Raw genomic sequence first — 63,325 nt, forward strand, 5'->3', positions numbered from 1 at the left:
TCATCCCCCACAGCCCCCAAACACTGCCTGCACCCCCCAGCCCCCTTGGCCCCTTCCTGGGATCCCCCCACCGTTACCTGCTCAGGTGTTCCCTGGGATGGCTGAGCCAGGAAATGGGGGGATGGAAAAAGCCCAGGGGTGTGTGGGGCACAGACCCAGAGCCTCCACCCTGGGGTGCCCCCCTGGCCATGAGCACACTGTGGGGGCTGTGCTGGGCTCTGAGTCACCCCAAAATCTGAGGCACCCAGGGCAGGAGCTGTGACCCCCGTGCCCACCCAGCCACTGCCCATCCCTGGGACCCCCATTCCCCTGGGAACCCAACCATGGCACCCCCATTCCCTTGGCCTCTGCTCCCTGGGACCCCCATCCCAGGACTCCCATTGCCCAGGACCACCACTGCCTTGATCCCATCCCATGGGCTGCTTCTCCTTCCCCTCAGAACCCTAATTCCTCAGGGTCCCCTTTTCTCTACTGGACCCCCAACCCTGGGACACACATCCCATGACCTGAAATCTCTGAGGTCTATGCTCCCACAGGACCCCCATCATTGAGTCCCCCCAGGCATGAAGACCCCAATTCCCCTGGACCCCATTCTCCTGGACACCCACCCTTGGTTCCCCACATCCCCTGAGGCCCCCACTCCTGGGAACACCATCCCCCACTGAGCCCCCAGACCATCCCATAATGTCCCCAGCCTGTCCCCTGCTGTGTCTCCACCCATCCCCCACCAAGGGCCACCTACACGTGGGGACGAGGTGTGACCTTTCTTCCTTCCTCTTCATCCGAAGAGCCGCCACAGCAGCGAGTGACAGCCAGTCCACATGGCCGGGGACACGGGGATGGCCGGGAAGGTGGCGCTGCTCCTGTGGGGTGAGTGCCCCAGGCACGGGCCTGACACCCCGGGGATGGGCCCTGGTGAGGCAGAGACTGGTGGGGAGGGGGCACAGGGGGGCTGTGGAGTCCCCTGAGGTCCCCAAGGCCAGCAGAGCTAGTCCATCATGTCACCACAGTCACAGGATGGCCATGGGGAAAGTAACAGGGGAACTGGGATGTGGGGACAGGTACAGGGGGATAGAGATGTGTGGTCAAGGATGTGGCAAAAAGTACCTTGGGGCTGTGCCAGCGTTGGGGACAGGGATAGGGAAACAGTGATGCGGGAACAGGTGCAAGGGCCACGTACCATGCATATGCCATATGGGGAGAGGTGCCTTCGGAATGGGATCACGGGCACAGGGTCATGGGGATGTGGTTGTGGGAACAGGCGTTCTGAGGATGCTCGGGGGGACCTGTGCAAACATGGGATGTCCACAGTGTCCCCATGTCCTCCCTCAGCCCAGAGTGATTGAGGTGTTCCTGTCCTCATGACCTCTGTGCTACACCAGAGTTCCATTCGGGGCAGTATGGGGCAGGCACCACACTTTGTGCTGTGCCTGCTGTCGCTTCTTTCCCACCAGGGCCACCCTCACCCAGCCCTGTCCATTCTCCCTTCCAGCCCAGACCCTCGGCCTCGCTGGTGAGTGCTCAGGGGATGCCATGTCCCCACCCCGCTGTCCCCAGCCCCGTGCTGGCCCTGGCAGGCTGGTGTCCCCTGTCACCCGCAGGTGCCCAGACCACCCAGCTCCTGGTGGAGCCCCCCTGGAGGCCGGCGGTGCTGTGGGACCAGGTGACACTGACCTGCCAGGGCTTGGGGACCGCCGGTGCCACCACCTGGTACAAGGACGGGCAGCGCTGGGGGCCGAACAGACGCGACCGCTTCACTGTCACGGAGAGTGGCACCTACAGGTGTAGCAGACCTGGCAGTGGGCGGAGCCCCCCTGTGAGAGTGGTCATTGGTGAGGGAGGTTGTGTGTCCCCAGCCTGGCACCTGCAGGGACCTCGTGGGCTCTGCGTGGGCTCCAGTCCATGGGTCACCTCTTGGTGTGACCAGAGCCCGTCCCCTGCACACGGGGACATCCCAAAGCATAACAGTGCAAGGGGGCTCCTCTCTTGCAATGGGTGGCCTCTGGTGGCATCCGGTGACATCAGGACCCTCCAGATGCCCCCGGTGTGACGGAAAACGTCTGTCCCCCAGACTGGCTGGTGCTGCAAGTGTCAGCACGGGCACTGCTGGAGGGGGATACGGTGACACTGCGCTGCCGGTGCTGGCAGGATAGCACAGCCACTGGAGTACGATTTTACCATGAGGAGCAGGACCTGGGAGGGCCCCACGACAGGACCGAGCTGTCCCTGTCCCCCCTGCAGCTGCACCACAGCGGCCGCTACTACTGCAGGGGCAGGGTGAGCTCTGCAATGCCACAATGGAGGGAGTCGCAGCTGGTGACAGTGACAGTGCGCAGTGAGTGCAGGAATGGGGACAGGCAACCCTGACATCCACCGAGGGCTTCCCCCTTCTACCTGCATCCTTCATCCCTCCCTTCACTCCTCCCTGGATCACCCAAAATTTCCCAAGTACCTCCTTGTTCCCCCATGACTGCCCGGTTCCCTCTCCACATCCCTCATCCCTCTCTCTGTCCCCCCACCCCTCCCTGGCATCCCACACCCCTTCCAAGGTCCCCGCTCAACCCTCTGGTTGCACTTCCATCCCTGGGTCCACCCACCCCTCTCCAAACCCCACATCATTCCCTGAGTCTCCTCAGTCTCTTGTGTAGTCCCCCATCCCTGCCTGGCTCTCTCCACCTTTCCATGGGGTCACTCCATGGTCACCAGATCCCAAGGCACCTCCCAGGGTCCACTTCTCACTGGGGTCCTCTGTGCTCCCCTCCAATCCCCCCTCCTTCCCGTCTTGTGTCCTCCACCCATCATGGCAAGATCATCTTACCTGTGTCTCCCTGCAGGGATCCCTGTCTCGGGGGTGTCCGTGTCAGCAGAGCCCCCCGGGGGACAGGTGGCACTGGGGGACCGCCTGGTGCTGAGCTGTACGGTGGCCATGGGGACAGGTCCCCAGTCCTTCACCTGGCACCGGGGGGGCTCTGGGACACCGCTGGGCACTGGCCCCCACCTGGAGCTGCGCCATGTTGGGGACAATGACAGCAGCCAGTATCACTGCCGGGTCAGCGATGGGGACAGCGTTGCTGAGAGTGTCCCTCTGAATGTCACTGTCCTTGGTGAGTGTGACTCTCAGGCTGGGGGTGGCCTCACCCACAGCATGCTCCAGGAAACTCTCATCCCCGTGTCCCTGTCCCTCTTGCTGGCTGCCAGCCCCCCGCCCCAGTCTCACCCTGTCTGTGTCCCCACAGTGCCCGTGGCCAATGTCACCATCACCCCCGGTCCCCTGTCACACCAGGTGCACGCAGGTGACCCCGTGATCCTGCGCTGCTCAGTGCAGGTGGGCTCAGCCCCTGTCACCTTCACCTGGCTGCACAATGGCCAGGAGGTGGCCCGGGGTCCCGTTCGGGAGCTTGGGAAAATCAGTGTGGAACATTCAGGCACCTACCAGTGCGTGGCCACCAACCAGCTGGGACAGGACGGGCACCGCGTGTTCCGGGCACTCAGCCCTGAGCTGGCCCTGGAGGTGACCCCTGACTCGCCCTGGGTCACAGGTGGGCTCACAAGGGGTCACCGGGGTGTTCAGGACCCCCAGGGTTCACACTGACCCCAATGTGTCCCCCTCTGTCCCCAGCAGTGGCTGTGAATGTCGGCAGGACCCTCCTGTTCCTGCTCCTGCTCCTGGCTGTCATCGGGGGCTGTCACTGCTGGCACCGCTGGGGTGGGTGACAATGGGGGGGATGGGGGTCCTGGAGTGAGGGGAAGCCCCCAGAGTGGGGCAGAGCTGGGCCAGCACCCAGGGCCCCTGAGCTGGGGAAAACTGAGCCCACACTGAGCTCGGCTGGGGGTCCTGGGGGATTTGGGGGGAATTTGGAGAATTTGGAGAATTGGTTGTGTTCCAGGGCCATCCCTGGGTGGGCTTTGAGGAGCATTGGGGTGCCACTGTGAACTCCTGGATGGTTTGGGGACGTCTTCAAGGGCCATGCAGGGATGTTGGGGGATCTTTCTGGTGGCCTGGGGGAGTTTGGGGGGTGCCTCTCTCTGCCTGGCTTGGGGATCTGGGGCACAGTGGGTCAGAGACACTGAGGGGTGGTGGGGGCACTGCAGAAGTTTTGGGGGGTTCCAGGGGTGCTTGGAGTGACTGGGGGGGAATCAGGTGTCTGTTGGGAATCAGGGCTTCAGTGGAAATTAGGGGTCCTGTGGGTGTTTGACGCTGCCAAGTTCCCAGGAAGGTTCAGTGGTCCTGGGGTCCCCAAGGTCACCCTCTCTCCTTAATCTTGCAGCTGCCAGGAAGCCCCAGGACAGGTGAGTGGGGGGCTCTGGCTGGGACTCTCCTTTGCCCCTCCCCAGACACCCCTCAGACCCCTCTTATCCCCACAGGACCCCCCCAGAGGAGGGGGCAGTGCAGGACCCCCACGTCATGGGCACTGAGCAGGCAGGGGGTGAGTACAGGGGGGACACGGAAACATCATCCCCAGGTGTCACCCCCCACTCAGGTCCCCACAACTGGTGTCACTCTCCAGGCCCCCACTGGTGTCCCCTGGTCCTGCCACACCTCGGGATCCACAAGTGACCAACGCAGACCTGCCAGGACCCCATGAGGACAGTAGGATCCCCATGACACCTTTGAGAGTGGGCTGTGACACTGGGGACACTCGCAGCGCTGGGGGACATCAATTCCCCTCAGCGGTCCCTTCTTCCTCTTCACTGCACCCCACTGGGCTCGTCCTTCCCTCACCCAGTGCCGGGCCGGCCCATGACCCTTTTCCTTCTACTGTACCTGAACTTCAGCATTTTGATTAAACAGTGTGAGAAACAAGGCTCACTCCTTAATATCTTTAAATATTAATAAGGTAGAAAAGGGACAGCAAACAGCGTGCTGGGTGCTGGGCAACAGCCCAAGGCGCACAGTTCTCTATAACAATTCTTCTTGTGTACCTTTTCATTGTATTGATTGAATACATATTCAAGAAGATTATACATATTTCAAAAATACTTTTGAGTTTACATGTTCTGGGAGTTCTTTTGCTTGGTTTCACCCATGACTCATTCTCTTATAGTACATGCCTGTGCTGGTTTTGCATTGATTGAAGAATAGCTTTGGCAAAACAAATCAGCGATTAGCTTTGAATATCGACAACCTATTGAACCAATTAATGAGCTAGGTACGCCTCTGTGGCCACACAGGTTGAAATCAGAAGAATCCCGGGAAAGTTCTCTTCCCTTCCCGCCTGGGCAGAGGTCCCCAGGTGCCGGCGGGGTCGGCCCCGCTCCGCCGCGTGGCCCCGGGCCTGGTGCGGCCTGGCCGGGCCCGGCGGCTGCTGGAGCCTTGGCAGGGCCGGGCCCGGCGGCTCCCGGGCAGGGCAGGGGAGGAGAGAATGCCCCGTCCCGGCCGGATCGGGCCTCCAGCGGCTGCTGACATCCTGCCGCTAAAGCCGCCCCCATGGCGGCCCCGGGAGGCCTCGCAGGGCCGGGCCGGGCCCCAAGCACAGCCGGGCAGAGGAACGGGGGAAGCCCCCAGCGCGGCTTTGGAAGAATTCTTTACTATGAACAGCTCCAGACACCGGCACCAAGACCCCTTGCGGAGGGAGAGGCCCCAGCAGCTGGAGAGATCTTGCGGCCAAGAGCAGGGGCAGCTCTGCAGCCGTGCGGAGCGGCCCCGCAGCTGGAAATTGAATGCAGCCAGAACCCCGGAGATCCTGGCCCAGCCCCGGCACGGCCTGAATTTACCACCTTCGGCCACTGCCCGGGAGAACCATCCCGGCCTCTGCAGACTGGGAGAATGGAAACTCCTCCTTTGCTCTGATGGAACTTGCAAAGCACTAATCCTCTCTTAAGTGAGACAAAAAGACAGAGTGAAGACAAATAGAAAGACAATATGACGATATAGTCAGTGAAGGAGGAGCTGAATCTTAGATGGCAAGAGAAGGAGAAGATGCCTTGGTTTTCGGCTGAAATTCTTTTGTAAGCCATGGGAATGGACTGTGATATCCTAGAATGTCCCTCTAAGTCATGGAAGGCATGGATGGCGAGATCAGAGTATTCAGATTTTAGATCTGAGCAAAGGCATTTGCGGTCAGCTAAGTAAATACTGAAGTAGTTGTGATCTTATGAGACGCTTGAATAGAGAGAGAGAGAGATGAGATGAGATGAAGACCTGCCTCCCAAAAGAGAAAAGATCTCTGTTCCTAGAGATGTAGAAAATCTTTGCTTTTGAACCGTTCATCTTTAAAATGGTACCCCATGAGTTTACATGGCCCATTACGCAGCTGTGGGAAGGCTGCGTGATATGGGAGGGACTTCACAAATGCAGATTCAGAGGTGGCTGGTTTTGTGAGAATGAAAAAGCCACAAGAGAACTGTTCTTTCTTGTGGGGAAGTTTCCATGACAGACCAAATAAGACTTGTCTCTCCGAGAGAACTGATGAAAGACTATTTTAGAGGTAGTGACTGACATGAAGTCTAAGTTTTGTTTTCTCTGGATGTTGTCAGAGAGAAAGAAAGGAGTTTGTGGGGAAGAGAGGAAGGTATTTTGAAGGTATTTTTCCAATTCTTGTTATTTTTTTTCTCTCTTGTAGTTTTCTTAATAAACCTGTCTTTAGATCCTTGAAAGGACTTTTTCTCTCTAATTCTGATGCTGTTTTACCTATTACAGGATTTGATGAGTGATCTCTCCTGGTCCTTGTCTCAACCCAGGAACCTTCTCTGCTGCCGCCATTCCATCTCTGCCATCCCCACTCCCCAATTCCCAGTGCACACTCGAATCCAGGGTGAGAGGAAAGGAAGGGAAGGGAAAGGAAGGGAGAAAGCAGGAAGGAAGGCGGGAAGGAAGGCAGGAAGGCAGGCAGGCAGGCAGGCAGGAAGGAAGGCAGGAAGGCAGGAAGGCAGGAAGGCAGGAAGGCAGGAAGGAAGGCAGGAAGGCAGGCAGGCAGGCAGGCAGGAAGGAAGGGGTTGTTCCTTCTGCAAGCTCAGGCAGCCAGTGGCCGATGTCAGCACTGCCAGCAGACCCTTCTCAGCAGAGACATTCCCGTGGGTGATTTTCTCCTGCTTCTGGGTGGGGGGAAAGAGGGCTGAGGACCCTCAGTGTGGCTCCACACACTGGGCTGGGCTGGTGCTGGCCACAGGAATCACCAGGAATACGTGGGAGCTGAGAGAGGTGGATGCATTGGGAGGTGTGAGGTGTCAATGCATGGGATCCAAGGGATATGGGTGTGTGGGGGCTGTGGGACATGGAGATGTGGGAGAGGTGGGATATGGATGCCTGAGAGTCAGTGGACAGGGATACAGGACAGCTTGGGGAGGGGAGTGCTGTGAAAGCCCCTCCCCTGAAGGCCCTTTTGGTGGTTGCTGTCCATGACCTCGAACACCACTGGGGGCTGGCGGGGTCTGTCCTCCTCATCCTGGTCCTGTCTGGGGCCTTTGTAGCTCTGGGGAAGGAGCCCTGGCCCAGGCCCCCCAACGGGGTGAGACGGGAATGCTGCTGGGGGGTCCCTGTTCTCCGGTCCCACCCCATCCGTGGCTCCAGCCGTCATCCCCGTGTCAGGTTCTGGGGACTGATCTTGTGGAACGTCCTCTGGGGCAGGCTGTGCTGCTGGGGGGCAGGAGGGAACCTAGGAGGACAGGGAACCAGACTCTGCATGAGGAGCACAGGGGGGCTTCTCTGCAGGGCAGCTTTGAGAGGGGAGTGCAGCAGTGACCAATCCAGTGACCTCAAAGACCTGCTGTGAGCCTGCTCTGTGATGTAACAACCTCCTCTATGATGTGACACCACCACTCTGAGATGTCACAGTCATCTCTGTGAATGTCAAACAACTACCATAGGATGTCATCATGTGCTCTGTGATGTCATACACAGCTGCCATGTGATGTCACAGCCCACTCTGTGATGTCACACATTTCCCTTCTATGATGTCAGACTCTGCCCCAGGAATCCTTGGCACTGATTCTCCCAGGAGAGGGGATTTCAGGGAGCCCAAAAGACATCGCTGGGCATTGGCAGAGCTGTTGTGGAGACAGAGGGAATTCCACAGCTCAATCTCTGCCTGGGGTTCTCCCAGAACCCTTCTGCTGTGGGGCTCCTCAGGGTGCAAGAACAACTTCCGTTGGCAAGGGCAGACATACCATGAGATTTTGGCTGGAGGGTGAGGGGCTGATCTTGGCTCCTCTCTCTCTTGCTCCTGGCACCGGAGGTGGGACAGTGCTGCTCTTGCTCTGGGGACAATTGGCCGCCACCGCAGAGTTCCACCCTTCACTGCTTCTCCTACCATGAGTGAGGCTTTGCTGAGAAGGGCAGCCCTTGAACTGGCATCTTTTAAACTCCCTCAGGGAAAGGACCCTCACCATATTCTCAGGTGTCTCAGGGGAGAACCCAGTACCCAGAGCCCCTCACCCTTTCCACAGGGTGTGTCTCATGGCTGCGTGCAGCAGCTGTTTGTGGGAGCACGGCTGTGGCTGCCCAGCTCCGCTGTTTTCTGTGACTGCTTTGGGCTTTTTGCTACCCTTGAACCCAACACCCCGTGCCCCACCCAAGCCCCACGGCTCCTGCTACAGCTTCAGAGTTTTTGCTACACCTCCTTTGCCACCCTGGGTGTGCCTCCTCGCACCGTTCCAGCCGCCACTCCGAGGGTTCTTGCCACAGTCCATTTTGCCATCCGGAGCGGCACCGTTCCCAGCTGCCCCCCAGCCCCGTCAGTGAGGGAAGGACGCTTCTCTCTCTCTCCCGCCCACTGAGTCTCCATTAACCATGGAGAGAGAGACAGCCGAGCTGTTGCCACAGCGCCCCCTGCAGCCGCGGGGGAATCATCGCACCCGCCCTGCCCGGCCGGGAGCCACCAGCGCCCCTGCCGGCTGTGCCCGGAACTGCACCGCAGGGGAAGTGCCTGCAGCCCCGAGAGGGCAGGGACTGGGTTTGTGCTTTTGTTTGTTGTTGGTGGCGGTGTTGTTTGTTTGTCTTGTTATAGATATTCTAGTGAAGAACTGTTATTCCTCTTCCCATGTCTTTGCCTGGTAGCCCCTTAACTTCAAAATGATAATACTTTGGAGGGAAGGTGGTCAAATTTTCCATTCCAAGGCAGGTTCCAGCCTGCCTTGGCAGACACCTTTACAGCAGGATACATCTTTTTGGCAGCAGAGGGCAGGTCACAGTTTGCCTTGAGCTGGAGGGATGTCCAGAGCTCTGGAACCGACTGGAAACTCAGACCCACCCTGTGCCATGGACTCACTCATTCTGACAGGCTTGGAAAAGGGGGAGGCTCGGGAACACCCACAGGGCCTTTGAGACATCATCGTGTGCGGAACACAGCAGAGGACATGTTTGGGACAGGGGAGAAGAGAATCCAGAGCCTCCTGAAAGCTGCTTTGGCCATCAGAGCAATGAAGGTCCAGGGCCCTGCCAGGTTCCTCTGGTGGAAGAAACTGTCTGGGGGAAGGATCCCGAGTTTTCCCCTTTCAGGGGCTTTCCCTGGAAATTGTTCCTTTTTTGACCCTCAGGGATTCTGAACCTTGCTGCTGTTGGTTTTGTTCTGTCATTGCTGTTTGCAGGAAATTGTTTTCTGTCAGCCCTTTGGGACATTTGCCTTTTGTGCCTCCACTGGCAAGGGGAGGGGCAGCAGCCCCTGGTTCTAGTGTCAGCCCAGAACTGGAGAATCCCATTCCTAAAGCCTGACAGAGCTCAACAAAGAAACACCATTTCTGCCAGTTGAACCAAAAGCTGCAATTTGGGCCAAATAACAGGGAAACGAGTCCATGGGTGTTCTCAGAGTGCTGAGAGGGGGATTGCAGAGCCAGTGGGAGCACAGGGGTACTGGGAGACAGAATGGAAAACACCCGGATCTACTGGGAGCAATGGAGAGGCACTGGGAGGGGAAATAGGGAGCCCCTGAGGGTACTGGGAGCACAGTGAGGAGAGAATGGGGAAGTCTCTGAGGGCGCTGGGAGCACTTGGATGTGGAATGGGAAGCCAGTTGTGGTAGTGGAAGGAGGGTGGGGAAGCCCTTGGAGATTCTGGGGGCATGGGGAGTTCTGGGTGCCCTGTGCAGCCTCACACGTGACCCCCCCCTTGTGCTCATCTACCCGTGAATGTTGAGCACCCATGGGAGCAGGAGCAGGGACACATGTGTGACTGCCCATGGGTGGGGTCCCCCACTGCCCCCCAGTTCCCCCAGAGCCCCCCAGTGCCCACTGGAGCCCCGAGTGTCACAGCACATTCCCGTAGGTGTCACTGAGTTCCCGCTGTCGCCCATGGGGTCCCCGCAGCTCCGCGTAGGTCACCTGGGGATCCTGGAGCGCGGTGGCACGGGGGGACGCTGCGAGAGACACTGGCTGTGGGATCTGGGTGGGGGTGACACTCTTGGGTGACGTGTCCCTGTGTGTGTGTCCCACCCTGTACTCACCCCCCATCTGCCTGGTGCTCACGACGTGGGTGTACAGCACCTCCCCCTCCTCTGGGGAGGCCGGGGGATCCGGGGGGGCCCTGCGGGGATAAAGGGGATGTGTGGGGGGGAATGGGAGGTCTTGGGGTTGGGGTAAAAGGGGACAGTGTGGTTTGAGCCCCCCACTCACCTTTCCTGCTGCTTCCTGGACTCTAGAAAGGAAAGAGGGGAAAGGTAACTGCGGGATCCCCAAGGCCCCCTCAGAAATCCTGGCACCCTACTGGGCCCTCAGATTCTCCCAGAACCCCTGAGCATCCCTGATGGCCCCCAGAACCCCTGAACCACCCAAGTGCTCTGGACCTCGTGAGTGCCAAGAAGCCAATCCTGGCAGGGAGGGGGATCCTCCAAATTCCCCCAGGATCCCTGAGAGAACCCCCAACATCCCTGCAAGACCCTCCAACAACACCCAAAATCCTTGAGGACCCTGAGCACTCAGCACTGCCCAAACCAGGAGCTGTGGGTGTCACCCATCACCCCCACATTCCAGGTGGCCTCCCACCTCCCCAGGGCCCCCGTTGCCCCCATTGTCACCCACCCATGTTGTTCCACCGGTGCCAGCCCACAGCTACACCCACGAGCAGGACCAGGAACAGGAGGGACACGCCAACCCCTGTGGCCACTACTGGGGACAGAAGGGACACAGTGGGGTCACCTGTCGTTTTGGGGGTCCTGCAATCCCAATGACCCTATGTGACCCCACCTCTGCTCCACTGTCCACGTGGTGTCACCTCCAGGGCCAGCTCAGCGCTGAGTGCCCGGAACACGCGGTGCCCGTCCTGTCCCAGCTGGTTGGTGGCCACACACTGGTAGGTGCCCGAATGTCCCACACTGACGTTCCCAAGCTCCAGGATGGGACCCCGGGCCACCTCCTGCCCGTTGTGCAGCCAGGTGAAGTTGACAGGAGCTGAGCCCACCTGCACCGAGCAGCACAGGGTCACGGGGTCACCTGCGTGCACATGGTGTGTCAGGGGACCGGGGGTGATGGTAGCATTGGCCACGGGCACTGCGGGGACACAGAGATGGGTCTGAGGATGGGGGAATGGCTGGCAGCCAGCAAGAGGGACAGGAACACGGGGATGAGAGTTTTCTGGAGGGTGCTGAGGGTGAGGCCACCCCCAGCCTGAGGGTCATGCTCACCCAGGACGGTGACATTCAGGGGAACACTCTCAGCCATACTGTCTCCATCACTGACCCGGCACTGGTATTGGCCGCTGACATTGTCCTCAACATGCTGCAGCTCCAGGCAGGGGCCGGTGCCCAGCGGTGTCCCCAAGTCCGCCCGGTGCCACGTGAAGGACAGGGGACCTGTCCCTGCAGCTACAGCACAGCTCAGCACCAGGCGGTCACCCAGTGCCACCTGTCCCCCGGGGGGCTGTGCTGACACGAACACTCCCGAGAGTGGGACCCCTGCGGGAGGGAGTGAAACCAGGGGACAGTGAGGGACATGGGTGGATTTTTCGAGGGGCAGGGGGACCCCAGTGAGGAAGAGAGGGCCCAGAGCTGATGGGGGGCTTGGAAAAAAAAAACAAGAAATGGTGGGGAGTTCAGGGAGGGGACAGCTGGAACGGGCTGAGGGGGCACCACAGGGAGGGTATGGTGGGACCTGGGGACCATGAGGGGAGATCAGAGGGGAGTGGGGATGAACCAGGAATGGGTGAAGGGACCCAGAGAGGGATGGAGGGACATGGAGGGGGACCTGAGCAGTGATGCAAGGACGTGGAAAAATTTCATCAGAGCGATGGGGGTACCCAGGAAGGGCTGGCACACTTGGCGAGGGAGTTGGGAAAGGATGCATGTCCTCCGACAGGCATGGGGGGTCCAAGCAGGAATGGGGGTCCCGAGGCATGGCAGGGGACACGAGGAGGCTGTGGGGGCTCCCCGTGCCCATCCCCGCACTCACTGCGCACCGTGACGCAGAGCCGGGCGCTGCTCTTCTGCACGGCCCCCCCCTCGGAGCGCACCTGGCAGCTGTAATTCCCCGAGTCAGAGACCCCCACGGCGGGCACCAGGAGCTGCGGGGACACCTGTGGGCCCCCCACCAACTGCCCGTCCCGGTAGAAGAGGTGCAGGAGGGGGGCTGGGCGCCGCAGGGGGCTGGGGCTGCTGAGGCAGCTGAGATTGAGGGGGGACCCCTCGATGAGCTCGGGGGGACCCTCCAGCACCGGCACCGTGAAGAGCTCTGGGAAGGAGATGAGGGAAGGACTGATTCTGAGTCCCCTGGGATGTGGCTTTGGAGGTTTCAGGATACTGGAATTCCAGCCATGGGTGCGCTCACCGTGTACTGCCACTGTCACTGGAGATGACAATAATGGCCACAAGCTCACCAAACCCTCACAGTGGTAGCGGCCACTGTGGTTCTGCTGGAGAGGGGACAGGGACAGCTCGGTCCCCCTGAGGAACATCCCCAGATCCTTCTTGTCCTTGTAAAACTGCACCCTGCTGACCGATGTGTCTGGCCTGACCCGGCAGTGCAGTGTCACCGTGTCCCCCTCCAGCAGTGTCTGTGTTGGCACCTGCAGCACCAGCTGGTCTGTGGGACAGGAGAGTCCCATTGAACTGAGATGCACCAGACAGGTCCAAGGTGGGCACCCATGGCACCGGGGACATCTGGGAGGAGTCTCCATGGCATGGGAGGATCTCAGGGGCACCAGGAGCAACCCCACGGCACACGTGTAACCATGGGTGTCCCATCACCCTGGGATACAATGGGATGTCCCTGAGTGCAGGGGACAGGCTCTTGCCACACGACAGGTGTGAGGCAATCCTTGAAAGTGAACCCTCCAGACCTCTCAGGGTAGAACCCATATCATTTAAGATCACCCCTCACCATTTAAGACCATCATGGGGGGGCTGAGCCCACTGCCGGGTCTGTCACATGTGTAGGTGCCACTCTCAGTGACAACGAACTTCTCCCGGACCTCCTGCCCCCAGCGCTGCCCGTCCTTGTACCAGGTGATGGCACCAGTAGTCCCTGAGCCCTCGCAGGTCAGTGTCACCCGGTCCCACAGCACCGCCGGTGTCCAGGGGGGCTCCACCCGGAGCTGGGTGGTCTGGGCACCTGCAGGTGACAGGGGACCCCAGCCTGCCGGGGACACCAGCCTGCCAGGGTCACCACGGGGCTGGGGACAGTGGGGTGGGGACATGGCATCTGCCCAGGACTCACTAGCAATGCCGAAGGTCTGGGCCGGAAGGGAGAAGGGACAGGGGCTGGGTGGTGGTGGCACTGGAGGGACAGCACCATTTGGGGGGACATGGTGTGATGTCTGTCCCCAAACTCTCCCCAAGGGTAACACTGGTGTAGCACAGAGGTTTTGCTGACAGAGACACCTCAGTCACCTTGGGCTGAGGCAGGACATGGGGACACTGTGGACACCCCATGCTTGCACAGGTCACCACCGTAATCCTCACAGCACCTGTCCCTACAGCCACACCCCCATGGCCCCACCTCTGTGATCCCTTTCCCATGGCACCAGTCCCGCTGGCCCGTCTGCATGGTATGTGCATGACTCTTGTCCCTGTCCCTGCATCCTGGTTCCTTTGTCCCGGCCTTGAGGAGCTCAGGGGACCCCACAGCCCCCCTGTGCCCCCTCCCCACCGGTCTCTGCCTCACCAGGGCCCATCCCCGGGGTGTCAGGCCCGTGCCCGGGGCACTCACCCCACAGAAGCAGCGCCACCTTCCCGGCCATCCCCGTGTCCCCGGCCATGTGCACTGGCTGTCACTCGCTGCTGTGGCCACTGGTCCCCTGGGTGGCGGCTCTTCGGATGAAGAGGAAGGAAGAAAGGTCACACCTCGTCCCCACGTGTAGGTGGCCCTTGGTGGGGGCAGGGTGGGGGATGGGTGGAGACACAGCAGGGGACAGGGTGGGGACATTATGGGATAGTCTGGTGGCTCAGTGGGGGATGGTGTTCCCAGGAGTGGGGGCCTCAGGGGATGTGGGAAATTAAGGCCGGGTGTCCAAGATAATGGGGGTCCAGGGGAATTGGGGTCTCCATTCCAGGAGGGATTCAGGGATGGGGGTCATCCAAAACATGGTCCCCAGAGATTTCCGGTAATGGGGTGTAGGTTCCAGAGTTGGGGGTGCAGAGGGGAAAAACAGGGGACCCTCGGAAAGAGTGGTTATGGAAGAAGAAGCAGCCCATGGGATGGGATCAAGGCAATGGTGGTCCTGTGCAATGGGAGTCCTGGGATGGGGGTCCCAGGGAGCAGAGACCAAGGGAATGGGGGTCCCATGGTTGGGTTCCCAGGGGAATGGGGGTCCCAGGGATGAGCAGTGGCTGAGTGGGCACGGGGGTCTCCGGTCCTGCCCTGGGTGCCTCAGATTTCGGGGTGACTCAGAGCCCAGCACAGCCCCCACAGTGTGCTCATGGCCAGGGGGGCACCCCAGGGTGGAGGCTCTGGGTCTGTGCCCCACACACCCCTGGGCTTTTTCCATCCCCCTATTTCCTGGCTCAGTTTCCTTATTTCTTGGATGTATAATTTCATCTCAATCAATTTGGCATCAGGGAATTGAATCAAATTTAGCCTGGCATTTACCATTCCCAGGGCATAGTTGTAACAGGTGCCCTGTAAATTTGGGCACCCCAGAAGTCACAAGGTCCCACTGGGGACAGAGTTAATGCTGATGGGCCCCCCAGGACCGAGGTGCACAGGATGTGCCACCTCTGGGACAGAAATCCCAAAGGACGTGGCACCCCCAGAACAAGGAACCCCTCGGGACAAGGGCCTGGGACAAGACCCAGGTGTCACCACAGCTTGGGAATGGAGCCCCAGGCAGGAAGGAGCTCCCCAACTCCTCCTCCTTGAAGCCAGTGGCCGTCCAAGTGTGGGGCCCAGCCATGGCCCAGCCCCAGTGCACAGGGATGGGCATTGGCCAGCCCTGCTCTGGCCAGCCCCAGGTGGCAGCCACGACCTGAGGCTCCCCCCGCCCCCTTGGCTTTGATTCTGGCAGCTTTAGAGCTGCTGCAAAGGTGAGAATTCTGTGGCAGGAAAAGGCCTGGCTGTGGTTTGCTGGGCCCTGCAAGAAGCACAAAAGCCAATGGGAGCCCAAGCAGTGGCTCTGCGAGGGCCTTGGATGGTTTTCAGAGCAGGGCTGGCTGCAAACCGCCCTGCAGGGGCAGCTGTGAGGGAAGCAGTCCGGAAATGCAGCAATTGATCATTTTGTCCCTCTCAACAAGGGCCTGAGAGAGCCCCAGAAGTTCTGCAGATCCCACACCCATCTGCTCAACAACACGACCGGGACCCTCCTTCCTGAACAAAACCTGCAGCCCTTTGGAACCTCCCAGAAAGAATGTTTGTGTGCTGGATGTGGACACCAGAAGAGAGGGAAAAGTGTGGAAATATTGAGCAGGGGCTCCAGCCGTGGATCTGGGGAACAGGGGTGTCCCAGCAGGAGCAGGGAGTGCCCAGGCAGGGGAATTCAGGGCAGGGTGGAGTGCATTTCCCAGGGAAGCAGACCCTGAGGGACACACGGGCATTTCCACGGATTCCTGTGCGCTGTTCCAAGGATGGACAGAGTTTCTCCCCTGTTGGGAGCAGAAGCCATGGGAAGTAAATCAAGTTTGAGGGTGGGAAGGAGGAAAATGGGCAGAGTTCCTAAATGTGGCCCAACCAAAGCCTTCCCTGTGGGCTGGGTTGCTGCCCAGCAGGCCGTTAACAATCCCATGGACCTGCTGGAAACTCAGGGAGATTCCACACTCCGTGTTATGCACAAGGAAACGCTGCTGTGGGATGCACCAATGGGCTCCTAAAGGGAACCAGAAAGTCTCATTTCTGTGGGATACGTTTTTATTGTGAGCGACTTGTTGGAAGAGCAATGATTTAAAGGATTCTATCGACCAGACCATTTTATACATTGTCAGTTTGATTTTTGCTGAAGTTATTTTTTATTGGGAAAAAAAGTGTTTTCGGAAAAGATTTTTGCCTTTATTTCATGGTTGTATAATTTTGTCTCAGTCAAATGGGCATCAGGGGATTCAACCAAATTTGGCATTTACCATCATCAGGGCAAGGTTGTATCAAATGCCCCCTTAAGTTTGGGCAGCCCAGAGGTCACAGGGTCCCACTGGGGACAGCGAGAATGCTCAGGGCCCCGCAGAATGTGCCACCTCTGGGACAGGAATCCCCGAGGATGTGGCACCCCCAGAACGTGGAATCCCCTGGGACAAGACCCTGGGACACGACCCAGGTGTCACCACAGCAGAGGAGCCCTTTTCCCTCAGGGCAGGACCCCTCTGGATGTGCCCCCCAGGACAGAACCCACGGCCTCAGCTCAGCATAAACGGCCTCTTCCTTCTGCTGCAGGAAAGAGAAAGTGAAAATCTTTCATCCCCCACAGCCCCCCTGTCTTGGTTTAGATAGACAGGTATCTTCCAGGGAGGGTTGGAGTCTCCCTTAAAATGTACGCCCCTCTCCCCCGTTTCCAAATTATCATAAATTTGCAACTAAAAGGCTGTCAGGCAAAGATTTTGGGAATAGGTATAGCAGTTCTTTACTAGGGATATAAAAATACAGATGTTGTAGTACAGAAGAATAAGCAAACATATAAACAAACAAGAAATCCTAGAAAACCCTGACGGAGTCAGAAATACATCCTGACACCCTGTCGGTCAGGGTGTTGGAAGCAGTTCAGAGTAAGCCCTCCTGGAGTGGCTGATGCGGTTCTGTTGGAGTAGAGATGGTCCCATTAAAGAAAAAGGGTCCAGTAATGGTGAGATGCGTCCGGTCTTCCACCAGGGATCCGGTGGAAAAACTGGATACCTAGTGGGACTGTGGCTCCTTTGTATCTAGGTTAAGATGGTTTGGCTCCTCCTCCCTCTGTGCAGCAGCTTACAATAGTGCAGTGTAAAGTGTAATGTCATTGATGAGCTCTCAATGGTCCATTAGGAGAAGACATTCACATGGAAGTAGTGAAACAATGAAGAGAGATAAGTAGCACTCCACCATCTGATAAGTGACACTGACCCATTTGGGCAAAGATAAGCAATTCTGCTCCACCCAGATGGAAAAGAATAATATGGTCTTTACAAAACCCATGACAAATAGCTAATGTTGATTTCACGTACTGGTAGAGTATCTTATCTCTGTGGTAAGATATCATTGAAAAGAACCAAGTAAAGGAACATTGGAAGAAAGAATGCAAAGAGGAATCTACCACTGACTCCTAGGTCACCAAGATTTGTCAAACCACAGAACAGGGGCCTTGTGAGGAAATAAAATATATCAATTTCCTCTGCAGTATGGCATTGTAGTGGTTTCAGGTTTGCCAATTCCTGTATCCGAGTCACAGCACCAATTAGTGTAGTGGTTTGAGTGCCCACGAGAATGATTCACTTTTTGTTCTGCTGTGAGGTAAGATTAGGAGAAAAGCAAAGCAGGCTCAAAACTTAAAAGGGTATAAAGACAGGTTTAGTAACAAAACGACAAGAAAGAAAATAGTAAGAATCAGAAAAAAACCTTCAAAACACTTCCTCTGTTCCCCACAAACTCCTTTCTTTCTCTCTGACAACATGCAGAGAAGACAAAACCTAGACTTTAGCTCAGTTACAACCTCTAAAATAGTCTTTCTTCAGTTCTCTCAGAGAGAGAAGTCTCTTCTGGTTGGCCATGGAAACTTCCCCACAAGAAAGAACAGTTCTCTTGTGGCTTTTTCATTCTCACAAAACCAGCCACCTCTGAATCTGCATTTGTGAAGTCCCTCCCATATCACGCAGCCTTCCCACAGCTGCGTAATGGGCCATGTAAACTCATGGGGTACCATTTTAAAGATGAACGGTTCAAAAGCAAAGATTTTCTACATCTCTAGGAACAGAGATCTTTCCTCTTTCTGAGGGCAGATCTTCATCTCATCTCTCTCTCTGTTCAAGCATCTCATAAGATCACAACTACTTCAATATTTACTTAGCTCACCACAACAACCTTTGCTCAGATCTACAATTTGTATACTCTCATCTCCTAGAACATCTTAGAGGGATATTCTAGTATATCACAGTCCATTCCCATGGCCTACAAAAGGTTTTCAGCCTAAAACCAAGGCATCTTCTCCTTCTCTTGCCATCTAAGATTCAACTCCTCCATCACCGACTTTGATGTCTTCATATTGTCTCTCTACGTGGCTTCACTCTGTCCTTTTGTCTCACTTAAGAGAGGATGAGTGCTTTGCAAGTTCCATCAGAGCAAAGGAGGAGTTTCCATTCTCCCAATCTGCAGAGGCCGTGATGGTTCTCCCGGGCAGTGGCTGAAGGTGGTAAATTCAGGCCGTGCCGGGGCTGGGCCAGGATCTCCGGGGTTCTGGCTGCATTCAATTTCCAGCTGCGGGGCCGCTCCGCACGGCTGCAGAGCTGCCCCTGCTCTTGGCCGCAAGATCTCTCCAGCTGCTGGGGCCTCTCCCTCCGCAAGGGGTCTTGGTGCCGGTGTCTGGAGCTGTTCATAGTAAAGAATTCTTCCAAAGGCGCGCTGGGGGCTTCCCCCGTTCCTCTGCCCGGCAGCGCTGGGGGCCCGGCCTGGCCCTGCGAGGCCTCCCGGGGCCGCCATGGGGGCGGCTTTAGCGGCAGGATGTCAGCAGCCGCTGGAGGCCCGATCCGGCCGGGACGGGGCGTTCTCTCCTCCCCTGCCCTGCCCGGGAGCCGCCGGGCCCGGCCCTGCCAAGGCTCCAGCAGCGGCCGGGCCCGGCCAGGCCGCACCAGGCCCGGGGCCACGCGGCGGAGCGGGGCCGACCCCGCTGGCACCTGGGGACCTCTGCCCAGGTGGGAAGGGAAGAGAACTTTCCCGGGATTCTTCTCATTTCAACCTGTGTGGCCACAGAGGCTTACCTAGCTCATTAATTGGTTCAATAGGTTGTCGATATTCAAAGCTAATCACTGATTTGTTTTGCCAAAGCTATTCTTCAATCAATGCAAAACCAGCACAGGCATGTACTGTAAGAAAATGAGTCATGGGTGAAACCAAGCAAAAGCACGCCCAGAACATGTAAACTCGAAAGTATTTTTGAAATATGCATAATCTTCTTGAATATGTATTCAATCTATACAATGACAAAGGTACACAAGAAGAATCGTTATAGAGAACTGTGCGCCTTGGGCTGTTGCCCAGCACCCAGCACGCTGTTTGCTGTCCCTTTGCTACCTTATTAATATTTAAAGATAGTAAGGAGTGTGCCTAGTTTCTCACACAGTTTAATCAAAATGCTGAAGTTCAGGTACAGAAGAGGGAAAAGGGTCATGGGCCGGCCCAGCACTGGGTGAGGGAAGGACGAGCCCAGTGGGGTGCAGTGAAGAGGAAGAAGGGACCGCTGAGGGGAATCGATGTCCCCCAGCACTGCCAGTGTCCCCAGTGTCACAGCCCACTCTCAAAGGTGTCATGGGGATCCTACTGTCCCTCATGGGATTCTGGCAGGTCTGCGTTGGTCACTTGTGGATCCCGAGGTGTGGCAGGACCAGGGGACACCAGTGGGGGCCCGGAGAGTGACACCAGTTGTGGGGACCTGAGTGGGGGGTGACACCTGGGGATGATGTTTCCGTGTCCCCCCTGTACTCACCCCCTGTCTGCTCAGTGCCCATGACGTGGGGGTCCTGCACTGCCCCCTCCTCTGGGGGGGTCCTGTGGGGTAAGAGGGGTCTGAGGGGTGTCTGGGGAGGGGCAAAGGAGAGTCCCAGCCAGAGCCCCGCACTCACCTGTCCTGGGGCGTCCTGGCAGCTGCAAGATTAAGGAGAGAGGGTGACCTTGGGGACCCCAGGACCACTGAACATTCCTGGGAACACGGCAGCTCCAAACACCCACAGGACCCCTAATTTCCACTGCAGCCCCGATTCCCAACAGACACTTGATTCCCCCCCAGTCACTCCAAGCATCCCTGGAACCCCCCAAAACTTCTGCAGTGCCCCCACCACCCCTCAGTGTCTGTGACCCACTGTGCCCCAGAACCCCAAGCCAGGCAGAGAGAGGCACCCCCCAAACTCCCCCAGGCCACCAGAAAGATCCCCCAACATCCCTGCATGGCCCTTGAAGACGTCCCCAAACCATCCAGGAGTTCACAGTGGCACCCCAATGCTCCTCAAAGCCCACCCAGGGATGGCCCTGGAACACAACCAATTCTCCAAATTCTCCAAATTCCCCCCAAATCCCCCAGGACCCCCAGCCAAGGTCACTGTGGGCTCAGTTTTCCCCAGCTCAGGAGCCCTGGGTGCTGCCCCAGCTCTGCCCCACTCTGGGGGCTTCCCCTCACTCCAGGACCCCCATCCCCCCCATTGTCACCCACCCCAGTGGTGCCAGCAGTGACAGCCCCCGATGACAGCCAGGAGCAGGAACAGGAACAGGAGGGTCCTGCCGACATTCACAGCCACTGCTGGGGACAGAGGGGGACACATTGGGGTCAGTGTGAACCCTGGGGGTCCTGAACACCCCGGTGACTCCTTGTGAGCCCACCTGTGACCCAGCGTGAGTCAGGGGTCACCTCCAGGGCCAGCTCAGGGCTGAGTGCCCGGAACACGCGGTGCCCATCCTGTCCCAGCTCGTTGGTGGCCATGCACTGGTAGGTGCCTGAATGTTCCACACTGATTTTCCCAAGCTCCATAACGGGACCCCGGGCCACCTCCTGGCCATTGTGCAGCCAGGTGAAGGTGACAGGGGCTGAGCCCACCTGCACCAAGCAGCGCAGGGTCACGGGGTCACCTGCGTGCACCTGGTGTGACAGGGGACCGGGGGTGATGGTGACATTGGCCACGGGCACTGTGGGGACACAGACAGGGCTGGCATCCGGTGAGGTGGGATGGGAGTGCTGCGGTTGGGATCACCCCCAGCCCGAGGGTCCTGCTCACCCAGGACGGTGACATTCAGGGGGACACTCTCAGCCACACTGTCCCCATCGCTGACCCGGCAGTGATACTGGCCACTGTCATTGTCCCCAACGCGGCGCAGCTCCAGGTTGGGGCCGGTGCCCAGCAGTGTCCCTGAGCCCCCACGGTGCCAGGTGAAGGACAGGGGACCTGTCCCCGCGGCCACCGCACAGCTCAGCACCAGGCAGTCCCCCAGTGCCACCTGTCCCCCAGGGGGCTGTGCTGACACGGACACCCCCGAGAGCAGGACCTCTGTGGGAGAGGGGACAGCAAGGGTCAGTGAGGGACACCAGGGGACAATGAGGAACACGGGGCAGGAGGGGGGGGCGGAGAGGGGCAGGGGAATCCCAGTGAATAAGAGGGGGGGGCAGAGCCTGGAAAAGAACCCTAAAGAACATGGGGGGGTTCAGGGAGGGGACACCTGGAGAGGCAGGGGGGTAACCCAGGGAGGGTGTGGGGACCCAGGGGGGGGATGGTGTGACCTGGGGACCGTGGGGGCAGAGCAGGGAGAGGTGGGGTTGACTCAGAGATGCACGAAGCGACCCAGTGAGGGATGTGTAGATGAGGAGGGAGACTCAAGCAGTGACGGGGGGACATAGGAAAAGTTTACAGGAAAGATGGGGGTGCCCACGTAGGGCTGGGGGATCCTGTGAGAGAGCCGGGAATGGATTCAAGACACGTAGCAGAGATGGGGGATCTCAGCAGTAATGGGGGTCTGCAGGCAGTGCTGGGGGTCCCCAACCAGGGGACCCAGGGAGGCTGTGGGGGTGAGGCTCACCATGCACTGTCACTGTCACCAGGGCTGACTCCTGCCACCCCCCTGATACCCCGGAGTTCACCCAGACCCGGCAGCGGTAGCGGCCGCTGTGGTGCAGGTGCAGAGGGGACAGGGACAGCTCGGTCCTGGGGAGGGTCTTAATCAGCTCCTTGTTCCCACGGTAGAATCGCACCTCAGTGACCAACAGGTCCCACCGGCATTGGCAGCGCAGTTTCACCGTGTCCCCCTCCATCAGTGGCCGTGCCGGCACCTGCAGCACCAAGGGGCCTATGGGACAGAGGGGTCCCATCACACTGGGGTGGTCTCGTTTTTGTGGGGACCCCATTGGGTCACAGCCAGAGCACCAGGGGTCCCCAATTCCACAAACAGGGTCCCCCCGCACTGGGATGCTCTGGGATGTCCCCGTGTGCAGGGGACAGGCTCAGGCCACACCAAGAAGTGACCCATGGAGCGGAGCCCACCCAGAGCCCTTGGGGTGCCACAGGTGGTTGAGGACACCCAAATCCCCCTCACCGTCTGAGACAGTCACGGGGGGCTGAGCCCACTTCCAGGTCTGTCACACTCGTAGCTGCCACTCTCGGTGACAGTGAAGTGATCGGGCCCCTCCAGCCACCAGCGCTGCCCGTCCCTGTACCAGGTGGTGGCACCGGTGGTCCCCAAGCCCTGGCAGGTCAGTGTCACCCGGTCCCACGGCACCGCCGGCCTCCAGGGGGGCTCCACCAGGAGCTGGGTGGTCTGGGCACCTGTGGGTGACAGAGGACACCAGCCTGCCAGGGCCATCATGGGGCTGGGGACAGCGGGGTGGGGACATGGCATCCCCTGAGGACTCACCAGCGAGGCCGAGGGTCTGGGCTGGAAGGGAGAAGGGACAGGGCTGGGTGGGGACAGCAGCACCTGGGGGACATGGTGTGGTGTCTGTCCCCAGACTGTCTGCAGTGGGAACACTGATGTAGCACAGAGGTCTTGAGGACAGTGACACCTCGGTCACCCTGGGCTGAGGCAGGACATGGGGACACTGTGGACACCCCATTCTCCTCCAGGTCACCACCACCATCCTCACAGCCCTGGTCCCATCAGCAACATCCCCATGGCCCGTCATCCCATTCTAATGGAACCCATCCCCACAGCCCATCTGCATTGTACATGGCTCTTGTCCCTGTCCCTGCATCCCTGTGCCCCTGTCCCTGTCCTCACAACTGCTATAGCCCCAAGGTTCCTTTGCCACATCCTTGTCCCCACATCTCTATCCCCCTTTTCCCATCCCCACATCCCATTTCCCCTCTTCTTGTCCCCCTTTTCCTGTCCCCACAACCACCCCACTCCTCTGCTCACACTGGGGTCCATGCCCATGCACTGGCTCTGCTGGCCTTGGGGACCTCAGGGGACCCCGCAGCCCCCCTGTGCCCCCTCCCCACTGGTCTCTGCCTCACCAGGATCCATCCCCGGGGTGTCAGGCCTGTGCCCGGGGCACTCACCCCACAGGAGCAGCGCCACCTTCCCGGCCATCCCCGTGTCCCCGGCCATGTGCACTGCTGTCACTCACTGCCAGGGGTGGCTGTTGGCTGAGTGGCAGTTCATTGGCAAAATGGGAAGGAAGTGGGGTCAGATCTCATCCTCATGCGTAGGTGGCACTTGCTGGGGTCAGGTTGGCCACAAGCTGGTGACTGGCTGTGGGCAGGGTGGGGACAGGGTGGGGACAAGGCTGGGTGGCACAAGATGGGACAGGGGGTTCCAGGAGTGGGAGGCTTAATGGTTTTGGGGAGCCAAGGATGGGTGTCCAGGGGAATGGAGCTACTGAGGAGTGGGAGTCACCAGGGATGGGGGTGTCATGGGACTTGGGGTCCCCAGGGCTGGGGGACTCAGGGATGGGAGTCCCAGGGGAACATGGGCTCCAGGGACTTCGAGTCATGGGATGGGTGTACTAGGAATGGAGTGCAGGGGGAATGGGTCAGGCTCGTGGGAATGGGGATCTTCTGAGAGAATTCATGTCCTGGGGGAAGGGGGGTTGTAGGGCATGTCATTTGTGGAGAGGGTTCCTCTGAATGAGGGTCCTGGGCCATGGAGATCTTAGGGAATGTAAGTACTCGGGTGGGGGTTCCAGGTAGAGGGGACATAAGAAATGGAGGTCCTATGTTTGAGTTCCCATGGGAATGGGGGTCCAGGGATGGACAGTGGCCCGATGAGCCCATGGGTCACAGCTCCTTCAAGGGGTGTACCTCACCTTTTGGGTAGACCCAGGGCCCCGCTCTGACCCCCTCATATGTGTCTGGTTTGGGGGAGGCACCACAAGGCAATTCTGAAAGGCTAACCCCCGGTGATATTTTCCTCTCCACATTATCCATTTTCTTCCTCATTCCCCTCAATTTCACAACCCCCCAGTTCATGCCTTGATAACCCTGGGGAGCACCTGAGCAGGGAACGGGTTGGGAGAACCCCAGCGTGGGGGAAGCAGGGGTGAGGGGTCTGCAGGGAGGGGTGGAAGGCTGTGGGGGATGGGGGTGTCGGGCTGTGTCCCTCAACACTTTCACTTTCTCTCTCCTGCAGCAGAAGGAAGAGGCCGTTCATGCTGAGTGTCACACGGGGGGCGGGTTCTGCCTCACAGGGGACACATGCTGTCCAAGGGGTCCTGTCCTGGGGGATGGCAGCTCCGGGAGGGTTCCAGACTCCTCCATTCTCACTCATCCCCTGCAGGATGTGAGCCAGGAAGAGCAGCTCGGGAATGGAGCCCCAGGCAGGAAGGAGCTCCCCAACTCCTCCTCCTTGAAGCCAGTGGCCATCCAAGTGCGGGGCCCAGCCATGGCCCAGCCCCAGTGCACAGGGATGGGCATTGGCCAGCCCTGCTCTGGCCAGCCCCAGGTGGCAGCCACGACCTGAGGCTCCCCCCGCCCCCTTGGCTTTGATTCTGGCAGCTTTCGAGCTGCTGCAAAGGTGACAATTCTGTGGCAGGAAAAGGCCTGGCTGTGGTTTGTTGGGCCCTGCAAGAAGCACAAAAGCCAATGGGAGCCCAAGCAGTGGCTCTGCGAGGGCCTTGGACGGTTTTCAGAGCAGGGCTGGCTGCAAACCCCCCTGCAGGGGCAGCTGTGAGGAAAGCAGTCCGGAAATGCAGCAATTGATCATTTTGTCCCTCTCAGCAAGGGGCTGAGAGAGCCCCAGAAGTTCTGCAGATCCCACACCCATCTGCTCAACAACTTGACCGGGACCCTCCTTTCTGAACAAAACCTGAAGCCCTTTGGAACCTCCCAGAAAGAATGTTTGTGTTCTGAATGTAGACACCAGAAGAGAGGGAAAAGTGTGGAAATACTGAGCAGGGGCTCCAGCCATGGATCTGGGGAACAGGGGTGTCCCAGCAGGAGCAGGGAGTGCCCAGGCAGGGGAATTCAGGGCAGGGTGGAGTGCATTTCCCAGGGAAGCAGACCCTGAGGGACACATGGGCAGTTCCATGGATTCCTGTGCTCTGTTTCAAGGATGGACAGAGTTTCTCCCCTGTTGGGAGCTGAAGCCATGGGAGGTAAATCAAGTTTCAGGGTGGGAAGGAGGAAAATGGGCAGAGTTCCTAAATGTGGCCCAACCAAAGCCTTCCCTGTGGGCTGGGTTGCTGCCAGCAGGCCGGGAACAATCCCATGGACCTGCTGGAGACTCAGGGAGATTCCACACTCTGTGTTATTCACAAGCAAACGCTGCTGTGGGATGCACCAATGGGCTCCTGAAGGGAACCAGAAAGTCTCATTTCTCTGTGATTTGTTTATGTTTTTATTGTGACTTGTTGGGAGGGCAACAATTAAAAGTATTCTATCAGCCAGATCATTTTCTACATTTTCAGCGTGATTTTGCCGAATTTTTTTTTCACTGGAATAAAAATCTTGTGGGAAAACATTTTTGCCTTTATTTCCTGCATGTCTAATTTTGTCTCAACCAACTGGGCGTCCGGCAATTAGAGCAAATTCACCTCCATCTCTGAATTCCTTCTAGACATGGAGACCCCCATTCCCTCGGACCCCCATTCTCAAGAACACCCATTTTTGGCTCTCCACAACCCCTGAGACCCCCACTCCTGGGAACACCATCCCCCACTTAGCCGCCAGACCATCCCATAATGTCCCCAGCCTGTCCCCTGCTGTGTCTCCACCTTTCCCCCACCCTGCCCCCACCAACACGTGGGGATGAGGTGCGACCTTTCTCTTTGTCCAAAGAGCCGCCACCCAGGGGACCGGTGGCCACAGCAGCGAGTGACAGCCAGTGCACATGGCTGGGGACACGGGGATGGCCGGGAAGGTGGCGCTGCTTCTGTGGGGTGAGTGCCCCGGGCACGGGCCTGACACCCCGGGGATGGGCCCTGGTAGGGCAGAGACCGGTGGGGAGGGGGCACAGGGGGGCTGCGGGGTCCCCTGAGGTCCCCAAGGCAGGGACCAAAGAACAGGGATGCAGGGACAGGGACAAGGGCCACATACCATGGGGATGGGGCATGAAGACAGGTGCCACTGGAATGGGATCATGGGCACAGGGCAATGACGATGTGGCTGTCGGGACAGGAGCTGTGAGGATGGTGGTGGTGTCCTGGATGAGCATGGGGTGTCCACAGTGTCCCCATGTCCTGCCTCAGCCCAGGGTGACTGAGGTGTGTCTTACCTCAACACCTCTGTGCTACACCAGTGTTCCTTTGGGGACAGTCTGCAGTGAGACACAGCACCGGATTCCCCAGGTGCTGCTGTCCCTGCAGGGCCCCCCCCATCCAGCCCTTGTCCCTTCTCCCTTCCAGCCCAGACCCTCGGCCTCGCTGGTGAGTCCTCGGGGGATGCCATGTCTCCACCCCACTGTCCCCAGCCCCGTGGTGGCCCTGGCAGGCTGGTGTCCCCTGTCACCCACAGGTGCCCAGACCACTGAGATCCTGGTGGAGCCTCCCTGGACACCAGCAGTGCTGTGGGACCAGGTGACACTGACCTGCCAGGGCTCAGGGACTGCCGGTGCCACCACCTGGTACAAGGACGGGCAGCGTTGGGGACAGCAGAGATCCGGACACTTCACTGTCACCGAGAGTGGCAGCTACGAGTGTGACAGACCCGGCAGTGGGCGCAGCCTCCCCGTTAGAGTCTTAAATGGTGAGGGGGGTTTCAGGGTCTCCAGCCTGGCACCTGCAGGGTCCCCGAGGGCTCTGGGTGGTCTCCGCTCTATGGGTCACCTCCTGGTGTGACCAGAGCCCGTCCCCTGCACATGGGGACATCCCAGAGCATCCCAGTCTGAGGGGACTCTTCCCGTGCAATGGGTGGCCCCTGATCCCCCCCAGTGCCATCAGGACTCTTCAGATGCCCCCGGTGTGACAGGATCCCTCTGTCCGCCAGACTGGCTGGTGCTGCAGGTGCCGGCGCGGCCGCTGCTGGAGGGGGACACGGCGACACTGCGCTGCCGGAGCTACCAGGGCAAATCGCTCACCAACGTGCACTTCTTTCATGAAAGGAAGGATCTGGGAGGGCCCCATGACAGGACCGAGCTGTCCCTGTCCCCGCTGCAGCTGCACCACAGCGGCCGCTACCGCTGCAGGGGCAGGGTGGGGGCTGTAATGCCAGAGTGGATGGAGTCACAGCTGGTGACAGTGACAGTGCGCAGTGAGTGCAGGAATGGGGACAGGCAACCCTGACATCCTCCGAGGGTTTCCTCCCTCTACCTGCATCCTTCATCCTTCCCTTCACTCCTCCCTGCGTCACCCAAAATTTCCCTAGTGCCTCCTTGTTACCCCATGATTGCCTGGTTCCCTCTCCACATCCCTCATCCCTCTCTCTGTCCCCCCACCCCTCCCTGGGATCCCACACCCCTTCCAAGGTCCCCGCTCAACCCTCTGGTTGCACTTCCGTCCCTGGGTCCACCCACCCCTCTCCAAACCCCACATCATTCCCTGAGTCTCCTCAGTCTCTTGTGTAGTCCCCCATCCCTGCCTGGCTCTCTCCACCTTTCCATGGGGTCACTCCATGGTCACCAGATCCCAACGCACCTCCCAGGGTCCACTTCTCACTGGGGTCCTCTGTGCTCCCCTCCAATCCCCCCTCCTTCCCGTCTTGTGTCCTCCACCCATCATGGCAAGATCATCTTACCTGTGTCTCCCCGCAGGGGTCCCCGTCTCGGGGGTGTCCGTGTCAGTGCGGCCCCCCGGGGGACAGGTGGCACTGGGGGACCGCCTGGTGCTGAGCTGTGCGGTGGCCATGGGGACAGGTCCCCGGTCCTTCACCTGGCACCGGGGGGGCTCTGGGACACCGCTGGGCAGTGGCCCCCACCTGGAGCTGCGCCATGTTGGGGACAATGACAGTGGCCACTATCACTGCCGGGTCAGCGATGGGGACAGTGTGGCTGAGAGTGTCCCCCTGAATGTCACCGTCCTGGGTAAGCGGGACCCTCAGGCTGGGGGTGGCCTCACCCACAGCATGCTCCAGGAAACTCTCATCCCCGTGTCCCTGTCCCTCTTGCTGGCTGCCAGCCCCTCCCCCCACCCTCACCCTGTCTCTGTCCCCACAGTGCCCGTGGCCAATGCCACCATCACCCCCGGTCCCCTGTCACACCAGGTGCACACAGGTGACCCCGTGACCCTGCGCTGCTCGGTGCAGGTGGGCTCAGCCCCTGTCAACTTCACCTGGCTGCACAATGGCCAGGAGGTGGCCCGGGGTCCCGTTATGGAGCTTGGGAAAATCAGTGTGGAACATTCAGGCACCTACCAGTGCATGGCCACCAACGAGCTGGGACAGGATGGGCACCGCGTGTTCCGAGCACTCAGCCCTGAGCTGGCCTTGGAGGTGACCCCTGGCTCACCCTGGGTCACAGGTGGGCTCACACGGGGTCACCGGGGTGTTCAGGACCCCCGGGGTTCAGAGTGTCCCCAATGCGTCCCCCTCTGTCACCAGCATTGACCACAGTGGTTGCTTATTCCGTCCTGTCCTTGGTCGTGCTCATTGTTGCAGCTGTGGGCTGGCATCGGTGGAACAACGTGGGTGGGTGACAATGGGGGCAACAGGGGCCCTGGGGAGGTGGGAGGTCACCTGGAATGTGAGGGTGATTGGTGGCACCAACAGTCAATGACTTGGGCAGCGCTGAGTGCTCAGGCCTTTTGCTCAGCGTCCTCAAGGATTTGGGGTGGTGGAGGGTCTTGCAGGCATGTTGGGGGTTCTCTCAGTGATCCTGCGGGAATTTGGAAAGTTCCCCTCCCTGCCAGGCTCTGGGTTCTGGGATCTCAGGTGGTCCAGAGCACTGTGGTGATTCAGGGGTTCTGGGGGCCATCAGGGATACTGGGGGGAGCTGGGGGAGAATTGAAGGCCTGGGGGTCGTTCAGGATTCCTGTGGGTGGATGGGGGCCTATTGGGACTCCAAAGTTACCACTTCAGTTTTCCTTTGCAGATGCCAGGAAGCACCAGGAAAGGTGAGTGCAGGCTCCAGCCATGATGCATCTTTTACCCAAACCACCAGAACCTTTCATCCCCTTCCACACACTCCCTTCTTCCCACAGGGCCCCCCCGGAGCCCCTGGCATCCCCCAGGGAGGATCCTCAGGCGACCTACATGCAGCTGCAGGGGCCACACGGGCAACCATGGGAGCCCAGTGACATCTATGACACTCTACAACAACAGTTGTGACACTCTGGGAAGCGGGAGGCACTGGGTGGCACTGGAGGTGCTCCCTCCATGGCTCCTGTGGTTGCCCATCCTTCCAAGGGAGGTGGTCATGGGTCAGGGGGAGGCTACAAAGGGCACCCTGTGCTCCTCATTTTCTCTCCCAGTGCCCCCAGGGGCTCCCCCATCCCCTCCCCAACCCCCATCCGAATGCTCCAAGTACCCTCAGTGGCTTCCCCATTCTCTCCCCACAGTGCTGGCAGCACACCCAGGAGTTCCACATTCCCCCTCCCACTCTCCCTGGTGCCATCTCACTGTAAAAGGGGCAGTCGGGGAGGATTCTTTCTGATCGATTTCTCGGATTAAAATGAAGTACAAATGCGGCAATATTATATCTGAGAACTGTTTATTGATAAAGGAGGCTAAGTGTTCTTATGGGAGGGGGATAGAAGAGAGAATAGAGAGGGAAAGAGACAGAGAGAGAAACAGAAGACAGGGACAGCATTACCACAAGAACCCCGGGCGCACTTTTGGCATCAGCTCGGCAGATGGAGTGTGTGTGGTGAGCCCTCGTGGCTTTTGTCAGTGGCTGGGTGGGATTTCCAAGTGGCGGCACCTGCGTGTCTCTGGCAACGCTGAGTCATGGCTGTGTGCTGGCTGTGGTCTAGTGCTGTGGCACTGGTGGCTTTGGGCTGGCTGCTACGGGCAGGTTCTGGGGTGCAGCAGGCTCGTTGCTGCGGGGAACACGGGCAAAATGGCAGAGATGGCAGGTGTGTGCAGGCAGCCTCTGCTCCGCTGGGGAAGCTGTGGAGCACCGTGTTGGGGAAGCAGAGGAGCACCAGGTTGGGGAAGCGGTAGAGCACCAGGTCGTCGCAGGAATGAGCTGCCTCGCAGAAGCAGCAAAGCAGGGAAGAACGGCTGCAGACAGAGAAGGACCACCGGGAGGAAAAGGTGAGGCAGAGAGGAGGACCAAGCTGAACCTCCAAGCAAGCCCCTGATCCCCCCAAGAGATCCAAAGCAAAATCGCTGCTTTTGTGTCACGGTTAACTGCTTTTATTTGCTCATGTATAGCGTGTGTTGAGACAGAAATGAAAATCAGATTGAGTCCTCTCAACCCCCATGCTCCCCGTGGCCCTGCAATCCCCTTCCCAATGTTCCCAGTACACTACGTGGCTTACCATTGCCCATCCCATTTCCAAAGGAGCACAGTGACGCTGTTGTGCACCAGAACACAAAGACTCTGACTTGAGAAGGCCGAAAATTACTCCTTTATTCTTGGGATGTGTCTCCCTTCTTATGCTATTCTATGCAGACCAATTGGATTCATGAAACAAAGACAAACCTCCTCAATCACATTGGTCAGAGTAGAGGGACGTCAAGAAGAAGTCCCTCCTAGGGAAAGAAACGCAAACAATTTGCCCATACCAAAAGATGTCTCTTGTTTACAGAAAATTCCCTGGGAAAGGAATTTCAGGAAACCAAAACATCTCAGGCACCAACCAGGGCCACAGCACAGGACCTGGTTTCCTGCTCCTGGAACAAAAATGCAGCTTTTTTGGTTAAACGGACACAAATGTTTTTCTTTGCTCAGCTCTGTCAGGCTTTAGGAACAGAATTCGTCAATTTTTGGCTGCCAGTATGTCTTAGTTTGAAAGACAGGTGTCTTCTGGGGAGAGCAGGGCATCCCTTGGAATGGGGAATGCAAACCTCCTCCCTCCTAGTTATTATAATTATGAAAAATTAAGGAGCTCTCAGGCAAAGATATGGGGATAGGGATAACAGATCTTTACTGGTATGTATAACAAGGCAAACAACCAGCAACAACCACAGCATTAATAATAAACAGAACCAGGAAGCCCGTAACAGCTTCCCTGAGCGCGGCACTTTCCCTTTTGGTGCAGTTCCGGGCACAGCCAGCAGGGGCGCTGGTGGCTTCCGGTGGGCGGGGCAGGTGCGGTGATCCCTCTGCGGCTGCAGGGGGCGCTGTGGGGCGGGCTCAGGGAGCGCACAGTCATGGTGGCTCTGTCCCAGATGGGAAGGGATGGAAGGGATAGATCAGAAACTCCAGAGCTGAGGCTGAAGACGGGAAGGGATAGAAGGGATAGATCAGAAACTCCAGAGCTGAGGCTGAAGGAATGGAAGGGATGGATCAGGAACTCCCAAGCTGTGGGTGAAGATGCAGGATGTCTCAGCAGGCAGGGGTTGTGGGCTACAGAGTAGTGAAAAGACTCAGAGCAGTGCTGAAGAAACAGCAGGAGGAGGGACAACAGCAACCCTGCTCCCAGCACAGCGACAGGCCCTACTTTTAGTGAGGCAGGCAATAACAAGATCCCAGTTCCATGGCTGGGCCCAGGAGCAGAGGCTCACCCCACACCAGAAGAAACAGGACTGAGCCGGGCATCTGCAGCAGCAGTGAATTCCTTTCCCCAAGCAGCTGCTCCACTGTCACCATCCAAAGGCACAGATCGAGTGAATGAGAGTTTCCCATCCCTGCTGAGAGTTTTCCCATTCCTGCCATCTCAAGCACGCAGCCATCAGTGCTTCTTAGCAACTCAATGGGAGAAAAAGTCTCACAGGTAACAAGGAAAGAAAATGAAAGAAAAAGAAACCAAGCCCCAACACCTTATTTTCACTCCTGGTGTTCAGGTTACATCTCCACTGGGTTTGCCTACTGCCCAGGGGACTGTTTGGGGGGTATGTGTGTTGATATCTCTTCAATTCCTTCTTTTCTCCTTGGGGATTCTCTATTTGCTCCCAGTCCTCTTCTGACAGCCAGTCACAGGTCTCCTGAAAAAACACACCTTCCCAACCAGCCAACCACAGGCCTTCCCAATCAGCCAATCACAATCATCTCCAGAAGACTCACCTTCCCAACTAGCCAACCACAGCACTTCCCAACAAAACCTGCCTTCCCAACCAGCCAATCACAGGCCCTCTGAACAAGGCCCGCCTTCCCAACCAGCCAACTACAGGCTCACCTGACAAGGCCCACCTTCCCAATCAGCCAGAAGGAAAAGGAAAGGGAAAAAAAGGAAAGAAAGGAAAGGAGAGGAAAAAAAGAGAAAAACAGACCATTCTTTCTCCCTGGAAAACAAAAGCAAATAAACAACTCTCCTGTGGTCTGGTGAATCCCATCCCACTGGGTCAGTTCCGCTGGGTTGGTGACTGCCGGGAGTTCCTGTGCCGGGTCCCCGTTCGCCGCAACCCGCTCCCCGCTTGCCGCTACCCACGGCGGCCCCCACGGCTCCTCTGCACCGCCGGGCCGCCCCTGCTGCCAGAGGCGTCTGGCCTCGGACAAGCGCGGCGCGCGGCGCATGGCTGCCTCCGCCAGCGCTGGTTCTGAGTGCTCAGAACCTGCTGATACAAGTGTGGCCACCACTGATCTGAAAGTCCTGTGAGAGACCCGGGGATGGATGAGGGACCCGCGGCAGGGATGGGGGGTCTGGGCAGTAATGGGGGACTGCAGGCAGGGCTGGGGGTCCCCAGACGGGGCTGAGTGTCCCCAACCAGGGGACCCGGGGAGGCTGTGGGGGTGAGGCTCACCGTGCACTGTCACTGTCAGTGGCACCGACTCCTGCAACTCTGATGATACGTCAGAGGACACCCAGCCTCGGCAGCGGTAGTGGCCACTGTGGCTCAGCTGCAGAGGGGACAGGGACAGCTCGGTGCCATTGAGGGACATCCTCACCTCCTCATCCCCACGGTAGAATCGCACCTCGGTGACTGACAGGCCCTGCCGCCATCGGCAGTGCAGTGTCACTGTGTCCCCCGCTACAGCTGCATCTGCACCGGCACCTGTAGCACGAGCCAGTCTGGGGGACACGAGGGTCCTGTCACACCACAGGGGTCCCATTTTCATGGGGACCCACCATTGGGTAACAGCCAGAGCACCAGGAGTCCCCAATTCCACAAACAGGGTCCCCCTGCACTGGAATGCTCTGGGGTGTCCCCGTGTGCAGGGGACGAGCTCTGGTCAGACCAGGAGGTGACCCATGGAGCGGGGCCCACCCAGAGCCCTCGGGGTCCCACAGGTGCCACGCTGGGGACACCCAAAGCCCCCTCACCATTTGAGACTGTCACAGGGGGGCTGAGCCCACTGCCACGTCTGTAACAGCGGTAGGTGCCAGAATAGGTGACACTGACATTTTCAGGTCCGTTCGGCCACCAGCTCTGCCAATCCATGTACCAGGTGGTGTCACCAGCAGTCCCCGAGCCCTGGCAGGTCAGTGTCACCCGGTCCCACGGCACCTCCGGCCTCCAGGGGGGATCCACCAGGAGCTGGGTGGTCTGGGCACCTGCGGGTGACAGGGGACACCAGCCTGCCAGGGCCACCACGGGGCTGGGGACAGCGGGGTGGGGACATGGCATCTGCCGAGGACTCACCAGCGAGGCCGAGGGTCTGGGCTGGAAGGGAGAAGGGACAGGGCTGGGTGGGGTGGCCCCATGGAGACAGGTATGGGGGCACAGGGTGTGGGGGCTGTCCCTGAACTGTCCCCATGGGGACACTGGTGTGGCACAGATGTCTCGGAGATTGGGGAACTGCAGTCACCCCATCTCAGGCAGGACATGGGGACACTAAGGACACCCCAGACATGGGGACCTCGTGCTGGCACAGGTCACCCCCCCAGTCCCACAGCCTCTGTCCCCATGCTCCATCTGCATGGTGCTTGTCCCCTTGTCCCTGTCACTGCATCCCTGTTTCCCTGTCCCTGTCCTCACAGCTGCACCAGCCCCATAATTCCTCTCCCCACATTCTGGCCCCTCCCGTCCTGTCCCCCTTCTCCTGTCCCCATTGCCAGCCCATGACCCTGGTCATCCCATGCACTGGCTCTGCTGGCCTTGGGGACCTCAGGGGACACCCCAGCCCTCCTGTGCCCCCTCCCCACCGGTCTCTGCCTCACCAGGGCCCATCCCCGGGGTGTCAGGCCCGTGCCCGGGGCACTCACCCCACAGGAGCAGCGCCACCTTCCCGGCCATCTCCGTGTCCCTGGCCATCCAGGCTGGCTGTCACTCGCTGCTGTGGCCACCGGTCCCCTGGGTGGTGGCTCTTCCAAAGAATGGGGAAGGAAGTGACATCAGGCCGCGTCCCCAACATGGCTGTGGCCTTTGCTGGTGGCAGAGTGACCACAGGCTGTGGGCAGGCTGGGGACAAAGCTGGGTGGCACAAGGTGGGACAGGGGGTTCTCAGGAGTGGGGGGCTCAGGGGGTTTGGGGAACCAGGGATGGGCATCCAGGGCAATGGGAGTCCCGAGGAGGGGGAGTCACTCAGGAGAGGGGTGCCATGGGAATGGGGGACCCCAGGGCTCGGGGGACTCAGTGCAGGGAGTCCCAGGAGAGCGTGGGCTCCAGGGATTTGGGGTGATGGGATGGGTGTGCCAGGGATGGAGTGCAGGGTGAAGGGAGGGTCCTGTGGGAATGAGGGGTCCTGAGAGAATCCAGGTCCTGGGGGAAGGGGCATTGTAGGGGATGGAATTTGTGGAGAGGGTTCCTTGGGAATGGGGCTCTGGGGCCACGGAGATCCTGGTGAAATGGCAATCCTGAGATGGGGCTGCACGGGAGGGGGAACATAAGGAATGAGGACGCCACGGTTTAGTTCCCAGGGGAAAGGGGGACCCAGCGATGGGCAGTGACTGTGAAATGGGGGGGCGGGTTCTCTCCTGGGGGGCACAGCCAGGGGGTCCTGTCCTAGGGAATGGCAGCTCCAGGAGGGTTTCAGACTTCTCCATTCTCGCTCATCCCCTGCAGGATGTGAGCCGGCAAGAGCAGCTCGGGAATGGAGCCCCAGGCAGGAAGGAGCTCCCCAACTCCTCCTCCTTGAAGCCAGTGGCCATCCAAGTGTGGGGCCCAGCCATGGCCCAGCCCCAGTGCACAGGGATGGGCATTGGCCAGCCCTGCTCTGGCCAGCCCCAGGTGGCAGCCACGACCTGAGGCTCCCCCCGCCCCCTTGGCTTTGATTCTGGCAGCTTGAGAGCTGCTGCAAAGGTGACAATTCTGTGGCAGGAAAAGGCCTGGCTGTGCTTTGCTGGGCCCTGCAAGAAGCACAAAAGCCAATGGGAGCCCAAGCAGTGGCTCTGCGAGGGCCTTGGATGGTTTTCAGAGCAGGGCTGGCTGCAAACCCCCCTGCAGGGGCAGCTGTGAGGGAAGCAGTCCGGAAATGCAGCAATTGATCATTTTGTCCCTCTCAGCAAGGGGCTGAGAGAGCCCCAGAAGTTCTGCAGATCCCACACCCATCTGCTCAACAACCTGACCGGGACCCTCCTTCCTGAACAAAACCTGCAGCCCTTTGGAACCTCATGGAAAGAATATTTGGGTTCTGGCTGCAGCCACCAGACCAGAGGGAAAAGTGTGGCAATGTTGAGCCGGGGCTCTGCCCACAGTCATGGTGTTGCTGTGGGGAATGACCTTGTATTGATCCCAGGTGTCCCCAAAGCTGCTCCATCCCTGCCCTCCTCACCTGCACAGGGCACGGGGAATGGACAGGGCTCTGCCCCGCCCCTGCCCCGCCCATTCCGAGTGCCCAAAGCTGTGGGGGCGTCACCCTGGCCACGGGCTGTCCCGACACATGGCGACAGTGGCTTGGGACACGCTCTCACAGTCGGTTCATGCGCGCCGTGACAGTCCCGGCACTCGCAGCGCCATGGCAGCTGGGCCCCTTCCCCGTGCTCTGGGACCACCGTGCCAGTCCCTCCTTTCTGCAGAGCCCAGCCCAGGGTCTCTGCTCCCCTGCCCTGCCGGGGTCTCCCCTTGGCCGTTTCGGGCCCTCCACCCTCGGGGCTCTCCAGGCCCCTGGTTGTTTAGTGGAAGCCAGAACTGGAGAATTCCATTCCTAAAGCCCAACAGGGCTGAACAAACACCACTTGTGCCAGTTTAACCAAAAAGCTGCATTTTGGGCTGAAGTGTATCGAAACCGACCGTGTGCCCTCCTTGCACTGGGAGGGGGAATGTGCCGCCACTGGGACTATGGGAGTACTGGGAAGGGAAAGGGGGAGCCCCTGGGTGTACTGGGAGATGGAATGGGGAGCACTGGGTGCTCTGTGCACCAGCCCCTTCTCCTGACCACCACCTCAGGCTGGATGGCAACCACAGAAGCCCAGGGTGAGGGGATCCCCGGTGTCCCCCAGTGCCCCCCAGTTTCCTCAGTGTCACGGCACACTCTCGGAGATGTTGCTGGTATCCTGTGGTCGTCCATGGGGTCCTGGCAGCTCTGCATAGGTCACCGTGGTGTCCTTGGGCGGGGCAGCACTGGGGAGCCCTGTGAGAGACACTGGCTGGGGGGACCCGGCTGGGGGTGACACCAGCGGGTGACGTGTCCCTGTATTTCCCTGTCCCCGTACTCACCCCCTGCCCGCTCGGTTTTCACAACATGGGTGTACAGAACCTCCTCCTCCTCTGGGGGGGCCAGGGGCTGTGGATGTGCCCTGTGGGGATGGAGGGGTTTTGGGAGCACATGGAGGGTTCAGGGTGTGAGAGTAGAAGAGGGGCTGTGAATGAAGCCCCCCACTCACCTTTCCTGCTTCTTCCTGGTGGCTGCAAAGGAGAGGGAAGGGGTGACTGTGGGATCCCCAGGGCCCTGACCACCCGTGGGAAGCCTGAATCACCACCAGACCCTCAATTCCCACAGGACCTCTGAGCATCTCTAGAGCCCCCCAGAACCCCTGAACCGGTGCCCTGAGTACCCAGTACCCCAAGCGCAGCAGGGAGGGAGACCCTCAAAAATCCCCCAGGACCCCAAAAGAAAACCCAACATTGCTGTGTGACCCTCCCACACCTGCCCAAATCGCCCAGGACACTCAGCCAAGGACACTGGGGGCTCAGCACAACCCAAGTCAGGAGCTGTGGGTACCACCCTATCACCCCTTCAGTCTGGGGGCTTCCCACCCCTCTCGGGGAACCCCGTCCCCCCCATGGTCACCCACCAATGCGGTGCCACCAGTGCCAGGCCATGATGACACCCAGGAGCAGGAGCAAGAACAGGGAACCACTGACCCCTGCAGCCACTGCTGGGGACAAAGGGGAACACAGAGGGGTCACCCATCACCCCAGGGGTCCTGCAAACATTGTGACCTCAGGTGACCCCTCCTGTTTCCTGTTCCCTTTCTGTCACAGCCAGAGAGAGAGTGGGGGAAAACTGAGGTCACCGACAACCCGGGGGTGTCAGACCACCAGGATGATGCTGTGTGAGCCCACCTGTGACCCAGGGTGAGCCAGGGGTCACCTCCAGGGCCAGCTTGTGGCTGAGTGCCCGGAATACACGGTGTCCGTCCTGTCCCAGCTGGTTGGTGGCCACGCACTGGTAGGTGCCCGAATGTCCCACATTGATGTCCCCAAGCTCCAGGACAGGACCCCGGGCCACCTCCTGGCCATTGTGCAGCCAGGTGAAGTTGACAGGGGCTGAGCCAACCTGCACCGAGCAGCGCAGGGTCACGGGGTCACCTGCGTGCACCTGGTGTGACAGGGGACCGGGGGTGATGGTGGCATTGGCCACGGGCACTGTGGGGACACAGACAGGGTGAGGGTGGGGGGAGGGGCTGGCAGCCAGCAAGAGGGACAGGGACACGGGGATGAGAGTTTCCTGGAGCATGCTGTGGGTGAGGCCACCCCCAGCCCGAGGGTCACACTCACCAAGGACGGTGACATTCAGGGGGACACTCTCCTCTACGCTATCCCCATCTCTGACCCGGCACTGGTATTGGCCGCTGTCATTGTCCGCAACATGGCGCAGCTCCAGGTGGGGGCCACTGTCCAGCGGTGTCCCTGAGCCCCCCCGGTGCCAGGTGAAGGACCGGGGACCTGTCCCCATGGCCATGGCACAGCTCAGCACCAGGCGGTCACCCAGTGCCACCTGTCCCCCGGGGGGCCACACTGACACAAACACCCCCGAGACGGGGACCTCTGCGGGGAGACACAGGTAAGATGATCTTGCCATGATGGGTGGAGGACACAAGACGGGAAGGAGGGGGGATTGGAGGGGAGCACAGAGGACCTCAGGGAGAAGTGGACCCTGAGAGGTGCGTTGGGATCTGGTGACCATGGAGTGACCCCATGGAAAGGTGGAGAGAGTCAGGCAGGGATGGGGGACTACACAAGAGACTGAGGAGACTCAGGGAATGATGTGGGGTTTGGAGAGGGGTGGGTGGACCCAGGGACGGAAGTGCAACCAGAGGGTTGAGCGGGGAACTTGGAAGGGGTGTGGGATCCCAGGGAGGGGTGGGGGGACAGAGAGAGAGGGATGAGGGATGTGAAGAGGGAACTGGGCAGTCATGGGGGAACAAGGAGGCACTTGGGAAATTTTGGGTGACGCAGGGAGGAGTGAAGGGAAGGATGAAGGATGCAGGTAGAGGGGGGAAACCCTTGGAGGATGTCAGGGTTGCCTGTCCCCATTCCTGCACTCACTGCGCACTGTCACTGTCACCAGCTGCGACTCCCTCCACTGTGGAATTATAGCCCCCACCCAGCCCCTGCAGCGGTAGCGGCCGCTGTGGTGCAGGTGCAGAGGGGACAGGGACATTTCGGTCCTGTCATGGGGCCCTCCCAGATCCTTCCCTTCACGGAAGAAGTGCACATTGGTGAGCGATTTGTCCTGGTAGCTCCGGCAGCGCAGTGTCACCCTGTCCCCCTCCAGCAGCGGCCGCGCCGGCACCTGCAGCACCAGCCAGTCTGGCGGACAGAGGGGTCCTGTCACACCGGGGGCATCTGAAGAGTCCTGATGACACTGGGGGGCATCAGGGGCCACCCATTGCAAGGGAAGAGTCCCCTCAGACCTGGATGCTCTGGGATGTCCCCGTGTGCAGGGGACGGACTCTGGTCACACCAGGAGGTGACCCATAGAGCAGAGCCCACCCAGAGCCCTCGGGGACCCTGCAGGTGCCAGGCTGGAGACCCTGAATCCCCCCTCACCATTTAAGACTCTAACGGGGGGGCTGCGCCCACTGCCGGGTCTGTCACACTCGTAGCTGCCATTCTCGGTGACAGTGAAGTGTCCGGATCTCTGCTGTCCCCAACGCTGCCCATCCTTGTACCAGGTGGTGGCACCGGCAGTCCCTGAGCCCTGGCAGGTCAGTGTCACCTGGTCCCACAGCACTGCTGGTGTCCAGGGAGGCTCCACCAGGATCTCAGTGGTCTGGGCACCTGTGGGTGACAGGGGACACCAGCCTGCCAGGGCCACCACGGGTCTGGGGACAGTGGGGTGGGGACATGGCATCCCCCGAGGACTCACCAGCGAGGCCGAGGGTCTGGGCTGGAAGGGAGAAGGGACAATGGCTGGATGGGGGGGGCCCTGCAGGGACAGCAGCACCTGGGGAATCCGGTGCGGTGTCTCGCTGCAGACTGTCCCCAAAGGAACACTGGTGTAGCACAGAGGTGTTGAGGTAAGACACACCTCAGTCACCCTGGGCTGAGGCAGGACATGGGGACACTGTGGACACCCCATGCTCATCCAGGACACCACCACCATCCTCACAGCTCCTGTCCCAACAGCCACATCGTCATTGCCCTGTGCCCATGATCCCATTCTAATGGCACCTGTCTTCATGCCCCATCCCCATGGTATGTGACCCTTGTCCCTGTCCCTGCATCCCTGTTCCCCTGTCCCTGCCTTGGGGACCTCAGGGGACCCCACAGCCCCCCTGTGCCCCCTCCCCACCGGTCTCTGCCCCACCAGGGCCCATCCCCGGGGTGTCAGGCCCGTGCCCGGGGCACTCACCCCACAGGAGCAGCGCCACCTTCCCGGCCATCCCCGTGTCTCCGGCCATGTGCACTGCCTGTCACTCGCTGCTGTGGCCACCGGTCCCCTGGGTGGCGGCTCTTCGGATGAAGAGAAAGGTCGCACCTCATCCCCACGTGTTGGTGGGGGCAGGGTGGGGGAAAGGTGGAGACACAGCAGGGGACAGGCTGGGGACATTATGGGATGGTCTGGCGGCTAAGTGGGGGATGGTGTTCCCAGGAGTGGGGGTCTCAGGGGTTGTGGAGAGCCAAAAATGGGTGTTCTTGAGAATGGGGGTCCGAAGGAATGGGGGTCTCCATGTCTAGAGGGAATTCAGAGATGGAGGTGAATTTGCTCTAATTACCAGACGCCCAGTTGGTTGAGACAAAATTAGACATGCAGGAAATAAAGGCAAAAATGTTTCCCCACAGCATTTTTATCCCAGTGAAAAAAAAAATCAGCAAAATCACGCTGAAAATGTAGAAAACGATCTGGCTGACAGAATACTTTTAATTGTTGTCCTCCCAGCAAGTCACAATAAAAACATAAACAAATCACAGAGAAACGAGACTTTCTGGTTCCCTTTAGGAGCCCATTGGTGCATCCCAGAGCAGCGTTTGCTTGTGGATAACACGGAGTGTGGAATCTCCCTGAGTGTCCAGCAGGTCCATGGGATTATTCCCGGCCTGCGGGTAGCAACCCAGCCCACAGGGAAGGCTTTGGTTGGGCCACATTTAGGAACTCTGCCCATTTTCCTCCTTCCCACCCTGAAACTTGATTTACTTCCCATGGCTTCTGCTCCCAACAGGGGAGAAACTCTGTCCATCCTTGGAACAGAGCACAGGAATCCGTGGAAATGCCCGTGTGTCCCTCAGGGTCTGCTTCCCTGGGAAATGCACTCCACCCTGCCCTGAATTCCCCTGCCTGGGCACTCCCTGCTCCTGCTGGGACACCCCTGTTCACCAGATCCACGGCTGGAGCCCCTGCTCAGTATTTTCACACTTTTCCCTCTTCTGGTGTCCACATCCAGAACCCAAACATTCTTTCTGGGAGGTTCCAAAGGGCTGCAGGTTTTGTTCAGGTAGGAGGGTCCCGGTCAGGTTGTTGAGGAGATGGGTGTGGGATCTGCAGAATTTCTGGGGCTCTCTCAGCCCCTTTCTGAGAGGGACAAAATGATCAATTGCTGCATTTCTGGACTGCTTCCCTCACAGCTGCCCCTGCAGGGGGGTTTGCAGCCAGCCCTGCTCTGAAAACCATCCAAGGCCCTCGCAGAGCCACTGCTTGGGCTCCCATTGGCTTTTGTGCTTCTTGCAGGGCCCAGCAAACCACAGCCAGGCCTTTTCCTGCCACAGAATTGTCACCTTTGCAGCTGCTCGAAAGCTGCCAGAATCAAAGCCGAGGGGGCAGGGGGAGCCTCAGGTCGTGGCTGCCACCTGGGGCTGGCCAGAGCAGGGCTGGCCAATGCCCATCCCTGTGCACTGGGGCTGGGCCATGGCTGGGCCCCTCACTTGGATGGCCACTGGCTTCAAGGAGGAGGAGTTGGGGAGCTCCTTCCTGCCTGGGGCTCCATTCCCAAGCTGCTCTTGCCGGCTGACATCCTGCAGGGGATGAGTGAGAATGGAGAAGTCTGGACCCCGCCTGGAGCTGCCATCCCCCAGGACAGGACCCCTTGGACAGCATGTGTCCCCTGTGAGGCAGAACCCGCCCCCCGTTTCACACTCAGCACAAACGGCCTCTTCCTTCTGCTGCAGGAGAGAGAAAGTGAAAGTGTTGAGGGACACAGCCCGACACCCCCATCCCCCACAGCCTCCCACCCTCCCTGCAGACCCCTCACCTCTGCTTCCCCCACGCTGGGATTCTCCCAACCCGTTCCCTGCTCAGGTGCCCCCCAGGGTTATCAAGGCATGAAATGGGGCGTTGTGAAATTGAGGGGAATGAGGAAGAAAATGGATAATGTGGAGAGGAAAATATCACTGGGGATTAGCCCCTCAGAATTGCCTTGTGGTGCCTCCCCCAAACCAGACACATATGAGGGGGTCAGTGCAGGTCCCTGGGTCTACCCAAAAGGTGAGGTACACCCCTTGAAGGAGCTGTGACCCATGGGCTCATCGGGCCACTGTCCATCCCTGGACCCCCATTCCCATGGGAACTCAAACAGAGGACCTCCATTTCTTATGTCCCCTCTCCCTGGAACCCCCACCCGAGTACTTACATTCCCTAAGATCTCCATGGCCCAGGACCCCCATTCAGAGGAACCCTCTCCACAAATGACATGCCCTACAACCCCCCTTCCCCCAGGACATGAATTCTCTCAGAAGATCCCCATTCCCACGAGCCTGACCCATTCCCCCTGCACTCCATTCCTAGTACACCCATCCCATGACTCGAAGTCCCTGGAGCCCATGTTCCCCTGGGACTCCCATCCCTGAGTCCCCCAGCCCTGGGGACCCCAAGTCCCATGACACCCCCATCCCTGGTGACTCCCACTCCTCAGTAGCTCCATTCCCCTGGACACCCATCCTTGGCTCCCCAAAACCATTAAGCCTCCCACTCCTGGAACTCCCTGTCCCATCTTGTGCCACCCAGCCTTGTCCCCACCCTGTCCCCACCCTGCCCACAGCCTGTCACCATCTTGTGGCCAACCTGACCCCAGCAAGTGCCACCTACGCATGAGGATGAGACCTGACCTCACTTCCTTCCCATTTTGCCAAAGAACTTCCACTGAGCCGACAGCTGCCCCTGGCAGTGAGTGACAGCCAGTGCACATGGCCAGGGACACAGGGATGGCCGGGAAGGCGGCGCTGCTCCTGTGGGGTGAGTGCCCCGGGCACGGGCTTGACACCCCGGGGATGGACCCTGGTGGGGCAGAGAACGGTGGGGAGGGGGCACAGGGGGGCTGTGGGGTCCCCTGAGGTCCCCAAGGCCAGCAGAGCCAGTGCATGGGCATGGACCCCAGTGTGAGCAGAGGAGTGGGGTGGTTGTGGGGACAGGAAAAGGGGGACAAGAAGAGGGGAAATGGGATGTGGGGACAGGAACAGGGGGATAGAGATGTGGGGACAAGGATGTGGCAAAGGAACCTTGGGGCTGTAGCAGTTGTGGGGACAGGTACAGGGGCACAGGGATGCAGGGCCAGGGACAAGAGCCATGTACCATGCAGATGGGCTGTGGGGATGAGTTCCATTAGAATGGGATGACGGGCCATGGGGATGTTGCTGATGGGACCAGGGCTGTGAGGATGGTGGTGGTGACCTGTAGGAGAATGGGGTGTCCACAGTGTCCCCATGTTCTGCCTCAGCCCAGGGTGACTGAGGTGTCCCTGTCCTCAAGACCTCTGTGCTACACCAGTGTTCCCACTGCAGACAGTCTGGGGACAGACACCACACCATGTCCCCCAGGTGCTGCTGTCCCCACCCAGCCCTGTCCCTTCTCCCTTCCAGCCCAGACCCTCGGCCTCGCTGGTGAGTCCTCAGGGGACGCCATGTCCCCACCCTGCTGTCCCCAGCCCCTTGGTGGCCCTGGCAGGCTGGTGTCCTCTGTCACCCGCAGGTGCCCAGACCACCCAGCTCCTCGTGGAGCCCCCCTGGAGGCCGGCGGTGCCGTGGGACCGGGTGACACTGACCTGCCAGGGCTCGGGGACTGCCGGTGCCACCACCTGGTACAAGGACGGGCAGCGCTGGTGGCTGGAGGGGCCCGACCACTTCACTGTCACTGAGAGTGGCAGCTACGAGTGTGACAGACCTGGCAGTGGGCTCAGCCCCCCCGTGACAGTCTCAGACGGTGAGGGGGATTTGGGTGTCCTCAACCCACCACCTGTGGCACCCCGAGGGCTCTGGGTGGGCTCCGCTCCATGGGTCACTTCTTGGTGTGGCCTGAGCCTGTCCCCTGCACACGGGGACATCCCAGAGCATCCCAGTGCGGGGGGACCCTGTTTGTGGAATTCGGGACCCCTGGTGCTCTGGCTGTGACCCAATGGGGTCCCCACAAAAACGAGACCCCCCCAGTGTGATGGGACCCCTCTGTCCCATAGGCCCCTTGGTGCTGCAGGTGCCGGCACGGCCACTGCTGGAGGGGGACACGGTGAAACTGCGCTGCCGATGCCGGTGGGACCTGTTGGTCACTGAGGTGCGATTCTACTGTGGGAACAAGGAGCTGATTAAGACCCTCCCCAGGACCGAGCTGTCCCTGTCCCCTCTGCACCTGCACCACAGCGGCCGCTACCGCTGTCGGGTCTGGGTGAACTCCGGGGTATCACGGGGGTGGCAGGAGTCAGCGCCGGTGACAGTGACAGTGCACGGTGAGCCTCACCCCCACAGCCTCCCTGGGTCCCCTGGTTGGGGACCCCCAGCACTGCCTGCAGTCCCCCATTACTGCCCAGATCCTCTATCTCTGCTACGTGTCTTGAATCCATTCCCGGCTCTCTCACAGGATCCCCCAGCCCTACATGGGCACCCCCATCTTTCCTGTAAACTTTTCCTTTGTCCCCCCATCACTGCTTGAGTCTCCCTCCTCATCTGCACATCCCTCACTGGGTCGCTTCGCCCATCTCTGAGTCAACCCCACCCCTCCCTGCTCTGCCCCCACGGTCCCCAGGTCACACCATCCCCTCCCTGGGTCCCCACACCCTCCCTGGGTTCCCCCCCCCCTTCTCCAGGTGTCCCCTCCCTGAACCCCCCCATGTTCTTTAGGGTTCCTTTCCAGGCTCTGCCCCCCCTCTTATTCACTGGGATTCCCCTGCCCCTCTCCACCCCCCCCTCCTGCCCCGTGTTCCTCACTGTCCCCTGGTGTCCCTCACTGACCCTTGCTGTCCCCTCTCCCACAGAGGTCCTGCTCTCGGGGGTGTCCGTGTCAGCACAGCCCCCTGGGGGACAGGTGGCACTGGGGGACTGCCTGGTGCTGAGCTGTGGGGTGGCCGCGGGGACAGGTCCCCTGTCCTTCACCTGGCACCGTGGGGGCTAAGGGACACTGCTGGGCACCGGCCCCAACCTGGAGCTGCGCCACGTTGGGGACAATGACAGTGGCCAGTATCACTGCCGGGTCAGCGATGGGGACAGCGTAGAGGAGAGTGTTCCCCTGAATGTCACCATCCTGGGTGAGCAGGACCCTCGGGCTGGGGGTGATCCCAACCGCAGCGCCCCCATCCCACCTCACCAGATGCCAGCCCTGTCTGTGTCCCCACAGTGCCCGTGGCCAATGTCACCATCACCCCCGGTCCCCTGTCACACCAGGTGCACGCAGGTGACCCCGTGACCCTGCGCTGCTCAGTGCAGGTGGGCTCAGCCCCTTTCACCTTCACCTGGCTGCACAATGGCCAGGAGGTGGCCCGGGGTCCCGTTCTGGAGCTTGGGAAAATCAGTGTGGAACATTCAGGCACCTACCAGTGCATGGCCACCAACCAGTTGGGACAGGACGGGCACCGCGTGTTCCGGGCACTCAGCGCTGAGCTGGCCCTGGAGGTGACCCCTGACTCACCCTGGGTCACAGGTGGGCTCACAAGGGGTCACCGGGGTGTTCAGGACCCCCAGGGTTCACACTGACCCAAATGTTTCCCCCTCTGTCCCCAGCAGTGGCTGTGAATGTCGGCAGGACCCTCCTGTTCCTGCTCCTGCTCCTGGCTGTCATCGGGGGCTGTCACTGCTGGCACCACTGGGATGGGTGACAATGAGGAGGATGGGGGTCCTGGAGTGAGGGGAAGCCCCCAGAGTGGGAGCAGAGCTGGGCCAGCACCCAGGGCCCCTGAGCTGGGGAAAACTGAGCCCACAGTGAGCTCGGCTGGGGGTCCTGCGGGATTTGGGGGGAATTTGGAGAATTTGGAGAATTAGTTGTGTTCCAGGGCCATCCCTGGGTGGGCTTTGAGGAGCATTGGGGTGCCACTGTGAACTCCTGGATGGTTTGGGGACGTCTTCAAGGGCCATACAGGGATGTTGGGGGATCTTTCTGGTGGCCTGGGGGAGTTTGGGGGGTGCCTCTCTCTGCCTGGCTTGAGGTTCTGGGGCACAGTGGGTCACAGACACTGAGGGGTGGTGGGGGCACTGCAGAAGTTTTGGGGAGTTCCAGGGGTGCTTGGAGTGACTGGGGGGGTATCAAGTGCCTGTTGGGAATCGGGACTTCAGTGAAAATTAGGGGTCCTGTGGGTGTTTGGAGCTGCCGTGTTCCCAGGAAGGTTCAGTGGTCCTGGGGTCCCCAAGGTCACACTCTCCCCTTAATCTTGCAGCTGCCAGGAAGCCCCAGGACAGGTGAGTGGGGGGCTCTGGCTGGGACTCTCCTTTGCCCCTACCCAGACACCCCTCAGACCCCTCTTACCCCACAGGACCCCCCCAGAGGAGGGGGCAGTGCAGGACCCCTACGTCATGGGCACTGAGCAGACAGGGGGTGAGTACAGGGGGGACACAGAAACATCATCCCCAGGTGTCACCCCCCACTCAGGTCCCCACAACTGGTGTCACTCTCCGGGCCCCCACTGGTGTCCCCTGGTCCTGCCACACCTCGGGATCCACAAGTGACCAACGCAAATCTGCCAGGACCCCATGAGGGACAGTAGGATCCCCATGACACCTTTGAGAGTGGGCTGTGACACTGGGGACACTGGCAGTGCTGGGGGACATCGATTCCCCTCAGTGGTCCCTTCTTCCTCTTCACTGCACCCCACTGGGCTCGTCCTTCCCTCAGCCAGTGCCGGGCCGGCCCATGACCCTTTTCCCTCTACTGTACCTGAACTTCAGCATTTTGATTAAACTGTGTGAGAAACTAGGCTCACTCCTTACTATCTTTAAATATTAATAAGGTAGCAAAGGGACTGCAAACAGCGTGCTGGGTGCTAGGACCCTGCTCAAGGCACACAGTTCTCTATAACAATTCTTCTTGTGTACCTTTGTCATTGTATTGATTGAATACATATTCAAGAAGATTATGCATATTTCAAAAATACTTTCGAGTTTACATGTTCTGGGAGTTCTTTTGCTTGGTTTCACCCATGACTCATTCTCTTATAGTACATGCCTGTGCTGGTTTTGCATTGATTGAAGAATAGCTTTGGCCAAAAAAATCAGCGATTAGCTTTGAATATCGACAACCTATTGAACCAATTAATGAGCTAGGTACGCCTCTGTGGCCACACAGGTTGAAATGAGAAGAATCCCGGGAAAGTTCTCTTCCCTTCCCACCTGGGCAGAGGTCCCCAGGTGCCGGCGGGGTCGGCCCCGCTCCGCCGCGTGGCCCCGGGCCTGGTGCGGCCTGGCCGGGCCCGGCCGCTGCTGGAGCCTTGGCAGGGCCGGGCCCGGCGGCTCCCGGGCAGGGCAGGGGAGGAGAGAACGCCCCGTCCCGGCCGGATCGGGCCTCCAGCGGCTGCTGACATCCTGCCGCTAAAGCCGCCCCCATGGCGGCCCCGGGAGGCCTCGCAGGGCCGGGCTGGGCCCCCAGCGCTGCCGGGCAGAGGAACGGGGGAAGCCCCCAGCGCGGCTTTGGAAGAATTCTTTACTATGAACAGCTCCAGACACCGGCACCAAGACCCCTTGCGGAGGGAGAGGCCCCAGCAGCTGGAGAGATCTTGCGGCCAAGAGCAGGGGCAGCTCTGCAGCCGTGCGGAGCGGCCCCGCAGCTGGAAATTGAATGCAGCCAGAACCCCGGAGATCCTGGCCCAGCCCCGGCATGGCCTGAATTTACCACCTTCGGCCACTGCCCGGGAGAACCATCACGGCCTCTGCAGACCTGGGAGAATGGAAACTCCTCCTTTGCTCTGATGGAACTTGCAAAGCACTAATCCTCTCTTAAGTGAGACAAAAAGACAGAGTGAAGACAAATAGAAAAACAATATGACGATATAGTCAGTGAAGGAGGAGCTGAATCTTAGATGGCAAGAGAAGGAGAAGATGCCTTGGTTTTAGGCTGAAATTCTTTTGTAAGCCATGGGAATGGACTGTGATATCCTAGAATGTCCCTCTAAGTCATGGAAGGCATGGATGGCGAGATCAGAGTATTCAGATTTTAGATCTGAGCAAAGGCATTTGTGGTCAACGAAGTAAATACTGTAGTAATTGTGATCTTGAAGCTTGAACAGAGAGAGTGATGAAGATGAAGATCTGCCCCCAAAAAGAGAAAAGATCTCTGTTCCTAGAGGTGAAGAAAACCTTTGCTTTTGAACCGTTCATCTTTAAAATGGTACCCCATGAGTTTACATGGCCCATTACGCAGCTGTGGGAAGGCTGCGTGATATGGGAGGGACTTCACAAATGCAGATTCAGAGGTGGCTGGTTTTGTGAGAATGAAAAAGCCACAAGAGAACTGTTCTTTCTTGTGGGGAAGTTTCCATGGCCAACCAGAAGACACTTCTCTCTCTGAGAGAACTGAAGAAAGACTATTTTAGAGGTAGTGACTGACATGAAGTCTAAGTTTTGTTTTCTCTGCAGGTTGTCAGAGAGAAAGAAAGGAGTTTTTGGGGAAGAGGGGAAGTGTTTTGAAGGTATTTTTTTGATTCTTGTTATTTTTTTTCTCTCTTGTAGTTTTCTTAATAAACCTGTCTTTAGATCCTTGAAAGGACTTTTTCTCTCTAATTCTGATGCTGTTTTACCTATTACAGGATTTGATGAGTGATCTCTCCTGGTCCTTGTCTCAACCCAGGAACCTTCTCCACTGCCACCATTCCATCTCTGCCATCCCCACTTCCCAGTGCACCCCCGCGTCCCGGGTGAGAGGGAGGAAGGGAAGGGAAAGGAAGGGAGAAAGCAGGAAGGAAGGCGGGAAGGAAGGCAGGAAGGCAGGAAGGCAGGAAGGCAGGCAGGCAGGAAGGCAGGCAGGAAGGCAGGCAGGAAGGAAGGAAGGGGTTGTTCCTTCTGCAAGCTCAGGCAGGCAGTGGCCGATCTCAGCACTGCCAGCAGACCCTTCTCAGCAGAGACATTCCCGTGGGTGATTTTCTCCTTCTTCTGGGTGGGGGGAAAGAAGGATGAGGACCCCCAGTGTGGCTCTGCACACTGGGCTGGGCTGGTGCTGGCCACAGGAATCATCAGGAATACGTGGGAGCTGAGAGAGGTGGATGCATTGGGAGGTGTGAGGTGTCAATGCATGGGATCCAAGGGATATGGGTGTGTGGGGGCTGTGGGACATGGAGATGTGGGAGAGGTGGGATATGGATGCCTGAGAGTCAGTGGACAGGGTTACAGGACAGGTTGGGGAGGAGAGTGCTGTGAAAGCCCCTCCCCTGAAGGCCCTTTTGGTGGTTGCTGTCCATGACCTCGAACACCACTGGGGGCTGGCGGGGTCTGTCCTCCTCATCCTGGTCCTGTCTGGGGCCTTTGTAGCTCTGGGGAAGGAGCCCTGGCCCAGGCTCCCCAACGGGGTGAGACGGGAATGCTGCTGGGGGGTCCCTGTTCTCCGGTCCCCCCCCATCTGTTGCCCCAGCCGTCATCCCCGTGTCAGGCTCTGGGGACTGATCTTGTGGAACGTCCTCCGGGGCAGGCTGTGCTGCTGGGGGGCAGGAGGGAACCTAGGAGGACAGGGAACCAGACTCTGCATGAGGAGCACAGGGGGGCTTCTCTTCAGGGCAGCTTTGAGAGGGGAGTGCAGCAGTGACCAATCCAGTGACCTCAAAGACCTGCTGTGAGCCTGCTCTGTGATGTAACAACCTCCTCTATGATGTGACACCACCACTCTGAGATGTCACAGTCATCTCTGTGAATGTCAAACAACTACCATAGGATGTCGTCATGTGCTCTGTGATGTCATACACAGCTGCCCTGTGATGTCACAGCCCACTCTGTGATGTCACACATTTCCCTTCTATGATACCAGACTCTGCCCCAGGAATCCTTGGCACTGATTCTCCCAGGAGAGGGGATTTCAGGGAGCCCAAAAGACATCGCTGGGCATTGGCAGAGCTGTTGTGGAGACAGAGGGAATTCCACAGCTCAATCTCTGCCTGGGGTTCTCCCAGGACCCTTCTGCTGTGGGGCTCCTCAGGGTGCAAGAACAACTTCCATTGGCAAGGGCAGACATACCATGAGATTTTGGCTGGAGGGTGAGGGGCTGATCTTGGCTCCTCTCTCTCTTGCTCCTGGCACCGGAGGTGGGACAGTGCTGCTCTTGCTCTGGGGACAATTGGCCGCCACCGCAGAGTTCCACCCTTCACTGCTTCTCCTACCATGAGTGAGGCTTTGCTGAGAAGGGCAGCCCTTGAACTGGCATCTTTTAAACTCCCTCAGGGAAAGGACCCTCACCATATTCTCAGGTGCCTCAGGGGAGAACCCAGCACCCAGAGCCCCTCACCCTTCCCACAGGGTGTGTCTCATGGCTGCGTGCAGCAGCTGTTTGTGGGAGCACGGCTGTGGCTGCCCAGCTCCGCTGTTTTCTGTGACTACTTTGGCTTTTCCTACACTTGAACCCAACACCCCGTGCCCCACCCAAGCCCCACGGCTCCTGCTACAGCTTCAGAGTTTTTGCTACACCTCCTTTGCCACCCTGGGTGTGCCTCCTCCCACCGTTCCAGCCGCCACTCCGAGGGTTCTTGCCGCAGTCCATTTTGCCATCCGGAGCGGCACCGTTCCCAGCTGCCCCCCAGCCCCGTCAGTGAGGGAAGGACGCTTCTCTCTCTCTCTCCCGCCCGCTGAGTCTCCATTAACCATGGAGAGAGAGACAGCCGAGCTGTTTCCACAGCGCCCCCTGCAGCCGCGGGGGAATCATCGCACCCGCCCTGCCCGGCCGGGAGCCACCAGCGCCCCTGCCGGCTGTGCCCGGAACTGTACCGCAGGGGAAGTGCCTGCAGCCCTGAGAGGGCTGGGACTGGGTTTGTGCTTTTGTTTGTTGTTGGTGGCGGTGTTGTTGTTTGTTTGTCTTGTTATAGATATTCTAGTAAAGAACTGTTATTCCTGTTCCCATATCTCTGTAAACCCCACACCAATCTCTTCAACAGCCTGACTGGGACCTCCTTCCGTCCGAGCTGACCTGGCAGTGCTGAACAAACAGAAACCATTTCTCCCAGTTTAACCAAAAATCTGCATTTTAGAACCAATGAGAAGGACAAAGGTCTTCTGGCCCCTGGCAATGGGGGGGAGAATGGGGAGCCCCTGTGGGTACTGGGAGCACTGGGAGCACTGGAATGGGGAGCTGTGGGGCCAACATGGGACCCACCACTCGTGGCCACCCCCTGGGTACGGTGGGCACCCACAAGAGCTGGGAGGGACACACAGAGGGGGTGTCCTTGGACAGGAACCTCCGGTGCTCCCAGTGTCCCCCAGTGTCACAGCAAATTCCCATAGATGTCACTGGGGTCCCGCTGTCACCTGTGGGGTCCCGGCATCTCCATGTAGGTCACCTGGGGGGATGTGGCCCGGGGCGGCCCTGCGAGAGATACCAGATATGAGGACCTGGGTGGGGGATGACACCCGTGGATGACGTGTCCCTGGCCCCTCCTGTACTCACCCCCTGCCTGCTCGATGCCCACGATGTGGGTATACAGCAGATCCTCCACCTCTGGGGGGGCCGGAGGATCCTGGAGGGCCCTGTGGGGATAAGGGAGTGTCTGTGGGGCTGGGGGGAGTCTCAGGTGAGGGTAAAATGAGGCGTCAGATCTTGAGACCTCACTCACCTTTCCTGCTGCTTCCTGAGGGCTGCAAAGGGAAGAGGGGAGGGTGACTGGTGGGGTCCTCACGGGCTCTGAATAACATCGGGTCCCCTGACTGCCCCTGGGAGCCTCGAGCATCTCTGAAGCTCCTAAAAAACCTCGAACTACCCTTGAACCCCATGAGCCCCCAAACTGCCCTAAAACCCTGACAGAACCCGCAACATCCCTGCATGACCCTCCAGGAGCTCCCCAAATCTCCCAGGGCCCCCAGTCAAGGTCTCTGGGGGCTCAGCTTCACCCAAGTCAGGAGCTGTTGGTGACACCATATGGCCCGTGTGTTCTGGAGGAGCTTGATCCTAATCCCTGGGACCCCCATTCCCCCTCATTGTCACCCACACAGGCGGTGCCGCCGATGCCAGCCCACGATGACAGCCAGGAGCAGGAGCAGGAACAGGAGGGACCCGCCGACCCCTGCAGCCACTGCTGGGGACAGAGGGGGACACAGTGGGGTCACCGAGAAATCCAGAAGTCCTGCATCCCCCGTGTGACCCTGTGTCAGCCCACCTGTGACCCAGGGTGAGCCAGGGGTCACCTCCAGGGCCAGCTCAGGGCTGAGTGCCCAGAACACGCGGTGCCCGTCCTGTCCCAGCTGGTTGGTGGCCACGCACTGGTAGGTGCCCGAATGTCCCACATCGATGTCCCCAAGCTCCAGGATGGGACCCTGGGCCACCTCCTGGCCATTGTGCAGCCAGGTGAAGTTGACAGGGGCTGAGCCCACCTGCACCGAGCAGCGCAGGGTCACGGGGTCACCTGTGTGCACCTGGTGTGACAGGGGACCGGGGGTGATGGTGGCATTGGCCACGGGCACTGCAGAGACACAGACAGGGCTGGCACCTGGCAAGGTGGGCTGGGGGTGCCGTGGGTGGGATCACCCCCAGTCCGAGGGTCCCACTCACCCAGGACGGTGACATTCAGGGGGACACTCTCGGCCGTGCTGTCCCCATCGCTGACCCGGCACTGGTAGTGGTCACTGTCATTGTCCCCAACGCGGCGCAGCTCCAGGTGGGGGCCACTGCCCAGTGGTGTCCCTGAGCCCCCCCGGTGCCAGGAGAAGGTCCGGGGACCTGTCCCCTCGGCCACTGTGCAGTTCAGCACCAGGCGGTCCCCCAGTGCCACCTGTCCCCCGGGGGGCTGTACCCACGCGGACACCCCTGAGAGTGGGACTCCTGAGGGGAGAGGGGGACACCAGGGGATAGTGAGGGACTTGGGGATGTTCTGGGAGGAGCAGAGGATTCCCAGTGAGGAAAAGGGGATGCAGAGCTAGGGGCTTAGGAATGAATGCCAAGAAATGATGGGGGGTTCAGGGAGGGGACACCTGGAGAAGGATGATGGTAGACTCCAGGGAGGGTGTGGGGATGCAGGGAGGGGATAGGGGGGACATGGAGGGGGACCAGAGCAGTGATTGGGGAACATGGAAAAAGTTTACAGGATAGATGGGGGTACCCACGCAGGGCTGGGGAACCCGGCAAAGGATCCAGGAAAGCATGGGGGACCCACCACCGGTGTGGGGTGTCCGGACAGTAATAGAGGTCTCCAGGCAGGGCTGGGGGACCCAGGGAGGCTGTGGGGGCTCCCCGTGCCCATCCCCACACTTACTGTGCACTGTGACGCAGAGCCGGGCGCTGCTCTTCCACACCTTCCTCTCCTCAGAGCGCACCTGGCAGCTGTAATTCCCCGAGTCGGAGACCCCCACGGCGGGCACCAGGAGCTGCGGGGACACCTGCGGGCCCCCCACCAACTGCCCATCCCGGTAGAAGAGGTGCAGGAGGCGGGTTCGGGGCCGCAGGGGTCTGGGGGTGCTGAGGCAGCTGAGATGGAGGCGGGACCCCTCGATGGGCTCGGGGGGACCCTCCAGCACCGGCACAGTGAAGAGCTCTGGGAAGGAGACAGGAGGTTAGGACTGTGACTCTGAGTCCACTGGGAAGTGGCTTTGGGATTGTCAAGGCATAAGGTGTTGGGGTGTTGGGATATCAAGGTGGCAGCTGTGCGGATGCTCACCATGCACTGTCATTGTCACTGGTGCTGAGTTGTGCCATTGTGACATTCCCGAGCCCACCAAGCCCCCACAGAGGTAGCGACCGCTGTGGTGCAGCTGCAGGGGGGACAGGGACAGCTCGGTGCCACTGACGGGCCGCCCCAGATCCATCTCCTTGTGGTAAAATCGCACCCCAGTGACCGACATGTCCTGCGTGACCCGGCAGCGCAGTGTCACCGTGTCCCCCTCCAGCAGTGTCTGTGTTGGCACCTGCAGCACCAGTCGGTCTGTGGGGCAGGGGGGTTCTCACACTGAGGGACTCAAGAGGGGTCCGGGGGGTCCCCATTACACCAGAGGCCCCTAGGAATACCAGGGGGAAACCCATCACCCTGGGATGAACTGGTGTGCACTGGAACAAATTGGTGTGCACAGGGGTACAGTGGGATGCACTGGCATGTCCACATGTGCTGGGGACTGGGACATGAAGCCACACGTGGACAGGAGCCCACGCTGAGCCCTCATGGGGCACCAACCTCACAGCCCCACTAACCATTTAATACTGACACGGGGGGGCTGAGCCCACTGCCGGGTCTGTCACATGTGTAGTTGCCACTCCTGGTGACAAGGATGCGGTCAGATCCCTTCTGCCCCCAGCGCCGCCCGTCCTTGTACCAGGTGGTGGCACCGGTGGGCCCCAAGCCCCAGCAGGTCAGTGTCACCCGGTCCCACAGCACCGCCGGCCTCCAGGGGGGCTCCACCAGGAGCTGGGTGGTCTGGGCACCTGCAGGTGACAGAGGACACCAGCCTGCCAGGGTCAGCGCAGGGCTGAGGACAGCGAGGTGGGGATGTGGTGTCGCCCGAGGACTCACCAGCGAGGCCGAGGGTCTGGGCTGGAAGGGAGAAGGGACAGGGCTGGGTTGGGGTGGCAGGCCAGCAAGAGAAGCTCCTGGGGGATGGGATGTGGAGACTATCACAGAATTGTCCCAATGGGGAATGGTTTGGCATGGAAATTTCGAGGACAGAGACATCCTGGCAACTCGGCTGAGGCAAGACACGGGGACACTGTGGACACTCCGGGAATGGAGACACCACAGCCACCCCATGTTTTCAAAGGTCACCACCACCAGCCTCACAGCTCCTGTCCTCACAGCCCATCTGCATGGTACATGGCCCTTCTCTCTGTACTGGCAGCCCTGTTCCTCTGTCCCTGTTCCCATTGCTGCACCACCCCAAGGTTCCTTTGGCCACATCCTGGTCCCCACATCTCTATCTCCCTGCTCCTGCTCCCACATCCCAGTTCCCCTTTTCCTGTCCCCACAGCCACCCCACTCCTCTGCTCACACTGGGGTCCATGCCCATACACTGGCTCTACTGGCCTTGGGGACCTCAGGGGACACCCCAGCCCCCCCGTGCCCCCTCCCCACCGGTCTCTGCCTCACCAGGGCCCATCCCCGGGGTGTCAGGCCCGTGCCCGGGGCACTCACCCCACAGGAGCAGCGCCACCTTCCCGGCCATCCCCATGTCCCCGGCCATGTGCACTGGCTGTCACTCGCTGTTGTGGCCACCGGTCCCCTGGGTGGCGGCTCTTCGGATGAAGAGGAAGGAGGAAAGGTCACACCTCGTCCCCATGAGTAGGTGGCCCTTGGTGGGGGATGGGTGGAGACACAGCAGGGGACAGGCTGGGGACATTATGGGATAGTCTGGGGGCACAGTGGGGGATGGTGTTCCCAGGAGTGGGGGGCTCAGGGGATGTGGGGAACCAAGGAGGGGTGTCCAAGAGAATGGGGATCCAGGGGAATTGGGGTCTTCATGCCTGGGGATATTCAGGGATGGGGCTCCGGGGTGATCATGGTCCCCATGAATTTCGGATAATGGGATGTAGGTCCCAGAGTTGGGGGTGAAGGGGAAAAAAATAGGGGACCCTTGGGAAGAGTGGTTATGGAAGAAGAAGCAGCCCATGTGATGGGATCAAGGCAATGGTGGTCCTGGGCAATGGGAGTCCTGGGATGGGGGTCCCAGGGAGCAGAGACCAAGGGAATGGGGGTCCCATGGTTGGGTTCCCAGGGGAACGGGGGTCCCAGGGATGGGCAGTGGCTGACACACGGGGGGACAGGTTCTGTCCTGGGGGGAACAGCAAGGGGGGTCCTGTTCTGGGGGGATCCTGTCCCGGGGGGGACACATGCTGGCCAAGGGGATCCTGTCCTGGGGGATGGCAGCTCCAGGCAGGGTCCAGATATCTCCATTTTCACTTGTCCCCTGCAGGATGTGAGCCAGTGAGAGCAGCTCGGGAATGGAGCCCCAGGCAGGAAGGAGCTCCCCAACTCCTCCTCCTTGAAGCCAGTGGCCATCCAAGTGTGGGGCCCAGCCATGGCCCAGCCCCAGTGCACAGGGATGGGCATTGGCCAGCCCTGCTCTGGCCAGCCCCAGGTGGCAGCCACGACCTGAGGCTCCCCCCGCCCCCTTGGCTTTGATTCTGGCAGCTTTCGAGCTGCTGCAAAGGTGACAATTCTGTGGCAGGAAAAGGCCTGGCTGTGGTTTGCTGGGCCCTGCAAGAAGCACAAAAGCCAATGGGAGCCCAAGCAGTGGCTCTGCGAGGGCCTTGGATGGTTTTCAGAGCAGGGCTGGCTGCAAACCCTCCTGCAGGGGCAACTGTGAGGGAAGCAGTCCGGAAATGCAGCAATTGATCATTTTGTCCCTCTCAGCAAGGGGCTGAGAGAGCCCCAGAAGTTCTGCAGATCCCACACCCATCTGCTCAACAACACGACCGGGACCCTCCTTCCTGAACAAAACCTGCAGCCCTTTGGAACCTCCCAGAAAGAATGTTTGTGTTCTGGATGTGGACACCAGAAGAGAGGGAAAAGTGTGGAAATACTGAGCAGGGGCTCCAGCCGTGGATCTGGGGAACACGGGTGTCCCAGCAGGAGCAGGGAGTGCCCAGGCAGGGGAATTCAGGGCAGGGTGGAGTGCATTTCCCAGGGAAGCAGACCCTGAGGGACACACAGGCATTTCCACGGATTCCTGTGCTCTGTTCCAAGGATGGACAGAGTTTCAACCCTGTTGGGAGCTGAAGCCATGGGAAATAAATGAAGTTTGAGGGTGGGAAGGAGGAAAATGGGCAGAGTTCCTAAATGTGGCCCAGCCAAAGCCTTCCCTGTGGGCTGGGTTGCTGCCCAGCAGGCCGGGAACAAACCCATGGACCTGCTGGAGACTCAGGGAGATTCCACACTCAGTGTTATGCACAAGGAAACGCTGCTATGGGATGCACCAATGGGCTCTTAAAGGGAACCAGAAAGTCTCATTTCTATGGGATTTGTTTGTGTTTTTATTGTCAGTGACTAGTTGGGAGGGCAATGATTAAAAGGATTCTATCGATCAGACCATTTTCTACATTGTTAGTTTGATTTTTGCCGAGTTTATTTTTTCTTGGGAAAAAATGTGATTTGGGAAAGTATTTTTGCCTTTATTTCATGGTTGTATAATTTTGTTTTAGCCAATTGGCCATCAGGGAATTGAACCAAATTTAGCCGGGCATTTACCATCATCTGGGTAAGGTCGTAACAGATGCCCACTTATGTTTAAACACCCCAGAGGATACAGGGCCCCACTGGGGACAGTGGGAATGCTCAGTGCCCCCCCAGGATGTGCCACCTCTGGGACAGGAATCCCCAAGGATGTGGCACCCCCAGAACGAGGAACCCTCTGGGACAAGACCCTGGGACACGACCCAGGTGTCACCACAGCAGAGGAGCCCTTTTCCCTCAGGGCAGGACCCCTCTGGATGTGCCCCCAGGACAGAACCCACGGCCTCAGCTCAGCATAAACGGCCTCTTCCTTCTGCTGCAGGAAAGAGAAAGTGAAAATCTTTCATCCCCCACAGCCCCTGAACACTGCCTGCACCCCCCAGCCCCCTTGGCCCCTTCCTGGGATCCCCCCACCGTTCCCTGCTCAGGTGTTCCCTGGGATGGCTGAGCCAGGAAATGAAGGGATGGGAAAAGCCCAGGGGTGTGTGGGGCACAGACCCAGAGCCTCCACCCTGGGGTGCCCCCCTGGCCATGAGCACACTGTGGGGGCTGTGCTGGGCTCTGAGTCACCCCAAAATCTGAGGCACCCAGGGCAGGAGCTGTGACCCCCGTGCCCACCCAGCCACTGCCCATCCCTGGGACCCCCATTCCCCTGGGAACCCAACCATGGGACCCCCATTCCCTTGGTCTCTGCTCCCTGGGACCCCCATCCCAGGACTCCCATTGCCCAGGACCACCATTGCCTTGATCCCATCACATGGGCTGCTTCTCCTTCCCCTCAGAACCCTAATTCCTCAGGGTCCCCTTTTCTCTACTGGACCCCCAACCCTGGGACACACATCCCATGACCTGAAATCTCTGAGGTCTATGCTCCCACAGGACCCCCATCATTGAGTCCCCCCAGGCATGAAGACCCCAATACCCCTGGACCCCATTCTCCTGGACACCCACCCTTGGTTCCCCACATCCCCTGAGGCCCCCACTCCTGGGAACACCATCCCCCACTGAGCCCCCAGACCATCCCATAATGTCCCCAGCCTGTCCCCTGCTGTGTCTCCACCCATCCCCCACCAAGGGCCACTTACACGTGGGGACGAGGTGTGACCTTTCTTCCTTCCTCTTCATCCGAAGAGCCGCCACCCAGGGGACCGGTGGCCACAGCAGCGAGTGACAGCCAGTGCACATGGCCGGGGACACGGGGATGGCCGGGAAGGTGGCGCTGCTCCTGTGGGGTGAGTGCCCCGGGCACGGGCCTGACACCCCGGGGATGGGCCCTGGTGAGGCAGAGACCGGTGGGGAGAGGGCACAGGGGGGCTGGGGTGTCCCCTGAGCTCCTCAAGGCCAGCAGAGCTAGTCCATCATGTCACCACAGTTACAGGATGGCCATGGGGAAAGTAACAGGGGAACTGGGATGTGGGGACAGGTACAGGGGGATAGAGATGTGTGGTCAAGGATGTGGCAAAAAGAACCTTGGGGCTGTGCCAGCGTTGGGACAGGGATAGGGAAACAGTGATGCGGGAACAGGTGCAAGGGCCACGTACCATGCATATGCCATATGGGGAGAGGTGCCTTCGGAATGGGATCACGGGCACAGGGCCATGGGGATGTGGTTGTGGGAGCAGGCGTTCTGAGGATGCTCGGGGGGACCTGTGCAAACATGGGATGTCCACAGTGTCCCCATGTCCTCCCTCAGCCCAGAGTGATTGAGGTGTTCCTGTCCTCATGACCTCTGTGCTACACCAGAGTTCCATTCGGGGCAGTATGGGGCAGGCACCACACTTTGTGCTGTGCCTGCTGTCGCTTCTTTCCCACCAGGGCCACCCTCACCCAGCCCTGTCCATTCTCCCTTCCAGCCCAGACCCTCGGCCTCGCTGGTGAGTCCTCGGGCGACGCCATGTCCCCGCCCTGCTGTCCCCAGCCCCGTGCTGGCCCTGGCAGGCTGGTGTCCCCTGTCACCCGCAGGTGCCCAGACCACCCAGCTCCTGGTGGACCCCCCTGGTGGCCGGCGGTGCTGTGGGACCAGGTGACACTGACCTGCCAGGGTTTGGGGACCGCGGTGCCACCACCTGGTACAAGGACGGGCAGCGCTGGGGGCCGAACAGACGCGACCGCTTCACTGTCACGGAGAGTGGCACCTACAGGTGTAGCAGACCTGGCAGTGGGCGGAGCCCCCCTGTGAGAGTGGTCATTGGTGAGGGAGGTTGTGTGTCCCCAGCCTGGCACCTGCAGGGACCTCGTGGGCTCTGGGTGGGCTCCAGTCCATGGGTCACCTCTTGGTGTGACCAGAGCCCGTCCCCTGCACACGGGGACATCCCAAAGCATAACAGTGCAAGGGGGCTCCTCTCTTGCAATGGGTGGCCTCTGGTGGCATCCGGTGACATCAGGACCCTCCAGATGCCCCCGGTGTGACGGAAAACCTCTGTCCCCCAGACTGGCTGGTGCTGCAGGTGTCAGCACGGGCCCTGCTGGAGGGGGATACGGTGACACTGCGCTGCCGGTGCTGGCAGGATAGCACAGCCACTGGAGTACGATTTTACCATGAGGAGCAGGACCTGGGAGGGCCCCACGACAGGACCGAGCTGTCCCTGTCCCCCCTGCAGCTGCACCACAGCGGCCGCTACTACTGCAGGGGCAGGGTGAGCACTGCAATGCCACAGTGGAGGGAGTCGCAGCTGGTGACAGTGACAGTGCGCAGTGAGTGCAGGGATGGGGACAGGCAACCCTGACATCCACTGAGGGCTTCCCCCTTCTACCTGCATCCTTCATCCCTCCCTTCACTCCTCCCTGGATCACCCAAAATTTCCCAAGTACCTCCTTGTTACCCCATGACTGCCCGGTTCCCTCTCCGCATCCCTCATCCCTCTCTCTGTCCCCCCACCCCTCCCTGGGATCCCACACCCCTTCCAAGGTCCCTGCTCAACCCTCTGGTTGCACTTCCGTCCCTGGGTCCACCCACCCCTCTCCAAACCCCACATCATTCCCTGAGTCTCCTCAGTCTCTTGTGTAGTCCCCCATCCCTGCCTGGCTCTCTCCACCTTTCCATGGGGTCACTCCATGGTCACCAGATCCCAATGCACCTCCCAGGGTCCACTTCTCCCTGGGGTCCTCTGTGCTCCCCTCCAATCCCCCCTCCTTCCCGTCTTGTGTCCTCCACCCATCATGGCAAGATCATCTTACCTGTGTCTCCCCGCAGGGGTCCCCGTCTCGGGGGTGTTCGTGTCAGTGTGGCCCCCCGGGGGACAGGTGGCACTGGGGGACCGCCTGGTGCTGAGCTGTGCCATGGCCATGGGGACAGGTCCCCGGTCCTTCACCTGGCACCGTGGGGGCTCTGGGACACCGCTGGGCACTGGCCCCCACCTGGAGCTGCGGCACGTTGGGGACAATGACAGCGGCCAGTATCACTGCCGGGCCAGCGATGGGGACAGCGTTGCTGAGAGTGTCCGTCTGAATGTCACTGTCCTTGGTGAGTGTGACTCTCAGGCTGGGGGTGGCCTCACCCACAGCATGCTCCAGGAAACTCTCATCCCCGTGTCCCTGTCCCTCTTGCTGGCTGGCAGCCCCCCGCCCCAGTCTCACCCTGTCTGTGTCCCCACAGTGCCCCTGGCCAATGCCACCATCACCCCCGGTCCCCTGTCACACCAGGTGCATGCAGGTGACCCCGTGACCCTGCGCTGCGCGGTGCAGGTGGGCTCAGCCCCTGTCAACTTCACCTGGCTGCACAATGGCCAGGAGGTGGCCCAGGGTCCCATTCTGGAGCTTGGAAACGTCGATGTGGGACATTCGGGCACCTACCAGTGCGTGGCCACCAACCAGCTGGGACAGGACGGGCACCGCGTGTTCCGGGCACTCAGCCCTGAGCTGGCCCTGGAGGTGACCCCTGGCTCACCCTGGGTAACAGGTGGGCTGACACAGGGTCACACGGGGGATGCAGGACCCCGGGGTTCTGGGTGACCCCACTGTGTCCCTCTCTGTCCCCAGCAGTGGTCGCCGGGGTCGGCGGGTCCCTCCTGTTCCTGGTCCTGCTCGTGGCTGTCATCGTGGGCTGGCACCGGCAGCACCGCCTGGGTGGGTGACAATGAGTAGGAATGGGGGTCCCAGGAATTAGGGTGAAGCCCACCCAGAGTATGTGGTCATAGGGTGCCAACAACAGCTCCTGACTTGGGTGAAGATGAGCCCCCAGAGTCTTTGGATGCGAGTTTTTGGGAAGTTTGTGGGATTTGGAGGCTCAGGGGGTTCAAGGGGTGCTTCAAAGATTTCTGGGAGCTTCAAGAATGCTTGGGAGTCCTGGGGGTAGTCAGGGGTCCCGGGGGTGTTCAGAGGCCCTGAGGACCCCCCATTCATGCTTCCCTGTTCCCTTTGCAGCCCTCAGGAAGCAGCAGGAAAGGTGAGTGGGGGGCTCCAGGTCTGACCCCCCATTTTACCCTCACCCCAATCTCCCTTCATCCCCACAGACACCCCCTTATCCCCGCAGGGCTCCCCCGGATCCCCCGGCCCCCCCAGAGGAGGGGGAGGTGCTCTACACCCACGTTCTGAGCACCGAGCGGGCAGGGGGTGAGTACAGGGTGGGGACACAGGGACACGTCACCCACGGGTGTCACCCCCCACCCATGTCCCCACACCCGATGTCTCTTGCAGGGCCCCCCCGTGTCACATCCCCCCAGGTGACCTACGCGGAGCTGGCGGGATCCCACAGGCGACAGCAGGACCCCAGTGACATCTACGGGAACATGCTGTGACACTGGGGGCATTGGGGGCACTGGGGGCCCCTGTGTGAGGGCAACTCCCGTGTGTGTCCCCCCCAGCTCCCGTGGTGCCCACCGTGCCTGGGTGGGGGCCACGAGTGGGGGGTCCCATGTGGGGCTTCCAAGAGCTCCCCGTCCCAGTGCTCCCAGTGCTCCCAGTACCCCCAGGGACTCCCCACTCCCTCCCCCAGTGCCAGGGGGCACAGGACCCTTGTCCCTCCCATTGCACCCAAAACGCAGCTTTTTGATTAAACCGGGAGAAATGGTCGAAGTCGCAGGGGAACCCCGATAATGAAGGGAAATCGTCAAAGCAAATGCAGGTTCGATCAATATGATTACTGCTACATTTCTCTTTTATTGTGTGTAAGAGGGCCAGTTTTATACACTCTATATAGTTTACAGTTACAAGTGAATTCTAATAGGCACACGGCACAGGAAAGAATGCAAACACTTATTGTTTAATAAACTGTTTAAGGTAGCTACTGTGTCCACGCCAATTACGATACTTACTAACTACTATAAAACCCTTTGACCCTTGTTAACACCTTAAGTGATAATTCCTAAATGCGACACACTCCTGGCACTGAATTTCTAACTGCGCCACAACCTCTACAGGCCTCAGTGCCACAGCCTAGAGGCCTCAGAAATATGGCTCAGTCTGGATGATTCAAATACAGCTTATCTTCTACAAATGGTTTTTGTTTGTTCAGCTGTGCCCGGTCAGCTCGGACGGAGGAGGGTCCCGGTCAGGTTGTTGAGCAGATCCGTGTGGGATTTGCAGGATTTTTGGGACTCCCTCAGTCCCTTGGGGACAGGGACAAAATGATCAATTGGGGCATTTCCGGACTGGTTCCGTCGCAGCTGCCCCGCTCAGGGGAAGGAGCTGCCGCTCCCTGTTTGTCCCCTCTCGGTGACACCGGCCAAGGGCTCGGGGTCCTGCGGCGGTGCCGCCCCGTGGCCACGGGCACCGATCCCGCAGCTGCCGAAGCCCTCGGGCCGAGCTGGAGCCCCGGGACAGAGCTGAGGGCAGCCGGAGGTGTCCCCAAATCCAACCCCAAAGCCCGCCCCAGCCCCAGCCCTGCCCGGTGCCCCCCGGAGCCCCCCGGTGCCCAAAGCCCCGCACCCGGCGCTCCCCGAGCGGCGTCTGAGCCCCGGAGCTGCCGCGGAG

At 59.6% G+C, this 63,325-nt stretch overlaps 6 protein-coding genes and 3 pseudogenes across 6 annotated transcripts; 4 read left to right on the plus strand and 5 right to left on the minus strand.

The window, feature by feature from the left end:
* Nucleotides 1-839: 839 nt before the first annotated feature.
* Nucleotides 840-4,599, plus strand: LOC136304674 (Fc receptor-like protein 2; annotated as a pseudogene).
* Nucleotides 4,600-10,170: 5,571 nt separating this feature from the next.
* Nucleotides 10,171-13,563, minus strand: LOC136304681 (Fc receptor-like protein 4). Its single transcript, XM_066208159.1, is given in 9 exon segments — nucleotides 10,171-10,289; nucleotides 10,377-10,456; nucleotides 10,546-10,567; nucleotides 10,951-11,037; nucleotides 11,116-11,418; nucleotides 12,316-12,594; nucleotides 12,691-12,945; nucleotides 13,243-13,489; nucleotides 13,492-13,563. Coding segments are annotated over 9 exon segments (1,455 nt in total). The 3' UTR covers nucleotides 10,171-10,179.
* A 5,727-nt stretch (nucleotides 13,564-19,290) lies between these two features.
* On the minus strand, nucleotides 19,291-23,529 carry LOC136304667 (Fc receptor-like protein 4). Its single transcript, XM_066208151.1, has 10 exons — nucleotides 23,499-23,529; nucleotides 22,855-22,875; nucleotides 22,553-22,766; nucleotides 22,024-22,316; nucleotides 21,228-21,497; nucleotides 20,836-21,138; nucleotides 20,669-20,755; nucleotides 20,085-20,106; nucleotides 19,949-20,010; nucleotides 19,291-19,328 (listed from the first exon to the last, which is right to left on the minus strand). Exons 1-10 carry the CDS (start codon nucleotides 23,527-23,529, stop codon nucleotides 19,291-19,293), a joined length of 1,341 nt encoding a protein of 446 aa, XP_066064248.1.
* A 2,736-nt stretch (nucleotides 23,530-26,265) lies between these two features.
* LOC136304668 (Fc receptor-like protein 2) lies at nucleotides 26,266-30,126 on the plus strand (annotated as a pseudogene).
* Nucleotides 30,127-32,922: 2,796 nt separating this feature from the next.
* Nucleotides 32,923-34,641, minus strand: LOC136304675 (low affinity immunoglobulin gamma Fc region receptor III-like). Its single transcript, XM_066208156.1, has 5 exons — nucleotides 34,556-34,641; nucleotides 33,993-34,013; nucleotides 33,674-33,904; nucleotides 33,153-33,421; nucleotides 32,923-32,966 (listed from the first exon to the last, which is right to left on the minus strand). Exons 1-4 carry the CDS (start codon nucleotides 34,602-34,604, stop codon nucleotides 33,381-33,383), a joined length of 342 nt encoding a protein of 113 aa, XP_066064253.1. The 5' UTR covers nucleotides 34,605-34,641; the 3' UTR covers nucleotides 32,923-32,966; nucleotides 33,153-33,380.
* Nucleotides 34,642-36,751: 2,110 nt separating this feature from the next.
* Nucleotides 36,752-40,360, minus strand: LOC136304669 (Fc receptor-like protein 4). Its single transcript, XM_066208153.1, has 10 exons — nucleotides 40,312-40,360; nucleotides 39,826-39,846; nucleotides 39,507-39,737; nucleotides 39,003-39,266; nucleotides 38,232-38,501; nucleotides 37,797-38,042; nucleotides 37,526-37,609; nucleotides 37,115-37,136; nucleotides 36,948-37,027; nucleotides 36,752-36,861 (listed from the first exon to the last, which is right to left on the minus strand). The coding sequence occupies exons 1-10, from the start codon at nucleotides 40,358-40,360 to the stop codon at nucleotides 36,752-36,754; spliced, it is 1,377 nt and encodes a 458-aa protein (XP_066064250.1).
* A 2,734-nt stretch (nucleotides 40,361-43,094) lies between these two features.
* On the plus strand, nucleotides 43,095-47,025 carry LOC136304680 (Fc receptor-like protein 1; annotated as a pseudogene).
* A 5,222-nt stretch (nucleotides 47,026-52,247) lies between these two features.
* Nucleotides 52,248-55,409, minus strand: LOC136304670 (Fc receptor-like protein 2). The gene is made up of 7 exons (XM_066208154.1): nucleotides 55,379-55,409; nucleotides 54,764-54,784; nucleotides 54,445-54,675; nucleotides 53,918-54,181; nucleotides 52,816-53,085; nucleotides 52,424-52,726; nucleotides 52,248-52,342 (listed from the first exon to the last, which is right to left on the minus strand). Exons 1-7 carry the CDS (start codon nucleotides 55,407-55,409, stop codon nucleotides 52,248-52,250), a joined length of 1,215 nt encoding a protein of 404 aa, XP_066064251.1.
* Nucleotides 55,410-59,794: 4,385 nt separating this feature from the next.
* On the plus strand, nucleotides 59,795-62,635 carry LOC136304671 (Fc receptor-like protein 2). Its single transcript, XM_066208155.1, has 7 exons — nucleotides 59,795-60,109; nucleotides 60,609-60,878; nucleotides 61,011-61,313; nucleotides 61,394-61,480; nucleotides 61,778-61,799; nucleotides 61,887-61,966; nucleotides 62,051-62,635. The coding sequence occupies exons 1-7, from the start codon at nucleotides 60,064-60,066 to the stop codon at nucleotides 62,149-62,151; spliced, it is 909 nt and encodes a 302-aa protein (XP_066064252.1). The 5' UTR covers nucleotides 59,795-60,063; the 3' UTR covers nucleotides 62,152-62,635.
* Nucleotides 62,636-63,325: the final 690 nt, after the last annotated feature.

The sequence above is a fragment of the Chamaea fasciata genome, unplaced genomic scaffold (assembly GCF_029207755.1).
Source record: "Chamaea fasciata isolate MVZ Bird 193981 ecotype frontalis unplaced genomic scaffold, bChaFas1.0.hap1 SCAF_143, whole genome shotgun sequence".
Classification (NCBI taxonomy): Eukaryota; Metazoa; Chordata; class Aves; order Passeriformes; family Sylviidae; genus Chamaea; species Chamaea fasciata.

Coding starts and splice junctions, on each gene's coding strand:
- LOC136304667 (XM_066208151.1), bottom strand. CDS start 23,529: ATGGCCGGGAAGGTGGCGCTGCTCCTGTGGG. Junction 20,107..20,668: donor TCACTGCTGGCACCACTGGG/GTGGGTGACAAT, acceptor TTAATCTTGCAG/CTGCCAGGACGCCCCAGGAC. Junction 20,011..20,084: donor GCCAGGACGCCCCAGGACAG/GTGAGTGCGGGG, acceptor CTTACCCCACAG/GACCCCCCCAGAGGAGGGGG.
- LOC136304675 (XM_066208156.1), bottom strand. CDS start 34,604: ATGGCCAGGGACACGGAGATGGCCGGGAAGGTGGCGCTGCTCCTGTGG. Junction 34,014..34,555: donor GGTGGCGCTGCTCCTGTGGG/GTGAGTGCCCCG, acceptor TCTCCCTTCCAG/CCCAGACCCTCGGCCTCGCT. Junction 33,422..33,673: donor CCCTGTGACAGTCTCAAATG/GTGAGGGGGCTT, acceptor CGTGTCCCCCAG/ACTGGCTCGTGCTACAGGTG.
- LOC136304669 (XM_066208153.1), bottom strand. CDS start 40,360: ATGGCCGGAGACACGGGGATGGCCGGGAAGGTGGCGCTGCTCCTGTGG. Junction 39,847..40,311: donor GGTGGCGCTGCTCCTGTGGG/GTGAGTGCCCCG, acceptor TCTCCCTTCCAG/CCCAGACCCTCGGCCTCGCT. Junction 39,267..39,506: donor CCCCGTTAGAGTCTTAAATG/GTGAGGGGGGAT, acceptor TCTGTCCGCCAG/ACTGGCTGGTGCTGCAGGTG.
- LOC136304670 (XM_066208154.1), bottom strand. CDS start 55,409: ATGGCCGGGAAGGTGGCGCTGCTCCTGTGGG. Junction 54,785..55,378: donor GGTGGCGCTGCTCCTGTGGG/GTGAGTGCCCCG, acceptor TCTCCCTTCCAG/CCCAGACCCTCGGCCTCGCT. Junction 52,727..52,815: donor CCTGAATGTCACCGTCCTGG/GTGAGTGGGACC, acceptor GTGTCTCTGCAG/TGCCCGTGGCCAATGCCACC.
- LOC136304671 (XM_066208155.1), top strand. CDS start 60,064: ATGCCACAGTGGAGGGAGTCGCAGCTGGTGACAGTGACAGTGCGCA. Junction 60,879..61,010: donor TCTGAATGTCACTGTCCTTG/GTGAGTGTGACT, acceptor GTGTCCCCACAG/TGCCCCTGGCCAATGCCACC. Junction 61,800..61,886: donor CTCAGGAAGCAGCAGGAAAG/GTGAGTGGGGGG, acceptor TTATCCCCGCAG/GGCTCCCCCGGATCCCCCGG.